General features: G+C 49.2%; 2 protein-coding genes across 5 annotated transcripts in view; one reads left to right on the top strand and one right to left on the bottom strand.

Annotated features, from left to right (window-relative positions):
* Positions 1-3748, bottom strand: part of C8G (complement C8 gamma chain) — a 16929-nt gene extending 13181 nt beyond the window's left edge. Inside the window, exons 1-2 of the mRNA XM_077836227.1 lie at positions 3611-3748; positions 394-533 (exon numbers count right to left, since the gene is read on the bottom strand). Of these exons, the coding sequence (XP_077692353.1) occupies positions 394-533; positions 3611-3748 (278 nt within the window). The remainder of the gene's footprint in view (positions 1-393; positions 534-3610) is intronic.
* A 40981-nt stretch (positions 3749-44729) lies between these two features.
* FBXW5 (F-box and WD repeat domain containing 5) lies at positions 44730-67229 on the top strand. Of its 4 annotated transcripts, none has more exons than XM_077835918.1 (10): positions 44730-44767; positions 45458-45572; positions 47260-47477; positions 50791-50948; positions 53090-53264; positions 54072-54220; positions 56295-56784; positions 63476-63623; positions 64931-65143; positions 65864-67229. In XM_077835918.1, exons 3-10 carry the CDS (start codon positions 47285-47287, stop codon positions 66108-66110), a joined length of 1773 nt encoding a protein of 590 aa, XP_077692044.1. In that variant the 5' UTR covers positions 44730-44767; positions 45458-45572; positions 47260-47284; the 3' UTR covers positions 66111-67229. The 4 variants fall into 4 exon arrangements, with proteins under 4 accessions (XP_077692044.1, XP_077692045.1, XP_077692046.1 ...); XM_077835919.1 differs by having other exon boundaries at positions 44745-44767; positions 45458-45561; XM_077835920.1 differs by lacking the exon at positions 44730-44767 and having other exon boundaries at positions 44920-45572; positions 64931-65051; positions 65864-66056.
* The last annotated feature ends 3297 nt before the right edge of the window (positions 67230-70526 follow it).

The following is a 70526-nucleotide window of genomic DNA, read 5'->3' as shown; positions in this document are numbered from 1 at the left end:
TTCCCTTGGCACTTGTGCGAGGTAAGGAGGTAGCCACCTGCCTTGTAGTAATTGAATGGAACAGGTGAGCATACCTGCAGTACCTACTTGAGAACACTAGGGGGTGCTAAGGGAGTGGCTCAAAGAAGCAGAACAAGCTGCAGTGCTCTGGAGAGGGGGCCCTGGGGTAGCCGGGCACCTCACACTGACCCGCATCAGCACCACGGAGCTGTCGCGGCTCTCACACGGGGCGTCAGGCCTGGTGGCCTGGGGTGAGGAAGGGCTGCAGCTGAGCCCCAGGGGTCGTCAAGCAGGTCCTACAAGCCGAGCTCAGAGCACACAGCACGGGAGGTCAGGGCGTCTGATCCAGCTCAGCCTGCCGGCCCAACACGCGTTCCTCGCTGGGCCACTTACAGTTTCCGGAAGGTACTGACAGCCAGCGACTTCCCTTCAGAGGCAGCCACCGCCATGGTTGTTGCTTCCAGCTGGTGATTATATTCTCTTAGGTAGTCACATTTGGAGGCCACACCAACCAGCAACCACTTCCCTGAAAACTGCAAGAGGAGGAGGGGTTGGCACAAGGCAAAAGGGGGTTCCGAAGAGGATGGCTCTAGACTGTTCTCAATGGTAGCAGATGACAGAACGAGGAGTAATGGTCTCAAGTTGCAGTGGGGAGGTTTAGATTGGATATTAGGAAAAACTTTTTCACTAAGAGGGTGGTGAAACACTGGAATGCGTTGCCTAGGGAGGTGGTGGAATCTCCTTCCTTGGAAGTTTTTAAGGTCAGGCTTGACAAAGCCCTGGCTGGGATGATTTAACTGGGAATTGGTCCTGCTTCGAGCAGGGGGTTGGACTAGATGACCTTCAGGGGTCCCTTCCAACCCTGATATTCTATGATTCTATGATCTAAGGCAGTCACCTTCGCCCCATCCCTCCCGCAGCAAGGGCAAAACTCTGGCTGCTGTTGGGTCTTGAAGCAAGGACCCTGAGGAGCCAAAGGCAGGAGCTGCAGCATCTGAGCTGGTGGAATCCCTCCCTCTCATGGCTGATGGTGGCAAAAGTGCTTATTGGTGACTATCCACCAGAGGCAAGACCCTGACATACAGGCTCCCCGCTCAGCTCCACAGACATACACAAGGAGCGGTTTTAGGGCACCATCGTTTTGGTGCAGGTGCTGTCCCCATGGGCTTAACAAGTGTCTGCTTCCCCAGCGGCCAAATGAATTACACAAGGAGCAATAGATTGGGTGCAGGTTACAGTTAGGCAAAAATGCAGCATTCTTTTGGGTGACATTTACAAACAATATTTATAGTTTTGTTCCTGGCTACTTCGCAGCCCCCCAAATTTTGTTTTTTGACCCCGCACCTCCAACGTGCTCATGAAATGACACTTCTGGCATCAAAACACATAGACATGCCGCTGGACACTGAACCATAATTTCTACGTCTCTTCTTTGAAATGCTGCAGTTTTTGTTTGATTGTCTAACTTACAGAACTGACCAGATTCTGAGCAAAAAAGTTACACTTTGTGAGATTTCAGCTACATTTATCCTATTTCTCAAAATAGAAATTAAATGCACAGATCTGATGTTATGACACATACATAACAGTAGCACCTGATACCCTCCCTGAGACGAGGCCCCATTGTGCACGGGACTGTACATGCCCAGGGAGAGGCAGTCCCTGCCTCAAAGAGCTCACACTCAGGGAAACGGGGACAAGAGCTGCCTAAGCTCACAGGGCACAGTAGGAACTAGCACCTGGGTCTGCTGTCTCAGAGGCTAGTGCCCTGCCCACTAGCCCTGTGGAGCATGCCCCCCCCGGGGGTGATAAGGTTATCGGGGGGCTCAGGGCTGTGGGCAGCCAAGTAGGGCAGGGCAGCAGTGGGGAGAACGTGCAGGCCTGGAAGTCCCCAGTAGTTGGGGCAGGGGCACAGCCCAGCCCTGCCCCAGCAACAGGATTCCCTGCACTCTCCCTGCTGCTGCCCTGGCCTGGCCTGGACACCCAGCCAGCCCCAGCCCCAAGTATTTTAACCCTCCGCAGCCTGTGGGAGTGAGAGGCTCTTGGCAGGGGGGAGGGCAGGTGAGGAGTCCCAGGCCGCTCTGCACCGTGCTGCCATGGGCTCCTCCAGGGATGGAGCCAGCCAAGTCCTGATGCTGCCCTGGGTGTGAGCTGTCTGCACCCCTTGGTGAGTCACTTTCTGCCCAGATTTGAGGAGGCTGTTCTATGACTCCCATGGAGAAGGGAGCATAGCAGAAAAAAGTTAGGGAACCTATGCTTGAGGCCAGTGTGCTTGATAAGACGGGCCTGATCAGTATGGTGCTGGGGCCCCAGTTATCAATGTGGCCCTCTGGGTGGGGGTGGGGGTGTCTGGGCAAAGGGGGGTCCGTGGCTGGGCTCTGGTGGGGAGGGGATGCAGGTATCTGGGCAAGGGGGGGGCTGTGGCTGGACTTTGTGGGGGAGAGGCATGGGTATCTGGCTCATGGGGGCCCTGCAGCTGGGCTCTGGGGGATAGGGGGTTGGGTGTATTGGCTGGGGGGGCATGGCTGGGCTCTGGGGGGTGGACAAGGGGGCAGAGAAACAGGAACTGGGTAGTCATAGGGTTTTCTTTAACTCTCTACTCCTGGGGAGTTGTTGTGTGTGTGTGTGTGCAGAATTTTTAATTTTTTGACCCAGAATGCCCCCAGGAGTAGGCACATAGTATGGCCAGTGCCTGGGAAGCCTACTGCTTGGGCTGGTGGGCCAGTCCCTGGCGTAAGGGCATCACAGTGGCCACAGGGCAGCTTGTGGGGACTTGGATTCCCTTCCTCCACCCACAGCTCTCCAGCACAAAGCCCTTTCCCTGTGGCTTTGTGGAGAGAGGTTGGATCTGGCCCCATGTTTCTATAGCATCTCCCAGCTGTAGCTTTCTAGGCACCTTAGCAATCACACAGGAGCTCCCCAGGGACTGCAGCAGGTTAGCTGTTGAGAGCCAGAAGCTGGGGCAGGGGAAAGCGCTGTCTTTCCGCATGTCCTTTCTCAGTTTGTCCTCAGGGGCACTGCACCCAGCTGCCCGCCTAAGAAACACCAGGCTGGATCAGGAGTGCTGGAGACTGGGCCCCTGGCTGGGGTTCTCTGCGGATGGGCATACCACAAGCAGCAGCAGCGTGAGCTCCCGTCCTAACCAATCTCAGACCTCTGCAGTACGCACACACACCTCATGGCCCCCTGAGTACTTAGCGTCTCTGCTGAGGCTACGGGGGGGAAACTGGAGTGAGACTGCAGACCGCTGAGTGTTCAGCACGTTCAGCTCGAGGAGCCTTGGGACCCTTCACTGACACCCTGCTGAGGTACCCCCAGTGCGTCACAGCCACAGAGGAGATTGCAGCCCCCCTAAGCAGCCCAGAATCTTTAGCATGCACTGGAGCAGCTTGTGCTTTTCACTCTGGAGGTCCCCGGTTCAATCCTGATTGAATATTGGCCAAGGTAGCAGCCATCACCCAAGCCCGTCTCTTGGGGCAGGGCACCAAAGCAGAAGGGCAAACCGAAACACCTGCTTGGCAAGTTATGGAGCAGGTGAGCATCTCTAGGACAGAGGACCCTCCGGGGAGCTGTGCCTGGGATGCCCAGCGCTCCCTAGTCCCTCCCTCACCTGCTGGAGGTCAAAGTTCTCCTGTATCTTGATCTTCTCAAAGTGACTCTCCAGGGCTGGGGGCCTCCTTTGTCTCTTCCCAGGAGCAAGTGAAGCAAGAAGGAGCACGAGGAGCAGGATGGGTGCGGCAGACACCATGTTCTCTCCCCAGGACCATCTAAGCCCCTTGGTGAATCCGGCTGTGGTTGGTGGGGCCCTGAGGGAGGGGAGGGCTGAGCTGGTTGGTTATTAAGCCACTCTGCTTCTCTTACTGGAAGTGACCAGAAGCAAATCTCTAGGCTGTTTACATAGCAGGGGACTGTGTTACTAAAGCTCCCCTGCCCCCGCAAACTATGCCCCGCACAGGGGAACAGCCGTGCAGTCCAGGAGTCCCTGAACGTCCAGGCAGCTCTCCCAACCCTTGGTCACGGGTCTCAGGGCTCTCCCCAGCCCAGCAAGCCAAAGGTAACATCCCATAATACACCTCCCTGTGCAATACTCTGGTCGAGCCAGAACCTGAGTTACCTCACGTGCAGAGGGAGAGCCGAGCAGGGAGAGCCGTGCTGCTGCTCACTGCAAGAAGGCCAGGAGGAGCTGGCATTGACCTCCTACAAATGACAAGTGACAGAGAGACCACCTGAGGAAAGGGGCTTACCTAGCAAAGCCAGAAACCGGGCTGACTTCCAGCAAGCCTAAGGCCCGCACTCACCAAAGCACTTCAGCACATGCTTCAATCCAACCCTAGTCAGCACTTAAGCACATGCTTAACTGTAAGCACTGGAGGTAATGGGGCTTCTTTGCTGACTGGGATCCTTCTAGCCTTGACTTCAGTAAAGCTATTTTTGCTCCACCTTCCTGGTATTTTCCTATATTACTTCCTGATGTCTGGTCAGCTTTATGCCAGGAAGCAGGAGGACTGCTAACCCGGAGACTTCTCACTCAGGGGTGGCAGGTTTGTAGAAATTTTGGTGGTGCCCAGAACCCGCCCCTGCCCAAACTCCTCCCCCCACCTGCCCAAGGCTCTGGGAGGGAGTTTGGGTGGAGGAGGAGGTCTGGGGTGCAGGCCCTAGGCTGGAGCAGGGGATTGGGGTGCAGGCTCTGGGAGGGAGTGGGTGTGGAGGGAGGGGGTGCAGGTTCTGGGAGGGAGTTTGGGGATGGGAGGGAGTGCAGAGGTGAAAGCTGTGGGGTGTGGCTGCAGATGAGAGGTTTGGGGTATGGGATGGGCTCTGGACAAGAGTAGGGGTGTAGGGGTGAGGGCTCTGGAGCTAGGAATAAGGAGTTTGGGGTGTGGGAGGGGCTCAGGGTGAGAGTAGGAGTGTGGGGGTGAGGGCTCTGTCTGTGGCTGGGTGGTTTGGGGGTTAGAAAGGCTCAGGGCTGGGGCAGAGGGTTGGAGTGCAGGGGGATGAGGGCTCTGTCTGGGGCTGGAGATGAGGGGTTTGTGATGTTGGAGGGGGCTCAGGGCTGGGGCAGAGGGTTGGGGTGCAGGGGGATGAGGGCTCTGTCTGGGACTGGGGATAAGGTGTTTGGGGTGTTGGAGGGGCTCAGGGCTAGGGTAGAGGGTTGAGGGTGCAGTGGGGGGGGGCTGAAAGCTTTGGCTGGGGGGTGTGGGCTCTGGGGTGGGGCACGGCTGGGGATAAGTTTGGTGTTCAGGCAGGCTGCTCTGGGACAGGGGCCAGAGAGGACGACTCCCCCCAGCCCTTTCCCTGAAGGCAGCAGCGAGCTCTGGGGGAGGAGCCCCCTTTCCCGCCCCCCGAGCAGCACACTCCCCCCCACCACTGTCAGCGCATGTGGTCCTAGGGCCCCTCTCAGGCCCAGGAATCTCCCTTGCCTCCCCCGTGGTGGGTGCTGGGGGGGAGCTGCGTGCACCTCCTCCCCTGCTGTTGCCCCTGCCTGTAGCCTCACTGGGGGTGAGGGATGGGGCTGCCCCTTGCCCAGCGTGAGGCAGGAGCGGTGACTGCGGGCGGGGGGGCCCCATTTACTGGTGGAGGGTCCCGCCGGAAAAGGGAAGGGTCTGAGGTGGAAGGGCAGGCTCAGCGTCAGTCTGCCCTGGCAACGGTGTGCGGGGCACTAGGACCCTGCGGCAGCAGTTGCTGCAGGGAGGCAGCATGGAACTGCAGGGCAGAGGCAGGGACGCGCTGCTCCAGGGCCCGGGGGGTTGGGGGCAGCAGGTGCGGTGGGGGACACCTGGCCCCAAATATGGGTGGAGCTGGGCCACTGGGCTCTGAATATTGCTGGTGCCAAGGCACCACGTGGAGATATAACTCGCACCCCTGCTATCACTGTTATATTTTGACAGGTTCAGAGAAGCAGCCGTGTAAGTCTGTATCCGCAAAAAGAACAGGAGGACTTGTGGCACCTTGGAGACTAACAAATTTATTTGGGCACAAGCTTTCGTGAGCTACAGCTCACTTCATCGGATGCATTCAGTGGAAAATACAGTGGGGAGATTTATATACACACAGAACATGAAACAATGGGTGTAACCATACACACTAACCAGAGTGACCAGGTAAGGTGAGCTATTACCAGCAGGAGAGCAGGGGGTGGGGGGAACCTTTTGTAGTGATAATCAAGGTGGGCCATTTCCAGCAGTTGACAAGAACGTCTGAGGAATGGGGGGATAAATATGGGGAAATAGTTTTACTTTGTGTAATGACCCATCCACTCCCAGTCTCTATTCAAGCCTAAGTTAATTGTCTCCAATTTGCAAATGAATTCCAATTCAACAGTTTCTCACTGGAGTCTGGATTTGAAGTTTTTTTGTTGTAATATCGCAACTTTCATGTCTGTAAGCGCATGACCAGAGAGATTGAAGTGTTCTCCGACTGGTTTATGAATGTTATAATTCTTGACATCTGATTTGTGTCCATTTATTCTTTTATGTAGAGACTGTCCAGTTTGACCAATATACATGGCAGAGGGGCATTGCTGGCACATGATGGCATATGTCACATTGGTAGATGTGCAGGTGAACGAGCCTCTGATAATGTGGCTGATGTGATTAGGCCCTATGATGGTGTCCCTTGAATAGATATGTGGACACAGTTGGCAAGGGGCTTTGTTGCAAGGATAGGTTCCTGGGTGAGTGATTCTGTTGTGTGGTGTGTGGTTGCTGGTGAGTATTTGCTTCAGGTTGTGGGGCTGTCTGTAAGCAAGGACTGGCCTGTCTCCCAGGATCTGTGAGAGCAATGGGTCGTCCTTCAGGATAGGTTGTAGATCCTTGATGATGCGTTGGAGAGGTTTTAGTTGGGGGCTGAAGGTGACGGCTAGTGGCGTTCTGTTATTTTCTTTGTTAGGCCTGTCCTGTAGTAGGTGTCTTCTGGGTACTCTTCTGGCTCTGTCAATCTGTTTCTTCACTTCAGCAGGTGGGTATTGTAGTTGTAAGAATGCTTGATAGAGATCTTGTAGGTGTTTGTCTCTGTCTGAGGGGTTGGAGCAAATGTGGTTGTATCGTAGAGCTTGGATGTAGACGATGGATCGTGTGGTGTGGTCTGGATGAAAGCTGGAGGTATGTAGGTAGGAATAGTGGTCAGTAGGTTTCCGATATAGGGTGGTGTTTATGTGACCATCGCTTATTAGCACCATAGTGTCCAGGAAGTGGATCGCTTGTGTGGACTGGTCCAGGCTGAGGTTGATGGTGGGATGGAAATTGTTGAAATCATGGTGGAATTCCTCAAGGGCTTCTTTTCCATGGGTCCAGATGATAAAGATGTCATCAACGTAGCGCAAGTAGAGTAGGGGCATTAGGGGACGAGAGCTGAGGAAGCGTGTTCTAAGTCCGCCATAAAAATCTTGGCACACTGTGGGGCCATGCGGGTACCCATAGCAGTGCTGCTGATTTGAAGGTATACATTGTCCCCAAATGTGAAATAGTTATGGGTGAGGACAAAGTCACAAAGTTCAGCCACCAGGTTTGCTGTGACATTATCGGGGATACTGTTCCTCACGGCTTGTAGTCCATCTTTGTGTGGAATGTTGGTGTAGAGGGCTTCTACATCCATCGTGGCCAGGATGGTGTTTTAAGGTAGATCACTGATGGATTGTAGTTTCCTCAGGAAGTCTGTGGTGTCTCGAAGATAGCTAGGAGTGGTGGTAGCATAGGGCCTGAGGAGGGAGTCTACATAGCCAGACAATCCTGCTGTCAGGGTGCCAATGCCTGAGATGATGGGGCATCCAGGATTTCCAGGTTTATGGATCTTGGGTAGCAGATAGAATACCCCAGGTCAGGGTTCCAGGGGTATGTCTATTGTTCTTGTGCTTTTTCAGGGAGTTTCTTGAGGAAATGGTGTAGTTTCTTTTGGTAACCCTCAGTGGGATCAGAGGGTAATGGCTTGTAGAAAGTGGTGTTGGAGAGCTGCCTACCAGCCTCTTGTTCATATTCCGACCTATTCATGATGATGACAGCACCTCCTTTGTCAGCCTTTTTTATTATGATGTCAGAGTTGTTTCTGAGGCTGTGGATGGCATTGTGTTCTGCACGGCTGAGGTTATGGGGCAAGTGATGCTGCTTTTCCACAATTTCAGCCCGTGCACATCGGCGAAAGCACTCTATGTAGAAGACCAGTCTGCTGTTTTGACCTTCAGGAGGAGTCCACCTAGAATCCTTCTTTTTGTAGTGTTGGTAGGAAGGTCTCTATGGATTAGTATTTTGTTCAGAGGTGTGTTGGAAATATTCCTTGAGTCGGAGATGTCGAAAATAGGATTCTAGGTCACCACAGAACTGTATCATACTCGTGGGGGTGGAGGGGCAGAAGGAGAGGCCCCGAGATAGGACAAATTCTTCTGCTGGGCTGAGAGTATAGTTGGATAGATTGACAATATTGCTGGGTGGGTTAAGGGAACCACTGTTGTGGCCCCTTGTGGCATGTAGTAGTTTAGATAGTTTAGTGTCCTTTTTCTTTTGTAGAGAAGCAAAGTGTGTGTTGTAAATGGCTTGTCTAGTTTTTGTAAAGTCCAGCCACAAGGAAGTTTGTGTGGAAGGTTGGTTTTTTTATGAGAGTATCCAGTTTTGAGAGCTCATTCTTAATCTTTCCCTGTTTGCTGTAGAGGATGTTGATCAGGTGATTCCGCAGTTTCTTTGAGAGCGTGTGGCACAAGCTGTCAGCATAGTCTGTGTGGTATGTAGATTGTAATGGATTTTTTACCTTCAGTCCTTTTGGTACGATGTCCATCGGTTTGCATTTGGAAAGGAAGATGATGTCTGTCTGTATCTGTACGAGTTTTTTCATGAAGTTGATAGATTATATTTTGTTAACATTACAGTTCAAATTCTGCTCTTCAATACACCTGTATAAATTCAGCATAACTCCCTGGGCTCCAGTTCAGGCCAAACTTGCTTTTTAAAACATATTCAGCTATTTGCTCAAGCATATCCAGAGGTGCTGGGACAATGTGTAAGGGGGCGGGAGGAGCGCTGAGAGCCACTGAACCAAACTGTAAACCCTGGATTAAATTGCAGCAAGGATGGTTTAGGTTGGACGTTAGGAAAAACTTCCTAACTATCAGGGTGGTTAAGCACTGAAATAAATTGCCTAGGGAGGTTGTGGAATCTCCATCGTTGGGGATTTTTAAGAGCATGTTGGACAAACACCTGTCAGGGATGGTATAGGTAATACTTAGTCCTGCCATGAGTGCAGGGGATGGGACTATATGACCTCTTGAGGTCCCTTTCACTTCTATGAGTCTATGATATGATGGAAACCACTTCGAGCCAGAGGGGTGCTGCAGCAACCCCCACACCCCTAGTTCCAGCACCTCTGAGCATATCCTGTTGGAGTGAGTTCTACAAATTAACAAGAAGGAAGTGGCCACATGACATCTCCCGCTCTTGTGGGTCCAGGGAGTGAGAGCTGGGGTGGGCTGCAGATTGACCCCAGATCTCCCAGGGCAGGGTAGAGCAGAACACTAGTGCCAGACCTGCTTGATGAGAAACAAGCTCCCAAGCCATTGTTTAGGCTCTGTTTTCTTTGGCCTCTGCAAAGCTCCGCTGCTCAAAAGTCTTGTCCATACAGAGAGCTTGGGCTTTGACTGATCATCTCTGGCACAAAAAGTGTTTACGGTCTGTTTTTTTAACCTTATAAAAGTGTGGCAATTCTCCAAAAAGGGTAATTTTTTTTTTAGTTTAATGTACCCACGCTACCCACAACCACATCAGACATCATCAGAAAGCTTGTTTTATGGATGTTGAGATGAAGCGCGATGTGGCATTGCCAAGTCTGGCATAAGCCTGTAGGCGAAGTGAAACAACAGCCACATGAGACAGTGTCTTCGTTTTGCCCAGTTCCACAAACACTGCAACAGGACTTGGACTACAGATTTTACTGTTTAGGGAAATTTCAGCAGCTTAATGTGGTGGGTTTTGGTCAAAGCTATCAAACAACAATAAATTAAAAGATTTGTATTGTTTTGCATGGGCAAGGGTGTGGTTTTTTTTCAGAAATGATAAATCTGTTTAGAAGGTGGCAAAAACAGCAACTATCAACATTTTGCACTATACTACCGTGCAATGTTTTCACATTACATATTCTGAATTGTCAAAGTATCTCACAAGTGATTATAATCAGTTTTGACTTTTCCAGTAGAAATTTACTGACCAGATCAATCTCCCACTGCAGGCTGGGCACCAGCAGCCGTAGATTGCATGCCCATACTTTGTGCTGCATAATGGGTAGATATAAATGTACAGGAAATCCTAATCAAACGTTTCTCCATTTGTAAGCCTTTGTACGTACAATGTAGCATCTATTCTGCCTTGTAGAAGGTTTTAATTTGTAATTGCTTATGCCTGCAGTACTAGCTGTTGAACTATTCTAGAAACTAGCTTTTTAATTCAGTGACACTATGCACAGGTCAGTATCAGTGTTACAGATGACAACACACAGCTTCATCATGGGCTTCAGTCAAAGTGCTCACAGAACAAAAAGGGCCATTTTGTGTACGTGTAATTCATGACATAGAAACCTTTGAGGAAGCAACCAATCTCAGGGAGGCAGCACATCAAAGCAGAGATGATGACACGTTGCGCTGAACATCTGTGGAAAACTTGATTGCTAAGGATGCACTTTATCACTCACCTGCCTTTCTTCCTACTTGAGTGAAACTAATCTTAAAGTAAAACCAGCTAGTTGCACAGCAACAATACAGTCATAGAATCATAGAATATCAGGGTTGGAAGGGACCTCAGGAGGTCATCCAGTCCAACCCCCTGCTCAAAGCAGGACCAATCCCCAATTAAATCATCCCAGCCAGGGCTTTGTCAAGCCTGACCTTAAAAACTTCTAAGGAAGGAGATTCCACCACCTCCCTAGGTAACACATTCCAGTGCTTCACCACCCTCCTAGTGAAAAAGTTTTTCCTAATATCCAACCTAAATCTCCCCCACTGCAACTTGAGACCATTATTCCTCATTCTGTCATCTGCTACCACTGAGAACAGTCTAGATCCATTCTCTTTGGAACCTCCTTTCAGGTAGTTGAAAGCAGCTATCAAATCTCCCCTCATTCTTCTCTTCTGTAGACTAAACAATCCCAGTTCCCTCAGCCTCTCCTTGTAAATCATGTGTTCCAGTCCCCTAATCATTTTTGTTGCCCTCCACTGGACTCTCTCCAATTTTTCCACATCCTTCTTGTAGTGTGGGGCCCCAAACTGGACACAGTACTCCCGATGAGGCCTCACCAATGTCGAACAGAGGGGAACGATCACATCCCTTGATCTGCTGGCAATGCCCCTACTTATACATCCCAAAATGCCATTGGCCTTCTTGGATACTGTTGACTCATATCCAGCTTCTCGTCCACTGTAACCCCTAGGTCCTTTTCTGCAGAACTGCTGCCTAGTCACCCTATGACACCGCATTTTATCACCTGATTGAAGAGACAGACAATGATCTTATGTACAACAAGAAGGCTCTTCTCCTGTCCAAGCTACTACAAAGATATAAAGGCATATTCTCTCCAATGTAGAAACTGCAAGCCATTCCAGTCGCAAATTACAGGCAAGATTAGAAAAACACTATGGTTCTGCAATTTCATTCCATGCACAGCACAGACAAAGCAAATCTACAGTTGTTCTATGCAGCATAATAACATTACATGATGCTATCCAAACTGCTAGTCATCTGAAGCAGGAAAGTAGCTCACGAAAGCTTATGCTGTAATAAATTTGTTAGTATCTAAGGTGTCACAAGTCCTCCTTTTCTTTTTACGGATACAGACTAACATGGCTGCTACTCTGAAACCAAATATTTTGTGGATTTTCTTCTGGAAAGTGAGCCTGATGAACAGCTTTCAAATGAACAAGTGGTTTTGTATAATGCCTCTTCAATCCTTCAGACTGAAATAGCCAAAATGAAAGCCTCAGAATATTATCGAAAGCCAGGTGACTGTTGTTTACAGAGATCAGCTACTTTTGTGCGCCAGTTAGTGTCAGAATTTGTCATTTGGTTGACAGATAAAGAAGGGTATAATTCAGCCAGCAATAAGCATCATCCTTCAGAAGATATTCAAAGAAGGTGCCTCTTAACTGCAGAGCAGTGTTCCCTCTAATTTTTTACGTCCATGTGTGGAATGAATTTTGTTATGTGCACCAATATGGAGGTGATGTGTGAAACAGCACCTTCATATTGGTGCACATAACAAAATTCATCTGGTGGGGGTGGGGCTGAGGGTCAGGACGCGGCGGGTGGGGGTGGACTCTGGGGTGGGGCTGGGGATGAGGGGTTTGGGGTGCAGGCTGCCCCAGGGCTGCGGTGGGAAAAAAGAGGACTCCCCCCAGCCCTCTCTCGCCGCAGCAGCTCGGGGCCAGTAGAGAGGTGCCTCTCCCCGGCTGTGGCAGCTCCGGAGGGGCTGGGCTGGGCCGGGGGAGGGGTCCCTCTCCCCTGGCCGTGGCAGGTCCGTAGTGGGGCTGGTGGGGAGGGGCATCTCTCCCAGCCGCTGCCCTGAGACCCTGCGCGGGCCTTAATAGGCAGCTGCATGGCTGTGTGGCCGTGCAGCTTAGAGGGAACTTAGTTGCAGAGTTCACAGTATTTAACAGTTCCAAAATCATCACCCCACTGCACATAAGTCTTGCTGCACAGCTACACCATGAGTTAGGGTCTCACAATTTACATAAGGCACCTTCCTGGATTCTGCATCAGTTATGATCAGCAAAGGCAGTTCATCACTCGTGCTGCAAAAACTGAAGCAGAAAGGCTCCATTCTAAATGGAATCGTACCATGTCATGCTGGTGGAAATCTCATCCAGGAAGATGATAATATAGACGTCAACATAGAGACCATTGATGGAAAAAATACCTTCCATTCAATAGCTAGAGTAGTATTTTGTGACCAGTCTGTGGGTAGTCAGGCATCGCAAGCCATATCACTGAAGTGTGAGAAAGAAAAGTCACTCTCCACAGGTGACTGGTGGACGCCCTGAGACACCATGGAAACAGTTTCTAAACGTGGCATCCAACAAGCAGTCACTTGTCAAATTGCTCTCTGAATCTCTGGTTCAAAACACACTGAGAGCGTAGGAGCAGGCCCAGCACACTCCTTGCTGGAGGATTTTCCAATGGCAAAGTAGCAAAGACCATTGTCAGGAGAGGTGCTGAAGAAGCCCAAGACTGGAAGAAGTGGACACAACCATAGGCGGCAACTTTTCCTGGCGCTGGTGCGTGCTCAAACCCCCACCCATCTCTGGCCCCACCCCGACTCCACCCCTGCCCTGCCCCCTCCTGCCCCTGCCCTGCCCCTATTCCAACCCCTTCCCCAAAGTTCTCACCCTAATTCCGTCCCCTCCCTGCCCCTATTGGACCTCTTCCCCAAATCCCTACCCCGGCCCCACCTCTTCCCCGAGCACGCTGCATTCCCCCTCCTCCCACCTCCCTCCCAGCGCTTGCTGCCGCAAAACAGCTGATATGTGGCAGGAAGTGCTGCGAGCTAGGGGGAGAAGCAGGGATGCAGTGCACTCAGGGGAGGAGGTGGAGATGAGCTGGGGGCGGGGAGCACCCACGGAATTGGCACCTATGGACACAAGGACATAGGCACCAACTTCTCCTGGCATTGGTGGGTACTCGCACCCCACCCCCGGCCCAGCCCTGACTCCACCTCTGCCCCACCCCCTCCCACCCCGCCCCATTCCAACCCCTTCCCCAAAGTCCCTGCCCTGCCCCAACTCCACCCCCTTCCTGCCCCTATTGGACTCCTTCCCAAAATCTCCACCCCAGCCCCTCCTCTTCCCCGCCTCCTCCTCTGAGCGTGCTGCATTCCTGCTCCTCCCCACTCCCTCCCACAGCTTGTTACGCTGTGAAACAGCTGTTTCACGGTGGCAAGCGCTGGGAGGGGAAGCGGGGACAGCGCACACGGAAGGAGTCGGAGGCGGAGGTGAGCTGGGCTGGGAGTGAGGTGGGGCAGGGAGCCTGGCTGCCAATGGGTGCAGAGCAATTTTTCCAGTTTTTCCCCGTGGTGCCCCAGCCCTGGAGCACCCATGGAGTCGGCGCCTACGCACAAGGATGCTTCTGCATGTGGTGTATGCCAGTATTGGTTTGGGTCTCTTGGTGTCAAAGCACCATAGTAATTAGGTCACCTGAGATGGATATTTTGGTCCTTGCTGCTCGCTACTTTCCAATCCACATGAAACGGGACCATTACCAGCCCAACTGACAAGTGTCGCTTCATACCTCTGCATGCTATTTTGTAACACACTCACTCCTGACTCCTACAACTTACTTCCTGCTGTACTCACCGGGATGGGGGAAAAATCTTTGTTTAAAGCTGTCAAAACAAAGGGAGCTTACCACTTCAGAGATCTTGCCAAATTGGGAGAGGGGGTGGACAAGCCGCAATTTCTGCTTAAGGGAAGTGGATAGCACTGCAGTATGATCAGAGGAAGAAAGAAAAAGAAAGCCACTGAGACCTGAATTGCTTGTGCCTCCATCTAGCCATGAAAAAGGACAAGTCACTGGCCAAACTCCCAGCATATGAGGACAGTTTTCAAGAGCATGTCAAAAGAGCATCTTGGCAAACAAAGATATGAATGTCTTTGCTCATAGATAAACCAGATATTTGACCACCATTGCAAGATGGATGGAAAAGTGTGGATGATGAACAATCTCCTGTATTCTTTAAGAGCCCAATGGCATCTCAGTTTCTATAAGACCTTACTTGTGCCTGTCCAAATAGGGGTCACTGCAGGATCAACTGTGTCTGAAGTCAGAACAATCTTCCCTGCACAGAATGTGTCCATGCCAATGCCGTGAAGACCATGGTAACCCATACAGAGATCTCAACAGAGATCATAATGATAAACAAGATGATAATGATATTGACTAGAATTGCCACCATCACTATTACATTTCAATAATACCTGTACAAATTTCGCAAAGAAATTCAATGTTATGTCTTGAAATAATACACAGAGTCATTAAACTAACAGAAACAAATGAAAATTTATCCAAGTGCTCATTTTAACATGTTGATGGTGTCATTGTTTATCCCTGTTTCTATGGTAAAGGACCACTGGACAGTTCCACATCATACTTCATCTCCATAATAGGCTTTCAAATGATGTATGATGTATTATGTGAGTATATAGAGAAGTTACACTAAGTCAATTAAATAGGTGGTTTGGGATATTAGCCACTCACCTATTAATCAAAATTATTTTCAGTGAAAGCAGGACACTGGTGTGACATTGCACCCCATATTCTTCATGGTGATATTATTTTTATATGTTTATGGCATAATTGTGATGCATTTTGTACAAGACGGTGCATGTGAGGTGTCATTGGAAAAGTTATGATTGATTATCTTATTTGTATGCATGTATCATTTGTAAGCAGAGTCAGGATGAGCTCCACCCTGATATCTGGTGGTGAGGTGTGGCAAGTTGTGGAAAAGAACTTCAGGGGCTGATCTCATTTGCATAGGCACACCCACCCCGCCTAGAATGAGGCCATAACTGCCCAAATGGTCACTTTGGCTGTTGTGGGATCCCCAGTGTCTCTGTTATTGGGGCGGGAAGAATAAATTGTTATTACCCTGATTATGGGAACTGTGCTTGGAACTGTACTTGGCCTTTTGTTATGCTGGAGGGACTCACCATCAACTAAGTAGCACTCGCTAGGCAAGGGACATGGGTTCCAAAACTCTGTGAATTGTGAGAGGTGTAAGACAGGTATTAGTACCTGGTGGTGTGGGCCACTTTGTGAGGGCCTAAAACACCAATTGCACCTCTGTCTCTCTCCACTGTAGAATGTCAGAGCTAATTTTGGGTCTATTAAGAGTCTTGCTACATGTACTGTGCTGAATTGACTTATAGTGCACTAGCACTAAGGCTCCCACTACTGTGAGCTGAAATCACTGAGCCTGTGTCAAGTAGTAGGGAGCCTGGAAGATCTAGAGTGCAGTGATGCTGTTTGTGGATAGGCTGGTGGAGTGTTTGTGAGACGGCAAGGTGAGCTGTGCAGAGTGGAGCTGGTCGTGAGACAGCGGAGCAGAACAGAGCCCTGTGCAGCAGTCGGCTTCAGGACATGTAAGATGCCCCTTACCTCTTTCCCCCACACACAGGCACATTTTAGCCAGACGGGGAAGTAAAACTCTGCAAATGAACTTTTGAACTCTGGGGCTGGACTTTTTGGACTTCGGGTGATTTGTGGATTGCTGGACTCAAGAGAGTTTGGGTTCTGGGACTCAAGAACCCGAGGGAAAGGATGTGGCCCAATTTGCTGGGGTGGGTCTTTGTTCATGGTTTGGTTAATGAACACTAGTTGTGGTGTTTCCCCAATTTAATGCTGATGTCGTTTACCTCATGTTATTAAAGATTCTCTGCTCCACCGAGACTCTGTGCTTGCGAGAAGGGAAGTATTGGCTCTTTGAGGTGCCCAGGGGGTGTGTAAGATTTTCCCAGGTCACTGGGTGGGGGCTCGAGTCAGTTTTGTATTTGCTTTGATGAGAGGGAACCCCTGTGTACTGAACCCGGCCCTTGCTGCTATCAACTTGGCCTGGCAGAAGGATTACACATTTTTGTATCTGAAGTTATGAATATTGACTATGTATCTGTATTTCAAATGTAGTTGCACCTGGGTGACACCCTCTAGTCAAGATGCTTCCAGTCTAGATAGGTGGTTGGGAAGGGCATGTTCAGGGTAATGGATCTTTAGGAAAAACAATAGGACTTAGGAGAAGCTTATTCCCCACCTGGTGAGCCTTCCTGAGGATGCTCCAGACAGCCTGTAAGTAATGGCTGCTATGATGGGCTACTGAAGGAGAAATAGAGCTCAAGAACAGGTTTGCAGAGTTGGAAAATGAAGAAGGGGCTCAGCAGGTAGTCACTGAAGGTGGAAGGGCAAGGAAGAAGAGAAGAGTGTTTAGTCCGATCGGAAAAGGGGAAGAGTCAATGGAGACTACACCAAATATGAGCACTAGGAGGATACAGGATGGGTTGAAGAGGATTACAAGGGAGAATAGGAATGGAAAGAACTTGCAGCCAGAGGGAACAGGGGATAGACCGGAGAATCGCACCGTCATCAGGAAAAGGCAGGTCTACGTGATCAGGGACTCCTTACTGAGAAGAATGGACAGGCCTATAATCAGAGCTGATCCAGAGAATAGAAGGGTGTGCTGTCTTCCAGGTGCTAAGATACGGGATGTGGACCTGAGGTTGAAAAGGATCCTAAAGGGAGCGGGAAAGAATCCACTGATCATCCTTCATGTGGGAACAAATGATACCGGTATATTCTCGCTGGAACGTATCAAGGGAGACTATGCCAGGCTGGGGAAGACGCTTAAGGAAATTGAGGCTAAGGTGATCTTCAGTGGGATTCTGCCTGTTCCTAGAGAAGGGCAACAAAGGTGTGACAAGATTATGACTATCAACAGATGGCTCAGGCAGTGGTGCCATAAGGAGAGCTTTGGGATGTGTGGCCACTGGCAGGCATTCATGGAGAGAGAACAGTTCTCTCTGGATGGACTTCATCTGAGTAGGGAGGGAAATAGACTTCTAGGATGGAGGCTGGCACAACTGATTAAAAGAGCTTTAAACTAGGAATCTGGGGGAGATGGTTGGGAGATGTCCAGGTAATCTCCACGCCAGATTTTAGCATTGAGAGGGAAGAAAACAAAGTAAGAAAGGGTACAGCCATGGGTAGGAGAATGGACATAAGGAGGAAGGGCAGTGTGGATACCAGTCTAATAGGTCATACTGGCGGTAGAATGACCGTGCCTAATCAGATAAAGAATGTGAGCGAGGCCAAACAGCAAAAATTAAGACGTTTGTACACCAATGCGAGGAGCCTAGGTAACAAAATGGAGGAACTAGAGCTACTGGTGCAGGATATGAAACCAGATATTCTAGGGATAACAGAAACATGGTGGAATAGTAGTCATGACAGGACTACAGGTATTGAAGGGGATGTGCTGTTTAGGAAAGACAGAAATAAAGGTAAAGGTGGTGGAGTAGCATTGTATATCAATGATGAGGTAGAATGTAAAGAAATAAGAAGTGATGGAATGGATAAGACAGAGTCCATCTGGGCAAAAATCACATTGGGGAAGAAAACTTCTAGATCCTCCCCTGGGATAGTGCTTGGGGTGTGCTATAGACTGCTGGGTTCTAATTTGGATATGGATAGAGCTCTCTTTAATGTTTTTAATAAAGTAAATACTAATGGAAACTGCGTGATCATGGGAGACTTTAACTTCCCAGATATAGACTGGAGGACAAGTGCTAGTAATAATAATAGGGCTCAGATTTTCCTGGATGCGATAGCTGATGGATTCCTTCATCAAGTAGTTGCTGAACTGACTAGAGGGGATGCCATTTTAGATTTGGTTTTGGTGAGTAGTGAGGACCTCATAGAAGAAATGGTTGTAGGGGACAACCTTGGTTCAAGTGATCATGAGCTAATTCAGTTCAAACTGAATGGAAGGACAAACAAAAATAAATCTGCGACTAGGGTTTTTGATTTCAAAAGGGCTGACTTTCAAAAATTAAGGAAATTAGTTAGGGAAGTGGATTGGACTGAAGAATTTGTGGATCTAAAGGCAGAGGAGGCCTGGGATTACTTCAAGTCAAAGCTGCAGAAGCTATCGGAAGCCTGCATCCCAAGAAAGGGGAAAAAATTCATAGGCAGGAGTTGTAGGCCAAGCTGGATAAGCAACCATCTCAGAGAGGTGATTAAGAAAAAGCAGAAAGCCTACGGGGAGTGCAAGATGGGAAGGATCAGCAAGGAAAGCTATCTTATTGAGGCCAGAACATGAAGGGATAAAGTGAGACAGGTTAAAAGTCAAGTAGAGTTGGACCTTGCAAAGGGAATTAAAACCAATAGTAAAAGGTTCTATAGCCATATAAATAAGAAGAAAACAAAGAAAGAAGAAGTGGGACCGCTAAACACTGAGGATGGAGTGGAGGTTAAAGATAATCTAGGCTTGGCCCAATATCTAAACAAATACTTTGTCTCAGTCTTTAATGAGGCTAATGAGGATCTTAGGGATAATGGTAGCATGACAATGGGAATGAGGATATGGAGGTAGATATTACCATATCCGAGGTAGAAGCGAAACTCGAACAGCTAAATCTGGAGGACCAGACAATCTTCATCCAAGAATATTAAAGGAATTGGCACATGAAATTGCAAGCCCATTAGCAAGAATTTTTAATGAATCTGTAAACTCAGGGGTTGTACTGTATGACTGGAGTATTGCTAACATAGTTCCTATTTTTAAGAAAGGAAAAAAAAGTGATCCGGGTAACTACAGGCCTGTTAGTTTGACATCTGTAGTATGCAAGGTCTTGGAAAAAATTTTGAAGGAGAAAGTAGTTAAGGACTACTGTCATTGAAGTCAATGGTAAATGGGACAAAATACAACATGGTTTTACAAAAGGTAGATCGTGCCAAACCAACCTGATCTCCTTCTTTGAGAAAGTAACAGATTTTTTAGACAAAGAAAACACAGTGGATCTAATTTACCTAGATTTCAGTAAGGCGTTTGATTCAGTGCCACATGGGGAATTATTAGTTAAATTGGAAACGATGGGGATCAATATGAAAATTGAAAGGTGGATAACGAATTGGTTAAAGGGGAGACTACAGCGGCTCCTACTGAAAGGTGAACTGTCAGGTTGGAGGGAGGTTACCAGTGGAGTTCCTCAGGGATCGGTTTTGGGACCAATCTTTTTATTACTGACCTCGGCACAAGAAGTGGGAGTGTGCTAATAAAGTTTGCAGATCACACGAAGCTGGGAGGTATTGCCAATACAGAGAAGGACAGGGATATCCTACAGGAGGATCTGGATGACCTTGTAAACTGGAGTAATAGTAATAGGGTGAAATGTAATAGTGAGAGGTGTAAGATCATGCATTTAGGGATTAATAACAAGAATTTTAGTTATAAGCTGGGGACGCATCAATTAGAAGTAATGGAGGAGGAAAAGGACCTTGGAGTATTGATTGACCACAGGATGGCTATGAGCCGCCAATCTGATATGGCCGTGAAAAAGCTAATGCGGTCTTGGGATGGATCAGGCGAGGTATTTCCAGTACAGATAAGGAGGTGTTAGTACCGTTATACAAGGCACTGGTGAGACCTCATCTGGAATACTGTGTGCAGTTCTGGTCTCCCATGTTTAAGAAGGATGAATTCAAACTGGAATAGGTACAGAGAAGGACTACTAGGATGATCCGAGGAATGGAAAACTTGTCTTATGAAAGGAGACTCAAGGAGCTTGGCTTGTTTAGCCTAACCAAAAGAAGGCTGAGGGGAGATATGATTGTTCTCTATAAATATATCAGAGGGATAAATACTGGAGAGGGAGAGGAATTATTTAAGCTCAGTACCAATGTGGACACAAGAACAAATGGATATAAATTGGCCATCGGGAAGTTTAGACTTGAAATTAGATGAAGGTTTCTAACCATCAGAGGTGTGAGTCATAGAATCATAGAATATCAGGGTTGGAAGGGACCTCAGGAGGTCATCTAGTCCAACCCCCTGCTCAAAGGAGGACCAATCCCCAACTAAATCATCCCAGCCAGGGCTTTGTCAAGCCTGACCTTAAAAACTTCTAAGGAAGGAGATTCCACCACCTCCCTAGGTAACGCATTCCAGTGTTTCACCACCCTCCTAGTGAAAAAGTTTTTCTTAATATCCAACCAAAACCTCCCCCACTGCAACTTGAGACCATTACTCCTCGTTCTGTCATCTGCTACCACTGAGAACAGTCTAGATCCATCCTCTTTGGAACCCCCTTTCAGATAGTTGAAAGCAGCTATCAAATCCCCCCTCATTCTTCTCTTCTGCACACTAAACAATCCCAGTTCCCTCAGCCTCTCCTCATAAGTCATGTGTTCCAGTCCCCTAATTATTTTCGTTGCCCTCCACTGGACTCTCTCCAATTTTTCCACATCCTCCTTGTAGTGTGGGGCCCCAAACTGGACACAGTACTCCAGATGAGGCCTCACCAATATTGAATAGAGGGGAACGATCACGTCCCTCGATCTGCTAGCAATTCCCCTACCTATACATCCCAAAATGCCATTGGCCTTCTTGGCAACAACGGCATACTGTTGACTCATATCCAGCTTCTCGTCCACTGTAACCCTTAGGTTCTTTTCTGAAGAACTGCTGCCGAGCCATTTGGTCCCTAGTCTGTAGTGGTGCATGGGATTCTTCCATCCTAAATGCAGGACTCTGCTGTTGTTGTTGTTGAACCTCATCAGATTTCTTTTGGCCCAATCCTCTAATTTGTCTAGGTCCCTCTGTATCCTATCCCTACCCTCCAGGGTATCTACCTCTCCTCCCAGTTTAGTGTCATCTGCAAACTTGCTGAGGGTGCAATCCACACCAATCTCCAGATCATTAATGAAGATATTGAACAAAACCGGCCCCAGGACCAATCCTTGGAGCACTCCACTTGATACCGGCTGCCAACTAGACATGGAGCCATTGATCACTACCCGTTGAGCCCGACAATCTAGCCAGCTTTCTATCCACCTTATTGTCCATTCATCCAGCCCATATTTCTTTAACTTACTGGCAAGAATACTGTGGGAGACCATGTCAAAAGCTTTACTAAAGTCAAGGAACAACACGTCCACTGCTTTCCCCTCATCCACAGAGCCAGTTATCTCGTCATAGAAGGCAATTAGATTAGTCAGGCATGACTTGCCCTTGGTGAATTCATGCTGACTGTTCCTGATCACTTTCCTCTCCTCTAAGTGCTTCAGAATTGATTCCTTGATTCCACTGCTCCATGAATTTTCCAGGGACTGAGGTGAGGCTGACTGGCCTGTAGTTCCCAGGATCCTTCTTCTTCCCTTTTTTAAAGATTGGCACTACATTAGCCTTTTTCCAGTCGTCCGGGACTTCCCCAGATCGCCATGAGTTTTCAAAGATAATGGCTAATGGCTCTGCAATCACATCCGCCAACTCCTTTAGCACTCTCGGATGCAGCGCATCCGTCCCCATGGACTTGTGCTCGTCCAGCTTTTCTAAATAGTCCCAAACCACTTCTTTCTCCACAGAGGGCTGGTCACCTCCTCCCCATGCTGTGCTGCCCAGTGCAGTAGTCTGGGAGCTGACCTTGTTCGTGAAGACAGAGGCAAAAAAAGCATTGAGTACTTCAGCTTTTTCCACATCCTCTGTCACTAGGTTGCCTCCCTCATTCAGTAAGGGGCCCACACTTTCCTTGACTTTCTTCTTGTTGCTAATGTAATCCTTCTGCCAGGCCAAGTTGATAGCAGCAATGGCCGGGTTCAGTACACAGGGGTTCCCTCTCATCAAAGCAAATGCAAAACTGGCTCGAGCCACCACACAGTGACCTGGGAAAATCTTACACACCCCCTGGGCACCTCAAAGAGCCAATACTTCCCTTCTCGCAAGCACAGAGTCTCGGTGGAGCAGAGAATCTTTAATAACATGAGGTAAACGACATCAGCATTGAATTGGGGAAACACCACAACTAGTGTTCATTAACCAAACCATGAACAAAGACCCACCCCAGCAAATTGGGCCACATCCTTTCCCTCGGGTTCTTGAGTCCCAGAGTCCCAGAACCCAAACATCTCTTGAGTCTAGCAATCCACAAATCACCCAAAGTCCAAAAAGTCCAGCCCCAGAGTTCAAAAGTTCATCTGCAGAGTGTTACTCCCCAGTCTGGCTAAAATGTGCATGTGTGTGGGGGGGGGAAGAGGTAAGGGGCACCTTACGTGACCTGAAGCTGACTGCCCCACAGGGCTCTGCTCTGCTGCCTCACGAACAGCTCCGCTCTGCATCTCACGAATGCTCTGCCAGCCTATCCACAAACAGCACCACTACACTCTAGATCTTCCAGCTCCCTACTACTTGACACAGTGCTTGGTGATTTCAGATCTCAGTGATTTTAGCTCATAGTAGTGGGAGCCTTAATGCTGGTGCACCATAAGGCCAAAGTGAATTCAGCACAGTACCTGTAGCAAGACTTTTAATAGACCCAAATTTAGCTCTGACATTCTACAGTATAGAGAGAGACAGAGGTACAATTGGTGTTTCAGGCCCTTACGCCACCAGGTACTAATACCTGTCTCAAGCCTCTCACAATTCACAGAGTTTTGGAACCCATGTCCCTTGCCTAGCGAGTGCTACTTAGTTGATGGTGAGTCCCTCCATCATAACAAAAGGCCAAGTACAGTTCCAAGCACAGTTCCCATAATCAGGGTAATAACAATTTATTCTTCCCGCCCCAATAACAGAGACACTGGGGATCCCACAACAGCCAAAGTGACCATTTGGGCAACTATGGCCTCATTCTAGGCGGGGTGGGTGTGCCTATGCAAATGAGATCAGCCCCTGAAGTTCTTTTCCACAACTTGCCACACCTCACCACCAAATGTCAGGGTGGAGCTCATCCTGACTCTGCCTACACTAACATACCTGAAGAAACCCTTCTTGTCACTCTTAACATCTCCTGCTAGCTGCAACTCCAGGTGTGATTTGGCCTTCCTGATTTCACTCCTGCATGCCCGAGCAATATTTTTATACTCTTCCCTGGTCATTTCTCCAATCTTCCACTTCTTGTAAGCTTCTTTTTTGTGTTTAAGATCAGCCAGGATTTCACTGTTAAGCCTAGCTGGTCGCCTGCCATATTTACTACTCTTTCTACACTTCGAGATGGTTTGTCCCTGTAACCTCAATAAGGATTCTTTAAAATACAGCCAGCTCTCCTGGACTCCTTTCCCCCTCATGTTATTGTAACCCTTCTGCCTGTCAGAGTTGGCAGCAACAAGGGCCGGGTTCAGTATCTAGGGGATCCATTCCAATAACACAATGCAAAACCCGCTTGAGCCCCCACCCAGTGACCTGGGACAAATATATACCACCCCTGCTAGGCGCCTCCAAGAGGCAATACTTCCCCTCTGGCAAGCACAGAGTCTGAGTGTAGCAAAAAGCCTTTTAATAACAGAGAGAAACAATGTGGCATTATGTTGGGGAAACACCACCATCAGGATTCATAACACAACCCATGAGCAAAAACCCACCCCAAGCAAATTGGGGCGTGTCCTTTCCCTTTGGTTCTTGAGTCAAGCAACCCAAAATCACCCAAAGTCCCAAAAGTCCAACGACCCAAAAGTCTCTGTCCCTGGTCAGGGCAGCCCCAGAGTTTGAAAGTTTATCTGTAAAGTTTTATCTCCCAACCTGGGTGGAGATGGGGGGCAAAGGGGGGTTAAGGGGCACCTTACGTGGTCCAAAGCTGATTGCCCCACCTCTCCATAAGGCTCCACTCCACCAGCTGCCCCCATGAGTTGCTCCAGGTATCCGACAAACTGCTCTGCTCCACCAGCCGCTCTGCTCCGCCATATATCTTCAGGCTCCCACTACTTAACACAACACTCAGTGATTTCAGCTCTTAGTAAGTTTAGCTCTTTTTGTGATTTCAGCTTGTAGTAGGGGAGCCTCAGTGCTGGTACACCATTAGCCCAAAGCGAATTCAGCTCAGCAGCCTGTAACTAGATTCCTAATGGAATCAAAATTAGCTCTGATATTCCACAGTGGAGAGAGGAGAAAGTACAATTAGTATAGAAGACCTATGCTACCAAGTATTAATACCTATCCCCAGCCTCTCTCTCTTCACTGGGTTTTGTAACCCATGACCCCTGCCTAGCGAGTGCTGCTTAGTTGATGGTGAGTCCCTCCATCATAACAAAAGGCCAAGTACAGTTCCACTGTCCTTGATTCACATAATCAGGATAATAACAGTTTATTCCTGCCCCAATAACAGAGAAACTGGGGCTCCTACAGCAGCTAAAATGACCATCTAGGCGGGGTGGGTGTGCCTATCCAAATGAGATCAGCCCCTAAAGTTCTTTTCCACAACCCACCACAACTCGCCACCAGATGTCAGGGTAGACCTCATCCTGACTCTGCTTACATCATTCTCCCAAGGGATCCTGCCCATCAGTTCCCTGAGGTTGTCAAAGTCTGCTTTTCTGAAGTCCAGGGTCCGTATTCTGCTGCTCTCCTTTCTTCCCTGTGTCAGGATCCTGAACTCGACCATCTCATGGTCACTGCCTCCCAGGTTCCCATCCACTTTTGCTTCCCCTACTAATTCTTCCCGGTTTGTGAGCAGCAGGTCAAGAAGAGCTCTGCCCCTAGTTGGTTCCTCCAGCACTTGCACCAGGAAATTGTCCCCTACACTCTCCAAAAACTTCCTGGATTGTCTGTTCACCGCTGTATTGCTCTCCCAGCAGATATCAGGGTGTTTGAAGTCTCCCATGAGAACCAGGGCCTGCGATCTACTAACTTCCGTGAGTTGCCAGAAGAAAGCCTCGTCCACCTCATCCCCCTGATCCGGTGGTCTATAGCAGACTCCCACCACGACATCACTCTTGTTGCTCACACTTCTAAACTTAATCCAGAAACACTCAGGTTTTTCTGCAGTTTCATACCAGAGCTCTGAGCAGTCATACTGCTCTCCTACATACAATGCAACTCCCCCACCTTTTCTGCCCTGCCTGTCCTTCCTGAACAGTTTATATCCATCCATGACAGTACTGCAGTCATGTGAGTTATCCCACCAAGTCTCTGTTATTCCAATCACATCATAATTCCTTGACTGTGCCAGGACTTCCAGTTCTCCCTGCTTGTTTCCTAGGCTTTGTGCATTTGTGTATAGGCACTTGAGATAACTCGTTGATCGTCCCTCTTTCTCAGTATGAGGCAGGAGCCCTTCCCTTTTGCGTTCTCCTGCTCGTGCTTCCTCCCGGTATCCCACGTCCCCACTTACCTCAGGGCTTTGGTCTCCTTCCCCCGGTGAACCTAGTTTAAAGCCCTCCTCACTAGGTTAGCCAGTCTGCTTGCGAAGATGCTCTTCCCTCTCTTCGTTAGGTGGAGCCCGTCTCTGCCTAGCGCTCCTCCTTCTTGGAACACCATCCCATGGTCAAAGAATCCAAAGCCTTCTCTCCAACACCACCTGCGTAGCCATTCGTTGACTTCCACGATTCGACGGTCTCTACCCTGGCCTTTTCCTTTTACGGGGAGAATGGACGAAAACACCACTTGCGCCTCAAACTCCTTTATCCTTCTTCCCAGAGCCACGTAGTCCTCAGTGATCCGCTCAAGGTCATTCTTGGCAGTATCATTGGTGCCCACGTGGAGAAGCAGGAAGGGGTAGCGATCCAAGGGCTTGATGCGTCTCGGCAGTCTCTCTGTCACATCGTGAATCCGAGCTCCGGGCAAGCAGCAGACTTCTCGGTTTTCCCGGTTGGGGCGGTAGATAGATGACTCAGTCCCCCTGAGGAGAGAGTCCCCGACCACCACCACCCGCCTCCTTCTCTTGGGACAGTCCCAATCCCTAGGACAGTGCATCTCATGCCTTCCAATCGGCGGAATCTCCTTCTGTTCCCTTCCCTCAGATTTATCACCTAGTCCACTCTCCGCATTAGTACCTGTGGAGAGAACATGAAAACGGTTGCTTACCTGTATCTGCGTTGCTGGTATGTGGATGCTTCCCTTTCTTCTTCTGGAGGTCACATGCTGCCAAATTTCTTCACCATCCTCCTGTCCCCGCTGTGCAGCCTGCTCTGAATCTTCAGAACATTGTGTCCATAGAAGCATATCCTGACGTCTGTCCAGGAAATCTTCAGTTTCTCTTCTGCAACGCAGGGTCGATACTTGTTTCTCCAGACCTTGAACCTTCTCTTCCAATATGGAGACCAGCTTGCACTTTGTACAGACAAAGTCGCTTCTGTCCTGTGGAAGAAAGACAAACATGGCACATCCAGTGCAGGTCACAACAGCTGAACACCCCCCATCCATATTACCTTCCTTCTACGAGCTTCCTCAGGAGTTGTAGTGACTACTCAGAGAAGCCGGCAAGATGTAAGCCTCGGCGGGCTCCCCCCGGGCGAACTCCCAGGCAAACTCCCTCTGTTAGCCTCTCTGCTGTTTGCCGCTCACTGGCTTTTTATAACAGTCAGGCCCTCTCAAGGCTCACCTGAAACAAAGCACTCCCAATTCACACTTTTCAAACAAACAACCAATCAAGCACACGGTCAAACTGTCAAACTGTCCCCACAACAGACACTCAGATACTCACCAACACAGCCTCCCTAATGCAGCCCTTAGCGTATCTCCTCTCAGACAGATCCCAGGGAAACTCCCCCTGTTAGCCTCTCTGCTGTTCGCCGCCCAGTTCTGGAACAGCCTTCCAAGGGAAGCAGCGGGGGCAAAAGACCCATCTGGCTTCAAGGTTAAACTCAATAAGTTTATGGAGGAGATGGCATGATGGGATAACATGATTTTGGCAATTAATTGATCTTTAACTATTCATGGTAAATAGGCCCAATGGCCTGTGATGGGATGTTAGATGGGGTGGGATCTGAGTTACTACAGAGAATTCTCTCCTGGGTATCTGGCTGGTGAATCTTGCCACATGCTCAGGGTTCAGCTGATTGCCATATTTGGGGTCGGGAAGGAATTTTCCTCCAGGGCAGATTGGAAGAGGTCCTGGGTTTTTTTTGCCTTCCTCTGTAGCATGGAGCACGCATCACTTGCTGGAGGATTCTCTGCACCTTGAAGTCTTTAAACCATGATTTGAGGACTTCAATAGCTCAGACATAGGTGAGAGGTTTATTGCAGAAGTGGGTGGGTGAGATTCTGTGGCCTGCATTGTGCAGGAGGTCAGACTAGATGATCACAATAGTCCCTTCTGACCTTGATATCTATGAATCTATGAGTCTATGAGACTCAGCAAGGTATGCAAGCGCATGCGACCAGGCCACATGACTCAGGACTCCATTTTGGGATGTCTGTATTTTTCCACAAACTGGTCTAGGAACCAAGTTTAAAACAAAGGGTTCCTGCCATATGCTAAAGCTATAAAAGGCAGGGAGTGACATCATCTGTTGTTCTTCACTCCCCACAGAAGAGGACTCCTGGAAACACCTGAGGAACAGAGACGGAACTGGGGGAAGTGCTGGACCCAGGCTAAAGAAATGTATAGCCTGTGTATGGAAACTGGGGAAACCCAAGCTGCAAAGCAAAGGCAGCTTGTGCCTTGAGAATCTGTGAGCCTGCTTGTATCATCACTCAGGGTGAGAAACTGTTAATTCAAATCCTATCCTTCTAGCATGTTAAGCTTAGTTTGCGTTTTTGTTTATTTGCTAGGTAATCCGCTCTGATCTGTTTGCTATAATTTATAATCACTTAAAATCTATCTTTTGTAGTTAATAAACTTATTTTATGTTTTAATCTAAACCAGTAAATTTGGAGTGATGTTCTTGGGAATCTTAGCTCGAGGGACAAGGGCTGTTGCATTTCCTCTCCACATTGATGAAGAGGCAAACTAGATAATAAATTCATACTGGTCAGAGTTTTGACAGCTCTGGGGTTCTAGACTGGGAAGCTGGTGGTTATTTTGGCTATAGCATCTCTATTGTTGGTTCATGCAGTGGCTGGTCAGCCTGTGTGTGTCCCTACCTATGTGAATGCTGGTGGAAGTGCAGGACTGGGAGTTAGCCTGAAGTTTGTCACAGCAGCACAGTGTGAGGGGGAGCCCAGACTGGTGAGTCAGAGGGCTCAGTGGTACCCCAGTTATAGGTGGCACCCCAGGGAGAACCCATCACAACTGGAATGTGCATTTGATTTTTTCTTCCTAAGTGAAGAGCTTTGCACTTCATAGAATAGAATATCAGGGTTGGAAGGGACCTCAGGAGATTATCTAGTCCAACCCCCTGCTCAAAGCAGGACCAATCCCCACTTGTCTTTATTGAATTTCATCTTGTTGATTTCAGATCAATTCTCCAATTTGTTGAGGTTGTTTTGAATTCTAATCCTGTCCTCCAAAGTGCTTGCAACCCCTCCCAGTTTGGTGTCATTCGCAAATGTTATTAGCATACTCTTCACTTCATTATCCAAGTTGTTAATGAAAGCCCTGAGATATTTGGGATGCTGAGCTATGGAGAACCATTACAACTTCAGAGCAGAACACTTCTCACATGGAAGATGGGATGGATCCAGCACTGCTATGGTGCTGCAGGGCATTTTCCCACTTTGGGGGATTTAGTGGCTAAGGTTTACAGTGACACTATCTTCTGTCATGCCAGTAGCATCTAGAGGCCTCAGCCAACGGCATGGTCCCGTTGTGGCAGGTGCTGTACAAACACAGAGTGAGAGACCGTTCCTGCCCCAAACAGCTTGCAATCTAAATAGACAATACAGACAAAGGGTGAGGGGAAACAGAGGCTCAGAGAGAGGAAATGACTTGCCCGTCATCATTCAGGAGCTCAATGACAGACCCAGAAACAGAGCTCAGATCTCCTGACTCCCAGCCCAATGCCCCATGCATGGATAGAAAGAGACACATGGCTGGTTACAATTGCTGATTTAAACACTATTACTGAGATGCTTCTCATTCCTTTTAGACAAGTTATTTTTGAGAGGGCCCGATAACTTGGTCCCAGAAGAAGTGGTTTGAGAGACTTTGAAAATGGATATAAGGGGTTAGGCTGCCAGCTGTCCTGCCCAGGAGGAGTCACTGTTGGACAGGCCAGCTTTGAGTATCCCGACCACTGGGTGTAGATGTGGGAGCAGAGACTCCTACAATGTATATGGTCCATCAGATGTGATCCTCCAGCAGGCCTGGGAGTTACAGACATTATACCGCCCGCAGTCCCACCACTGTGTATTGGGCTGCAGTTAGAATGTATCAGATAAGTAGCCATGGGCCTGGGCAATAGGTGGAAAGGGGACCTCACCTAAGCCTCACCTGGCTATTCTTGTCTCTCTTGAATTAACACTCGACTCTAGTGCTATTGGAGATCTGCTAAGATCCTGATTGTTAATAATTGATAGCACTTTTCACATAAGTATGAACTGTGAGTTCTTGTAATAGTATTCTTACTCCTGAAATCCCTGGTAGTTTCAGTAGCAGATGGTATGCTTCTGAATGTCCTGTTTTACAATATTACATAGTGTTGCTGTGAGCTGTTAAATAGTTCCTGCATTCCACCCCAGAGATGGCTGCAATCCAGTGTTTTCCTAAGTGAATTGATTAACTTTTGCAAAGTGCTTTGATTACCCTGGCTTAAAGGTGCAGTGTTACTCCAGAGTTCCACACGATGGCGCCTTTGTTCTGGCCTCTGGACTTCTGTCCAGGCCCCACTGGGAGACTGTTATCAGAGAGTTTGTAAATAAAAAACCTGGCATGGGATTATTATTGGTGCCTTGTTATCCATGGGGACTTGGGCTGCAACACCAAGTAGAAACAGCATGAGAAAAAAAGGGAAAGGAATGTGAGATTTTATTCTACGTTGCAGCCGCAGGGCACAAAGTGCCTGTATTCTGCACCTTGTGCTGGCCCAAGCACATTGTCAGCACTTAATAAAAACAGAATTAATAATAAATCATATGACTTAATAATAAATGAAATTTAGCTATGACTCAGTAATGCACTTTTTATCAGGAGATTTCAAAGCATTTTACACAGGAGGTTGGGCTCATTATCCCCATTTTACATACGGGGAAAACTGAAGTACAGACAGGGGAAGTAACTTGCCCAAGGTCACCCAGGAAGTCAGTGGCAGAGCTAGGAATAGAACCCAGGTCTGCCAACTCCCAGTCCAGTGCTCTAGCCCTTAGAAGTGCCCCTCCCCTGAGTGACATTATACACCTGCCTACCCAGCTGGCCCCATCTGCCCACCTCCCTGGTATCCACAATGAATTTCTAGACATTATATAGAGGACAATTTCCTAATTCAAATTTCCAAATTCCTCCCTCCATCCCCACCAACCCAGCTGTCCCTAGATTCTCCCCCAAGCCAGCTAGCAACCCCCTTGGGCTTTCCCACAATCATCCACTGTCCCCCTCGGGTGCCACCCAAGCTCTGCCCCCCAACTTTTCCCAGCCACCATCCTCATCTGCCTCCATCTTCCTCCCTCTCCCTGCATAGCACCACAGTCAGCTTCCTATCCTACCACCAGCCCCCCCACTGGCCCCTGGATACCTCCACAAGCCCAGTGTCCCTTAATTGCCTCTGGCTTTTCCAAGCCACCTCTCCCCATATATCCCCCAAACTGCCCCTAGTTTCTGCCCGGGTACTGCTACAAACCTATCTGCCCTAGCTTTCTCTCCCAGACCCCCTGCAGCATGCACCAAGCTGCCAAGTTTTGTGCAACTCCCTGCCTTCCCCCCAGCTCAGGCAGGGAATATTACCCTTAAACTATAGATTCATACATTCTGAGGCCAGAACTAAGGGACCATTGTGATCATCCAGTCCGACCCCCTGTATAACACGGGCCAGAGACATGCCCTGAATTCATTCCTGCTTGAACCAGAGCAGAACTTTTAGAAGAAAACATTTCTGATTTAAAAACTGACAATGCTGAAGATTCCACCACAGCCCTTAGTAAGCTGTTCCAATGGATAATTCCCCTCTCTGTCAAAAATGTACATCTTATCCCCAGTCTGGCTTCAATTTCCAGCCATTGCATACTGTTCAACCTTTCTCCGCTAGACTGAAGAACCTGCTGTTATCAAATTTCTGTTCCCCATGTAGGTACTTACGATGGTGATCAAGTCACACCTCTTCTTAAGTTAAATAGATTGAGCTCCTTGAGTCTATCACTGTACGGCAGGTTTTCCAATCCTTTAATCATTCTTCTGGCTCTGTTCTTAACCCTCTCCAATTCGTCAACATCCTTCTTAAATTTTGGGTACCAGAGCTGGACACAGTATTCCAGCAGTGGTCACACCAGTGCCAAATACAGGGGTAAAAGTAAACTCACTAGTAAAATGTTTTTAATCCTTAGTCCCAATTATCAGTCACAGTTTTCTGTTCTTTCTCCCAGCTGATTTGGCTCATATTGTTTTCAGTTTTGTGAAACTAGCCCTTTTAAAGCACCAAGTATATGTATTACTGGCTTGGACTTTATTCTGTTTGCATGTAATATAAGTTTGCATGTAAACTACCACTAATATTTAGTTCTGTGATAAATTCCTCTTTATCTCCCAAGACAAGGTCTAATATAGAATTTCCCCATGTTGTATGCAACATTTTTTGAATTAGGAAATTGTCCTCTATATAATGTCTAGAAATTCTGCAGATTTTTAGTACTGTCTGCATGAGCCCTCCAGCATGTCACTCAGATTGAAGTCCCCCATGATCACATAGCTTTTTTCCCATTATAGTTAGGTGCTTAATGAGCAGGTAGTCCTCTTCCCTAGTATGATCTGGTGCTTTGCAGCAGACACCAACTAGTACCCCTTGTGATGCTGGCAACCCAGATGCCAGCTCTTGCCCGGGCTGCAGACATTCGCTAAGAACTGACAACCTCATAGCTGGAGACCAGATCAGGTCACTTGTGTGTTGCTTTTGCTCAAAATAGGTATTAATCTTATAAGAATGTATTTAGTGTTTTAAACTCTGAAATGCTTGAGTGTTGCTACCTGCATTAATCTCACTGATAATATCTATTTCCCCTGTTATAAATGTAAGTGTTTGCTCTGAAAATGTAAACCCTCCCCCCCGAGTCAGGAGAGACACATTGGCAAGTGTAAAATACTAGTTTGACACAGGTCTTATCTTCTGCCCAACAAAAGAAGGCCCATAGACACCAGACAAGCCATTGTGAAACATCAGAGGAGAAAAGACTTTGTTGTTTGCTCCCCTGCCCACTGTTGAAGAGGAGAAGTATAAGTGAACTCGTCTCATCATCCTGAACTCTGGGAGAAGGTTCTCCCAGCACTGTAAAAAAAACTACCCCCACAAGGGGAGTAGCCACCAGCACTGGGCCCAGCGCTGGTGCACTGTCTACACTTCCACTTTACAGCGCTGAAATTTGCAGCGCTCAGGGGTGTGTTTTTTCACACCCCTGAGTAAAGTGGCAGTGTAGACAAGCCCTAAGAATAGACAGATTACTACAGTGCTGTCACTTTTAGGCTCTAGATGGTTACCCATTTGTGTGTGTTAGGTTGCTTTAACTTGTAAATAACTCTCTTATTCCTTTCTCCTAGGTAATAAACCTTTAGACAGTTTATTTCAGGATTGGCTACAGGTGTTGTTCTTGGTGTAAGATGTAGGGTACTAACTGGTCTGGGGTAAGTGACTGGTCTCTTGGGACTGGAAGCAACCTGAACATGGTGTGATTTTTAAGTGACCATTTATCACTAAGTCCAGATTGTCTGGGTAGCAAGATAGACAGGAGAGTCCAAGGCAGTGATCCCCAAACTGTGGGGCACACCCCCCCAGGCAGACACAGAGAAATTTTTTTGGGGGGGGTGCACAGCAGGGCCAGGGACAGCCCCCACAGGAGGTGGGGAGAGAGCACCACGCTTCCAGACCCACTCCACCCCCAGCCTCACTCCTCTCCCACAACCCCATTCAGCCCCCCGTGTTGGGCCTCCAGGCCCAGCTACACCCTCATTCCCTCAGACCAGCTCTGCCCCCAGCCACAGCTCCACTCCACTCTGCCCTCAGCATTCCCTCTCCACCCTCAGACCAGCTCCCCCTCTAGCCCCAGCTCCTCTCCCATCCCCACTTCTGTCCCCAGCTCCATCTTCTGCCCAAGCTTGGTTGCTGAAGAAACCTTGGCTATGCAGTACTCAGGGGTGGGGCGTGGACAGTTTCCGTTATTGGCATGTGGGGGTGTGACTGAAAAAGTTTGAGCACCACTGGTCTAAGGGGACTGTCTGTGACTCCAGGTTAAGACGTTTGCCCATGAACTTTCCTAAATAATAACACCTAGCTCTTAGGCAGTGCTTTTCATCACTACATCTCAAAGCACTTAGAGGAGAGGAAAGTGATCAGGAACAGTCAGCATGGATTCATCAAGGGCAAGTCATGCCTGGCTAATCTAATTGCCTTTTATGATGAGATAACTGGCCCTGTGGATGAGGGGAAAGCAGCGGACGTGTTGTTCCTTGACTTTAGCAAAGCTTTTGACATGGTCTCCCACAGTATTTTTGCCAGTAAGTTAAAGAAGATGGGCTGGATGAATGGACAATAAGGTGGATAGAAAGCTGGCTAGACTGTCGGGCTCAACGGGTAGTGATCAATGGCTCCATGTCTAGTTGGCAGCCAGTATCAAGTGGAGCGCGCCAAGGGATGGTCTTCGGGCCAGTTTTGTTCAATATCTTCATTAAAGATCTGGAGGATGGTGTGGATTGCACCCTCAGCAAGTTTGTAGATGACACTAAACTGGGAGGAGAGGTAGATATGCTGGAGGGTAGGAATAGGATACAGAGTGTAAAGTTTGACTCAGACTCACAATTTATCAGACCACTCTGTTTTATTAGCAAAGCTGCTCTGCTAATACATTTAGAAGTGAGCCCCCCGAGTGCAGCTTGTGTCTTTTAATTTATACAGTTTTTTGGAGAACAAGTTACAGAGAAGTTACAGACAAAAGAAGAAAAAGATTTTAGTCACCACCCTTCGAGATCCCTGAGACCAGTCATGTATCTTCAATACCTGCCACCCTTAACAAACTCCTTTAACAGCTTCCAGTTAACTTAACTAATTGCCCTTCACACCTTCCATTCTGATGCCTGCTTCTCAGAAGTGCTGGCTCTATCCTAATTGCTTCTCCATTCAAAAGCTAACTGTCCCTACGTGTGCTCCCTCAGATACTTTGTAACATGTTTTGGCATGCCCTCTCATATACAATATATCCAGCATGTCCCCTTATACAACGTTATACTTATACAATGTTATACTTCCACAATCCTCCTTTTGGTCAAGGCTACGCCCATGACCAATGACTTACTGGATTCCATACATCAATCGTTCTTTTTCATTACTTTCACTGGTGACATTTAACAACATTAGATTAGCACTCTGGTTAGGGGTAACCTGATGGATGGCGTGTCTTGTGCAGTTTTGGATACAACAAGAAATCAATTGAAAACACACAAAGATTATTAGAATTCCAAATAGGATAGTCAGAATTCCTTGAAACAACCAGTTTCCCAGACTAGAGAAATTGAATCAGTTACTTATCCATTTCCACAAGGAACTTGGTTCTTCGTGGGGAAGGTATGCAATTTGTTCCAGATGGCTAGCACGATTTATTACCTCATTAGTATTATCAGGTATGTATACACAGCATTCTGTTCCAATTAGAGCACAGGTCCCTCCTTTGGCTGCCAGTATTATATCTAATGCCCGACGGTTTTGGAGGGCCACTTGTCGGACCGCTCCTGCTTCTTTGGCTAGAGCTTTTAAGCTCTCTCCTGTTTCATTGGCCATGATCTCAACCACCGCTTGTAACCTTAAAAGCCTTTTTGCATGGTGGATTACCCCCCCTACTGGGACTAAAGAAATGCCAACAGCTTCTTCCCAAGTTAGGGTGCTTATGTTATCCACATACCATTTAGCATCTGGCAAGTCCCTCCTTTTTTTGCCTGAAATTACGGAGGGACTTCGTGGGAGGGATTGAAGCACCCGGAATTGTGGGAAAAGCTGAGCAGGATAACAGACACCTGACCAATTTGCTGGTAACACAGTGTAAGCATTTTCCCCACAAACCCAATGATGTCCCATTAAAGCTGGGAAGGGTTGACTGCAACCCTTTGACATGTAAGAATTTACAAAGGAGGAATAGTATCCCCCAAAGGGCACAGGATGATTTTCACTGGGAGAAGAGGTAGCATTCACATGACATTTGTAGATGGTGCTGTTTTTCTCAGGGAGGCTGTAGGGGGAGCAAGAGATTGAATCTTTGGTTTGATCCCAGGTTGAGAGGAAGTTTATCTTTCCATACCCGGTTCGCCATTCTCCAACCTTGTTTGAATAGTCCCATACACCATGGGATACGATGTATTGGAGACAGCTGCTCCTCCCTAGATTCAGCCCTGTCCCATTACACACCCAGCGCCCGTGGCCCTTTCCTTTCACCACACTTGTAAGTTTAGGAACATATGTTTTTCCCAGCCCCCAAGTGTCATTTTCCTTCCATGTCCTTTTAAGTGGATAGGGTTCTCCAGCAAGCTCTGAGGAATTCAAAGGGATTGCCATGGTGGGGATACTAGCTTGTGAGTGAGCTGAGATGTGGCTGCAGACCCAGCAATTAGAAATATTCAGGATCTGGGCTATCTGCACCTGTTGTTGGATGAAAGAATTGTCACTGTCACTCTGGATTCCCCAGACCCTCAGGACACAGGAGCTGAGGATTAAGCTTCTCAAAGGACACATGTTGGAAGCAGGACCCTTTCTGGTTCTGACAACCCCTTTCGAGGGAACCGCAGTCACGGTTTTACGTCCACCAGGCAGCAGGTGCTAGGCTCACTACTGCTTCTTGTTTGTTGGGTCCTGCTGTCTGCTTACCCTCTGCTTCTGGCAACCCTTACGAGAGCGCAGATTGTAAGGTATTGCAGGCTGTTCCTCTTTGTCTTCTGGGGTTGAAGCTGGTTCTGCGTGGTCTTGCAGAGGTGCTTGGTCCCCTTGAGGTGGCGCTGGCTTACACTGTGAGGCGTGGATCCAAGCAGCGATGCCGGATAATTTCACTGCTGTCTGGGTGGTGAGCAGTACCTGGTACGGACCCTTCCACCGGCGTTCCAAGGCGTGCTTCCGAAGGTGGTGCCGCAGGCAGACCCCATCACCAGGCTCAGGAGTGTGACAGGCAGCAGAGGTGGGCTCCCTCGGCCAAGCTGCTCGCACCTGCGAATGGAAGGAGCTCACAGCTTGCATTAACCCTTTGCAGTACTGGAGGAGTGTGCTGTGAGTTAGGTTTAGGTCTGGGGCTGGGGTAATAGTAGCCATTGTTCGCATAGGGCGTCCCATGATGATTTCAAATGGACTCAATTTGTGTCTCTGGGATGGGGATGACCGAATTTCCATAAGGGCCAGTGGTAAAGCAGCTGGCCAGTTTAACCCTTTGGAACTACAGATTTTTCCCAGCTTATTTTTAAGCACACCATTTCGCCTTTCAACTGCCCCTGCACTCTGTGGATGGTAAGGGCAGTGCAACAGGTGGGTGACATGTAATACCTGGTTTAGATGTTGAACAATTTTTCCAGTAAAATGTGTTCCCCAGTCACTAGACAAAGTGGCAGGAATTCCCTTGGTAGGGATAATGTGGTTTAACAGACATTTTGCAACGGACAATGAATCAGCTTTGTGACAGGGAAAGGCTTCAATCCAACCCGAAAACAGACATATTATAACTAAAATGAATTTATATTTCTGACACTTTGGCATTTGTACAAAATCAAGTTGCCAGTGTAGGAAAGGTGCTTGAGGCAAACCCCGGAACCCTTGTGTTACTGTTACAGATTTGCCGACATTGTGGCTTTGACAAGTAACACAAGCGGCACAGTGGCGGGTTGCAAAGGAGCTGAAATGGGGAGCCCACCACCCCGCCTTACTCATAGCAGAGACCATCCCCTCCTTGCCGACATGCGAAACACCATGTAGCAGGGCGGCTAGAGACGGGTAGAGTGAGAGGGGGGCTACAAAGGTACCGGTGGGCAATTGCCAAAGGGAATCAGAATGCAAAGAGCAACCCAAAGCACTCCAGGAGTCTTTCTCTGTTTCTGGGGCAGAATCCTGGAGCTGAGTGAGATGAGACAGGGATGGTGGCGTTACAGAGACAGAGAGGGGACCAAGAAACGCTTCTGGTGAAGGTTTTATAGTGGCGGCATGTTTTGCAGGAGCATCAGCAAGTGCATTACCTTTTGCCACCTCGGTGTCTGCCACTGAGTGGCCAGTACACTTAACAATTGCCAAGGCAGATGGTAGTAAAACTGCATACAGGAGGGTGGCAATGTAGGGGCCATTCTTGATAGGGGTACCAGTAGAGGTAAGAAAACCTCGAGCCTGCCAGAGGGTGCCAAAGTCATGCACAACCCCAAAGGCATACCGAGAATCAGTAAAAATAGTGGCAGAGAGCCCCTCGGCTAGAAAGCAGGCACGGGTTAGAGCAATCAGTTCAGCCACCTGGGCAGAGGTCACAGAGGGTAAGGGCGCAGCTTCTATGGTCTCAGAGAGAGAGACCACAGCGTACCCTGCAAGAAGGTGGCCTTGGTCATTTCTATAACAGGACCCATCAGTGAATAATACCAGGTCAGAGTTAGGGAGAGCTACATCTGAAAGGTCGGGGCGCGGGACAGTGATAGCGGAGACAGTTGCAAGGCAGTCATGGGGTTCACCATCACTAAGTAAAGGAAGGAGGGTAGCAGGGTTTAACCTGGAGCAGCGCTTAATAGTGATATGTGAGGCTGAAAGCAGCAAAAGTTCATACCTAGTGAGGCGAGCAGAGGAGAGGTGAGCAGTGTTGCGTTGCAGAAGGAGAGTTTCCACAGAATGGGGAACCATGAGAGTGAGAGGAGAGCGGAGGACAAGGGACTCAGACATCTCGACCAGGCGTGCTGCAGCAGCTACAGCGCGTAGGCAAGGGGGAAACCCTGGGCTACAGGGTCCAAGGTTGCAGAAAAATAAGCCACCGGGCAATTTCTGTCACCGTGCTCCTGAGTAAGAACCCTGAGGGCACAAGCAGATTGTTCGTGACAGAAAGGGGTAAAAGGCTTGTCATAGTTAGGTAACCCTAAGGCAGGGGCAGAGGCTAAATTCTGCTTAAGGGAGATGAAAGCAGCATTTGCTTCAAGTGGCCATGGCATGGGGTTAGGTACAGAGGATCGAGTGAGTTCTTGGAGTGGTCTAGCCAGAGAAGCATATTGGGGAATCCATTGCCTACAGAACCCTGTCATGCCTAAGAATTTTCTGACCTGGCGTGGAGAGCAAGGCTTGGGAAAGCTAAGGATGGCTTGTACCCGGGCTGGATAGAGTGTACGGGAACCCTGGGAGAGAAGGAAGCCTAGGTATGTGACAAAGGTTTGGCAGAGCTGCAATTTTGTGCGAGAAGCCTTATGACCCTTGTTTGCTAAAGCTGTGAGAAGTGTTAGTGAATCAGTTTCTGAGGCAGACAGAGAGGGGGAACACAGGAGTAAGTCGTCCACATATTGGATCAGTGTGGATCCTGATGGGAAAACCAGATCAGCGAGATCCCTGGCTAGGGCTTGAGAAAAATAGGATGAACTCTCTGTATACCCCTGGGGAAAGGTAGTCCATGTATATTGCTGACCCTTGTAGGAGAAGGCAAAGAGATACTGGGATTCAGAGTGAACTGAGACAGAGAAGAAAGCGGAGCACAAATCTACAACAGTAAAGTGGGTTGCATTTGGAGGAATAGACACTAGTACTGTAGCAGGGTTAGGAACCACTGGAAAAGAAGGTATGACAATACGGTTAATAGCTCAAAGGTCTTGAACAAATCGCCACGATTTGCCATCAGCCTTTTGAACTGGAATTAGGATAGGGATGTTACAGGGGCTGGAACAAGGGACAATAATTCCTTGTTCTTTTAATGGAGATATAACTGGAGCAATCCCAGCCTCTGCCTCAGGATTCAAAGGATACTGAGACAGGTGAGGCAGAGGTTTGGAATTGTCTACAGTAATCCGAACTGGGTCAGTATTTAATCGGCCCACTTCAGATGGGTGAGATGGCCATAGGGAGGAAGGAACCTGAGAGATTAGGTGCTCTAGGGACAGAGTTAAGGGACAGCAAGGGACCGGAGTGGAGAGGGAAGTTTCAGACAGCAGGGAGGCTACAGAATCACATAAGGAAGACTGAGGGATTTGCAGATAGACACCATCTGGGGAGCAGTAAATAGAACAGCTAAGTTTGCATAGCAAGTCCCGTCCCAGAAGGTTTGCAGGGGTGGAATCAGAGAGGAGGAATGCATGCTCCTCAGAGAGGGGACCGACCTGAACAGACAAAGGTTTTGAGAGGGGAAAAGAGGTAGGGATCCCTGTAATGCCAACAGCAGACACAGATTTTCCAGATCGGGGAACCTCAGGCAAGTCAGTGGTGCGGATTGTAGAAAGAGAAGCTCCAGTATCAACAAGGAAAGGGAGAGAGAGATCATTTACAGTCAGGACACATTCTCCAGTAGGGGACAGAGGTAATAAGGGAGCTAAAACTTTGTGAGGTTCCCCAGCATCCCGTCATTGTTGGGGTGAAAAATAGGGTTGGGGATCAGCTGGAGGAACCAGCGGGGGGTTCACTTGATTTCCCATACAATTATTAGGTCGTCTTGGACATTCTTTTTTCCAGTGTCCAGGCTGTTTACAGTAGTTACAAACCCCAGTTAATCCAGCCCCCTGCCCCATTCCGCAACCCCGTCCCTGTCCCCGTGTGGTCTGCTTAGTCCTGAATAATGCTGTAGCTGCAGAGCCATTAACTTTTGGGAGGACTGTTCCTCCTTTCCTTTGAAAGTGCGGTGGCAATGCTCTGCTACTGCCAGCAATTTGTCCATGGTTTCAGTCTCCCATCCCACACTTATTCGTTTTAACATGTGGCAGGGAGAAGACCATCAACAAATGCATGTGCCAACGCCCCCTGCCCATTTACGTCGGGCTCTTGTATTCCTGAATGTTGTAGGAAAATATCAGTTAGCCGGGACCTATAGTCGCCTGGGCTTTCTCCTTGCCCTTGCTTACAGCAACGTATTGCTGTCCAGTTTGTTTTAGGAGACCACACTTTGGGAACGGCTTGATGCAGGCGCTTCCAAAGAGCCATACACCGGTCTCTGTATGCCGAATCTGGGCCAGTACTTTTTATGGTTGAGTGGCGTGCCTCAGCTGCCCAGTCTGCGGCAGCCAACCATTTTTCATAATAACTGGCAGGAGATCTGTCTCAGAGGGTTCATAGGTTTCACAGATTAACAGAAACTCCTCAGCAAATTTGACAGAGTTTTCCTGTGGTTTGGGAAAACTTTTAACTATAGATAAAAGTTCCGTACGAGTCCAGGGCTTATAATCCCATATGGACTCACTTTCTCCCATCTTAAGGACTCGTAAGGGTGCCACAACAGTTTGATCAGAGTCTCTCATTAACCTCCCATCAGGTTCTCTTTTCCAAGAAGAGATGTCAAGAGAATCTTTGCAGTCTGCTTTGGATTTCTTCTTCATAATATTTTGCAGAGCTGCGAGGCCAATGAGGGTATCTTCTTCACTTTCATTATCTGTAGTCACTGAAGATTTTTCCTTTTCTGATTTCTTATTTGCGCAGGAGTATGGTGGGGGTCGGGTTTGATCCGGATCATTGCACAGGACTGGGCAAAGGGGAGCGCTCGGACTAGTGGGGGGAGAGACTGCATCCAATCGAACTGTTAGTTTTTTGATAGAATTTTTAAGAGAGGTGAGTTTTGACTCAGTCCATCTATGATTTGCCTCTTCCCACCACTGCATGAAGCAGTCTACTTCTCCTCTCTCCAATTTGGTTTTTGGGAGGATGAGTTTGCTTTTTAAAGCGTCCACTCGATCCTTGTCCCAAGAACCTAACAGTGGCCACTGTAATTTGGGGTTCTCTAGAGCTAATTTGGACTGGAAAAAGGCTAATGTAGTGCCAATCTTTAAAAAAGGGAAGAAGGAGGATCCTGGGAACTACAGGCCAGTCAGCCTCACCTCAGTCCCTGGAAAAATCATGGAGCAGGTCCTCAAAGAATCAATCCTGAAGCACTTGCATGAGAGGAAAGTGATCAGGAACAGCCAGCATGGATTCACCAAGCGAAGGTCATGCCTGACTAATCTAATCGCCTTTTATGATGAGATTACTGGTTCTGTGGATGAAGGGAAAGCAGTGGATGTATTGTTTCTTGACTTTAGCAAAGCTTTTGACACGGTCTCCCACAGTATTCTTGTCAGCAAGTTAAGGAAGTATGGGCTGGATGAATGCACTATAAGGTGGGTAGAAAGCTGGCTAGATTGTCGGGTTCAACGGGTAGTGATCAATGGCTCCATGTCTAGTTGGCAGCTGGTATCAAGTGGAGTGCCCCAAGGGTCGGTCCTGGGGCCGGTTTTGTTCAATATCTTCATAAATGATCTGGAGGATGGTGTGGATTGCACTCTCAGCAAATTTGCGGATGATACTAAACTGGGAGGAGTGGTAGATACGCTGGAGGGGAGGGATAGGATACAGAAGGACCTAGACAAATTGGAGGATTGGGCCAAAAGAAATCTGATGAGGTTCATTTTGGGATGTATAAGGAGGGGCAGTGCCAACAGATCGAGGGATGTGATCGTTCCCCTCTATTCAACATTGGTGAGGCCTCATCTGGAGTACTGTGTCTGGTTTTGGGCCCCACACTACAAGAAGGATGTGGAAAAACTGGAAAACATCCTGCGGAGGGCAACAAAAATGATTAGGGGACTGGAACACATGACTTCTGAGGAGAGGCTGAGGGAACTGGGATTGTTTAGTCTGCGGAAGAGATGAATGAGGGGGGATTTGATAGCTGGTTTCAACTACCTGAAAGGGAGTTCGAAAGAGGATGGATCTAGACTGTTCTCAGTGGTAGCAGATGACAGAACGAGGAGTAATGGTCTCAAGTTGCAATGGGGGAGGTTTAGGTTGGATATTAGGAAAAACTTTTTCACTAGGAGACATTGGAAGACTAGGTGAAACATTGGAATGCGTTACCTAGGGAGGTGGTGGAATCTCCTTCCTTAAAAGTTTTTAAGGTCAGGCTTGACAAAGCCCTGGCTGGGATGATTTAGTTGGGGATTGGTCCTGCTTTGAGCAGGGGGTTGGACTAGATGACCTCCTGAGGTCCCTTGCAACCCTGATATTCTATGATTGTATGAAAGCTCAGTATTATGATCTCCATTTTACCTATGGGGAAACTGAGGCACACAACAATTAAAGTGACTTGCACAAGGTCACCGGTACCTGCTATATAGGCAGGAATAGAACCCACCTCTCCTGAGTCCCACTTGAATGCACTATCCACTCGTCCTCACTGCCCTCACTGCCTCTCACAGACCAGGCTCTAACCATTGACTTTAACATTCCAGTCATGCCAAGCTTCCCATCGGGTTGCAGTAACCTCAGCTAGGCCACATACAGGAGCAGCTCCAATTCCCCTAGCCCCTAGCAGTGGTGTCCAGGCCGTGAAAGAATTTCTTCTCATCTCCCCCGCAGTGTCTTAATTTTGCTCTTTACGTCCTGATTGTGTGCGAAACGCTGCACCTTTGTGTCCCCTTTTCACCCTCCCCTTTGGGTGTTACTTTACTGCCCGGGTTCTGATTTGCATACTTAGAATCACAGAATCATAGAATCATAGAATATCAGGGTTGGAAGGGACCCCTGAAGGTCATCTAGTCCAACCCCCTGCTCGAAGCAGGACCAATTCCCAGTTAAATCATCCCAGCCAGGGCTTTGACAAGCCTGACCTTAAAAACCTCTAAGGAAGGAGATTCTACCACCTCCCTAGGTAACGCATTCCAGTGTTTCACCACCCTCTTAGTGAAAAAGTTTTTCCTAATATCCAATCTAAACCTCCCCCACTGCAACTTGAGACCATTACTCCTTGTCCTGTCCTCTTCCACCATTGAGAACAGTCTAGAGCCATCCTCTTTGGAACCCCCTTTCAGGTAGTTGAAAGCAGCTATCAGATCCCCCCTCATTCTTCTCTTCTGCAGACTAAACAATCCCAGCTCCCTCAGCCTCTCCTCATAAGTCATGTGTTCTAGACCCCTAATCATTTTTGTTGCCCTTCGCTGGACTCTCTCCAATTTATCCACATCCTTCTTGTAGTGTGGGGCCCAAAACTGGACACAGTACTCCAGATGAGGCCTCACCAATGTCGAATAGAGGGGAACGATCACATCCCTCGATCTGCTCGCTATGCCCCTACTTATACATCCCAAAATGCCATTGGCCTTCTTGGCAACAAGGGCACACTGCTGACTCATATCCAGCTTCTCGTCCACTGTCACCCCTAGGTCCTTTTCCGCAGAACTGCTGCCGAGCCATTCGGTCCCTAGTCTGTAGCGGTGCATTGGATTCTTCCGTCCTAAGTGCAGGACCCTGCACTTATCCTTATTGAACCTCATCAGATTTCTTTTGGCCCAATCCTCCAATTTGTCTAGGTCCCTCTGTACCCTATCCCTGCCCTCCAGCGTATCTACCACTCCTCCCAGTTTAGTATCATCCGCAAATTTGCTGAGGGTGCAATCCACGCCATCTTCCAGATCATTTATGAAGATATTGAACAAAACCGGCCCCAGGACCGACCCCTGGGGCACTCCGCTAGATACCAGCTGCCAACTAGACATGGAGCCATTGATCACTACCTGTTGAGCCCGACAATCTAGCCAGCTTTCTACCCACCTTATAGTCCCTTCATCCAGCCCATACTTCTTTAACTTGCTGACAAGAATACTGTGGGAGACTGTGTCAAAAGCTTTGCTAAAGTCAAGATACAATACATCCACTGCTTTCCCTTCATCCACAGAACCAGGAATCTCGTCATAGAAGGCGATTAGATTAGCCAGGCAGGTAAGTGCTTCAGGATTGATTCTTTGACGTTGATAGGCGCAGATGGCGGCCATTGAGCAGCTGTGCACCAAGGGGCCAGGCTGGGTGCCTGCAGCTCAGGGCCTGAGCCCTCTGTCCCCAGCCCCCACCCAGGGCCCAGGCGGGAGACGCATGGAAGGAGGCTTGTGCCACGTGAGTGCCTCCAGGCATGGACGATGCTGGGCTCCATTAGTCAGGCCTGGGCAGGATGGGGCCTCTGGGATGGGACAATCTGGCCTGGGGAGGTCTGGGGGCGTGGCTGCGGACCATAGAGAGGGGCTAGAGTGGCTCTAGCAGCTCGGCCAGAGCGGAAGCGAGGAGCGGGAGGGCCGGAAGCCCGCGCCGTGGGGAGGAGCCGGAGCCGGGGAGCTGAGGTGGGAGATCGGGCCGGGGCAGTGTGAAGCTTGCGGGGGCCTGGCTCGTGGACGGGGGGAGCCTGAGACGGGCGGGGGGGTCCTTAATGGCGGGCTGGGGTCTCTTCCGCCCCAGGGGCGGGCTGGGGCCAGCATATGGCTGAAGCGGGGCTGCCGGGGGCCCAGAGGGGCCCAGAGGGGGCGGGCGCGCTGCCCTCTGACAGGCGCCTGCCCGGCCTCGCCCTCTGCCCGGCACGGAGCTGCCGCGCACGCCGGTCCCGTGTGTGTCAAGCCGCTGGCAGAGCCAGGAGCTGGCTGAGCGCAGCAGGGACCGGTTATTTAACAGTTCAGCTCATGAACTATCGCGAGGCAGGCTGGAAATGGGAGAGACTGCGTCCGCTTCAAGGGGCCCCAGTAGGATGGGAGCTCAGCATCTAATCGCCCTAGACCACTTCTCTGTAGTGGCGGATGCTAAGACCTGTAGCCACCTGTGCCAGCGTTGGGGCTAGTGGGAGCCCTGCTGTAGGCTGGGTTCTGGTAGCTTGGGGCATTTACATCGCTATCTTAATTAAGCCTGCTGAGCTGATGGAAACATCTTTATACAGTTCTCTAGTGGAGAGGTGGTTTCTGGGGCTCCTTGCATCTTGCGCCAAGGCCATGCTGTCTGCATCTGGGGTCATTATCTTATCAAGTCCCTCTTTCTACCTGTAGCCCAGGACCCATGACCAGTGCTCTCCTGTCCACATGCACAGGAGACGATGCGGTTTTGCTAAGAACTACCACAGTTCCAAGCTTCTGAGGGGTTGTTACGAACTGTGAGTCAAAGGTATATATGCTGTTTAACCTGTTGTTCCAGATTACAAAAAGTTCTCAATTGGCTACAGCCTTTTACGGTCCATATTATTGTCTTTGAAATCCAGCTGTAGTCCATCAAGATGAAAGAGCAAAGAGGGAATATTGTCAAGTGGCTATAGCAGGAGAATAGTTTTACTTCTCATTTATTGTATGGCATTAGCCAATTCACTGGTTTGTGCCTCAGTTTCCCCAGCTGTAAAATGGATACCATTATAATAATACCTGTCTCACAGGAGTGGGGTGAGAATTAATGAATGTTTGTAAAGGTCTTTGGGATCCCTAGATGAAAGGTGCTATAGGCATGCACACTGTTATTAAAGGATAGTGTGGTGTTAATGCAGATAATTGAAAAAGTCTCAGGGCTCAATCCTTCTCTCAGTGAATCCAGTGGAAGCAGGATCAGGCCCTAAATGTGGAGCAGCAGCAGCAAATTCTGGCTACATGTGTGTACCCCATTGAAGTCTCAGTCCCCCATGGGCCATCAGCAGTGTTTGAACCTGGAACCTTCAGCACCAAAGCTTAGATGTCTACCTCCTAAGTTAAAGGACAAGGTCCATTAATTGTCAGCAGTAGCAGGCTGTGCCTCTTGTGTGGACCACTCCCAGAGCAAGAGATGCCGCCCACTTTGCAAATGTGTTCTATATTCCCCCACCCCCCCAGCAGGGTAAGCCTCTCATGAGTGTCTGAGCTGACCTAGAGTTCGTGTCTGTTTAGATGCCAGTTCTATAATAGCCTCTGCCTTGGGCCAATAGCTGGGGTTGAAACCCAAAATATAGACCTTTACCCTTCCCTGAGGAGGATAGATAACAAGGTTGTAAAGTGACAAGGTGGGTGAGTAATCGCTCTTATTGGACCAATTTCTGTTGGTGAGAGAGACGAGCTTTTGAGCCACACAAAGCTGCTATTATGGTCTCTCTCACCAACAGAAGTTGGTCCAGTAAAAGATCTTACTTCCCCCACTTTGTCTCGCTAATATCCTGAGACCAACACCCTGCATTACCACCCCACCTGGGGTTGGCCCACGCAGAGTGTAGCTGCCTCCTACTGCCCCCAGCTAATAGATCTTGTTCTTTAGCTGACGTACTAGAAGCTGTGCTTTTGTGCTGAAAGTCCCAGAGTCAAACACTGCTGACAGCCTGTGTTGGGGGTCACTGTATGAATATGTACATGAATAATTAGGCCCATATGTGAGCATTTGTAGTATTAGGGCCTCTGTTTGTTGTGACCTTTCGCATGTGAACAATTTCATGGTAAATGTTAGTGTCCGTCTCGGTAGTATGGAGCCTTAAAGAGTTGCTACATTAAAAAATAAAAGTAGAAAATTCATTAAGAAGCCATTTCTGTTTGGGGACAAAAAACTAGAAGAAAATCATTAAGGATCAAGTCAAAGGGAATTTAAAAACAACAACAACAACACAGCACACCACCAAATGTTACGGTACGAACACCAGTGATTGGTAATGTGAATTTAGAAATCTCTCACTTTCCCTATGTGTGTGTTTGCTGCTTCCTGTAAAAAGCTGCTGTTCTTTCCTTCTATGAGTCTCAATAAGTTTGATCAGACAGGAGAACCTTGCTACTCTGCATGACCCCAACGTGGGACGTTTCTACCTTCTGTAATGAACAGGCACCAACTGCCCCACTCTGTTTATTTTCAGAGCCCTTTGGTGACAGAATGACAGTATGGATGTTGGGGATAGTCCCCTTCTCCCAGACAGCATCCTCTATGAGATTTTCCTGTACCTGGACCACGTAGATGTGCTCTCGGTGGGGTTGGTGTGTCGGCAATGGCATGCGGTGGCCCGGGATGAGTTCCTGTGGAAGGAGCTGTTCTATAGATACTACAGGGTCTCTCGGGAAGTGCCACGGCACCCAGGTCTAGTATTTTTAACTATGTTTAGTAAGTTATCAATTTTGCACTGTTGAAAAGGGCTGGGTTAGCTGACTGGTAGACCACAGTCCTGTTAATTCACAAAACAGGAACAGCATTGGCAGCAGCACAAGATTTCCTCCATGCAGCCCTGCCAGTTTGCCCCCCTCTGACCTGTAGGGACCCCATCTCTGACTGATGGTATTCTATAAAGGCCCATCCCTGGAAAGCTAAGCACCGAGATGTGTGCGGGACATGCAGCTCCCAGTAGATTATTTAATCCTTGGCCTCTTAGACAGGTCAATGTGACATGGGCACTGGTTCATGTGACATGAACTCGGGATTGCAGTTCAGGGAACATCAGCCATCACATAGTGACCTAGAGGGGAAAGGGTCTATTGCCCATCAGACCCTGTTGAAAATTGTGGAATGGAATTTGCTGAAAATTCAGAGATTTCCCTCCCCTACCCCATCCATGTCTAAAATTTAAAGATTTTTTTTAAACCCTTCTGCAGACTGACAGTTTCTTACAATACCTAGACCAGGCTGCTGGGTGATTATTGTCCCTTTAAGAAGGGCATAAGCAGGTACAACAAATCTCATGTTTATGGTGGTGTTGTGTTATCCACTTTCAAATGTGGGTCTCACTTGGCCTTGCACCTGAACATCTTCAACCACTGGTTGAGGACTGGCCAAGGAAGACAACAGTGGTCCTTAACTATGGATCACCAGGTCATATTCCTAGTGTAGACAGACCCTTGTTGCTGAGAGGACTCAGGGACTGGGCATTGCCAAGATGCATACAAGTCCCACTTGGGAGATGCAGGCTTTATCATGATTCTGTGGAACTCTGCTCCCCACCATATGACATGTACAGCAGCCATGTGCTCATCCTCCAGTTCCACTCCCGTGGACGAGAGTGGGAAATCAAGAGGATGCAGAGGCAGAGAATGCCTGACCTTCCAGCTGAGTGAGGCAGGAGAGTCATGCTGTGAAGAATGAGTGAGCAAAGAACCCATTCTTGGGGGAGTGAGAAAGAAGTACAAAAATGGCTGCAAAAATCCACTTGGCTTCAACCCTGCAGCCTTTAGGATTTGTAGCTCCAGCATGGGGCTGCTGCCTGTTTTCTGAACCCTGAAGGTTTTCTCTGTCACCGTAGACCCTTGGATAACTGGCTTTTAGCTGTAACCAGCATAAGTAAATCCAAAATGAAGGTGTATTTAATATTTCCACGTTAGTTTTGTTTGACTTGTGCATGTGCTCCTCTAATTCCTGTTTACTCTGTGGCCATAGCTGGCAAACCTGTTTGTTAGCTGCTGTTATGTCATTGGACCCATTAGTGCAGTAGAGTAAGTCCAGGAATTTGGTTGGGTACTTCCCCAGCTCTGCAGGGGGCTGAAAACAAAATAGCTGGAGCACTTGGTGCACTGGCCTGTACTGCTCTCCCTGTGTGACATACCTGTGACCAAGAGGCCGATATTAAAGGATACTGCCAACAAAATGAGTGGCTGAACTGGAGTTTCAAAGAGGTCATCCACCCTAGGGGACTGATGGAAAGGAGCAGAGCCCCCCAGTCTGGTCGGTAGGTAGGTCTGCCTGTGTCAAGCTGCCCCTGTTGAGAAGGGACTACAATGTCAGGGTTCCAGTTCAAACCTAGGGAGAAGCATCATGTCTGTAGGCTCAGTAAATGGGATCCAGGGGCTGCTGTGACTAGGAGCATTAGTGGAATGCCAAATTAGAGCTGTGACCCATCTAGCCCACTTTTCTGTCAAGCAGGGGCCAGTGCTGGATACTACAGAGGAAAGTGGAAGACTCCCTTAATGGACGGTTGTGGAATATGCTGCCCATGAGTTTCTTCCTAGCCCTCAGTTAGTGGCTGCTTTATACCCTGCAGCAGGAGAGTGGATATCCCTAACTTTTGAACTCCTATCTGACATAACTATGGATGTTCTCATTACCTATATAAAGATCAGCTCCTCCTCTGAATCCTTGGCCTCATCAGTCCTCAAACTGGCCTGTGGAACTCACTGCCACAAATTATGCATTTATATAAAAAAAATCTTTCTTTTGAGTCTTAAGCTTGTGACCTTTCATTTTCACTAAATGTCCCCAGGTTCTTATATTGTGAGAGGTCCTGAGGTATTTTTGTGCACCTCTGTCGCATCTCCTCTCTAAATTAAACAGGCCCTGTTCTTCTCAGTCCCACTTCATATAGAAGCCTCTTCAGACCACAGACCATTTCTGGACTTCTCATTTTTCTATCTCATTGTTGGCAGAGGGAACAGAACGGAACTCCTCATTTCAGATGAGGGTCCCCAATTAATGTATATAACTACCACAATAGTTGGACAATGGCACAGACGCCTAGGGAAGTCATGGAAGCTCCTTCACTGGAGGTTTTCAAAAGGAGGCTGGACAGCCGTCTGTCTTGGATGGTTTAGACACAACAAATCCTGTGTGTTGGCAGGGGGTTAGACTAGCTCAGTGGCTCTCAGCCTTTCCAGACTACTGTGCCCCTTTCAGGAGTCTGATTTGTCTTGCGTGCCCCCAGGTTTCACCCCACTTAAAAAATACTTGCTTTCAAAATCAGACACAAAAATACAAAAGTGTCACAGCCACACTATTGCTGAAACATTGCTTCCTTTCTCATTTTTACCATATAATTATAAAATAAATCCATTGGAATATAAATATTGTACTTCCATTTCAGTGTGTATATAGAGCAGTATAAACAAGTCATTGTATGATATTTTAGTTTGTACTGACTTCGCTAGTGCTTTAGATGTAGCCCATTGTAAAATTAGGCAAATATCTAGATGAGTTGATGTACCCCCTGGAAGACCTCTGCATAACTCCCTGGGTTAAACGTACCCTTGGTTGAGAACCACTGGACTAGATGACCCTCGTGGTCCCTTCTAATCCTGTGGTTCTATGACGATGTAATATTCTTACTAATGTCTATCCCATTCCTTATGCATCCTAACATGTGGTTTGCACCTTAACCTCTGCTCAGGGCTCAACAATAGGCATTCATTGGACTCTCCATGGTGATTCCTACATCTCGCAGTGTGGCTTAGAACCCACCAATGTTTCTGAGTTAAAATCCTTCAAATAGATGTTTCCTTGTATTTATTAAGATGGTCAGAGAAAATCTGATTACCAATGGCTGCGGCTATGGCAGCCTTGTCTACACTTGGGCTCCTGCCATTGCTAACGCTAGTGAGAAATATCAAGTCCCTGTTATAGACAAGTCATGTGGCTTTATGGCTTCCACTTATGCTGAGCTTTGACTCCTCCCTCCTATCCGCATGTGTTGTAGCTGCTGATTCCTGGTACGAGGACTTCCAGAGGCTCTATGACACCATCCCCTGTGTGGAAGTGCAGACCCTGACGGAGCACAATGACCAGGTCTTACACCTTAGCTTCTCCCACACAGGTTACCTGTTTGCATCCTGCTCCAAGGACTGCACAGTTAAGGTAAAGGGCATGCAGCTTTTGTTCTGAGGGGTTTATTCACTCATCTAAGCTGGCCACATTCAGGTTCCAGCTGTGAAAATCTTCTGTTGAGCTCTTATATGCTGACCCTCTCTGGTTAGTGCCGTCAGGCCTTCTAGTCAGGAGCTGTGGGGAGGGATTCTGGGGCTGAAACTTCTTAGTGTCCAGAAAGCAGAGGAGGCATGATGGGCAGGTCAGGAGCATCTGAGTTTGTGGGGCTTTGGGCCATACGGACTGCTCAGTCTGGCCCTTCTCCGAGTGGCTGGTTATCATTGTGACTTCTGGGACTCCTTTACTAGACCTCTTTTACTTCCTTTACAGGGCTTAGTGCATTTCTTGTGTGATGTGGCTCTCCTAAGTGCATAGAAATCAAGGAGGGGAAGCAGGGGTTGTGGAGGTTATGGGCAGGTTGCACAGGGACAAGGGTTTGGCTGGGGAAGGAGTGGGAGTTGGCTTTGCAAAGCAGTCTCTGGATGCATAGACTGTAAAGCCAGAAGGGACCATCATGATCGGCTAATCTGACCCCTGCTCATCACAGGCCACTGACCCTTCCCCACCCGCTCCATGTAACAGACCCCTAATCTAATTCCCTTGCCTGAGCTCTCCCTCGCTGAGATTTCTGACCTAAGCCCCAAGCCGTATGCTGTCACCCCAGCCTGGGCAATGATTGGGCAGGGATTAGGAGAGTAGGAAGGGGACCCAGGAAACAAGTGAGACATAGACATAGAATATCAGCGTTGGAAGGGACCTCAGGAGGTCATCTAGTCCAACCCCCTGCTCAAAGCAGGACCAATCCCCAATTTTTGCCCTAGATCCCTAAATGGCTCCCTGAAGGAGTGAACTCACAACCCTGAGTTTAGCAGGCCAATGCTCAAACCACTGAGCTATGACTCGCTGTCCCTGTGAGTGAGTCATGTCCCCTCCCTGTGCCTCATCTCGGGGGCTCTGCACATTGACTGGGTTCACTTGGCCCTAACCTGGGGAAAGCTTGCTGGGTGCAGCAGGGTCCAGCCTGACTGCTGAGGTGGCCAGTGGCGGTGTGGAGGTTGGAAGGTGGACTAAGTTAAGGCCAGGTGTCCCTAACTAGACACCAACTCCATTGCCAGGAACCAGGGAATCCTGTCAGACTGCAGTGACTTCTGCTAGCATAGGGCCTGGGCCCAGCTCCAATCCCACTCGCATTGCACTGGGGCCCACTGCAGTCAGAAATGAAGATGGTCACAGGCCCTTCCCCCAGCCGGGGGATGTGACCAGTGTTCCCTCTAATTTCTTACGCACGTGTGCGGAATGAGTTTTGTTATGGGCATCAGTATGAAGGTGATGTGTGACATGACCCTGTGTGACACATCACCTTCATATTGGTGCCCATAACAAAATTCATGTGGTGGGCTTGGGGCCGAGGGGTTCAGAGTATGGGAGGGGGCTCAGGGCTGGAGCAGAGAGTTGGGGTGTATGTGGGGGGGTACAGGCTCTAGGCTGGGGATGAGGGGTGCAGGCTGGGACATGGCTGCAGTGGGAAAAGAGGACTCTTCCCAGCCCTCTCTCACCTCAGCAGCTTGGGGCCAGGGGAGAGGTGCTTCTTCCTGGCCCCAGCAGCTCCAGTGGGGCTGGCCTGAGCTGAGAGAGGGGCTCCTCTCCCTGGCAGCTCCGGCAGGCCTGGGTCGGGCCGAGGCAGGGGCTCCTCTCCTCCGGCCGCGGCAGGTCCACGCTGGGGTTGGCGGTGAGGGGCGCCTTTCCCTGCCACAGCCCTGAGCCCCTGCGCATGGCTTAATCGGGGGCCACGCAGCTTAGAGGGAACCTAGGAAATGACCCTAAAATGAACCAGGAGGCAGAACTGAGCTCTCAGAGGAACAACTGTCCTGAGTGCTGCAGAGCACCAGCCCTCTGAGGCTGAGGGAATGATAGTAATGGGGCAGTGCACTGGTTGGGGCCAAATTCATCAAAGATCTTCATAGCAATGACTGTAAACCCTCCGGTTCCCTTCTGAATGGCTTTCTGGCAGCGAGGCTGGGGTTAGCACATCTCCATCTGTTTGCTTCCATGCCTCCTGACTGGTGCTCTGTGAATCCTGGTTAATGACACGCTCTGAGTGAAACAGCCTGCCCTGTCCCCTTTGTCCTCAGATCTGGAACAACGAGCTGGCCATTTCCCTGCTCCACAGCTCCAACATGAGGCTGTACAACTGGAGCTACACCCAGTTCTCCCAGTTCAACTCGGATGACTCCCTCCTCCTGGTGTCAGGGGTCTTTGTGGGGCCTCGCAACTCCTCGTCAGGAGAGATCGCTGTCATTAGCCTGGGTAATGCTCATTTCAGCTTGGCTCTGCCTTGGTGTGAGTGTGGAACTGGCTGGATAGCCACAGATTCAAATTGCCCTTGGAAAGCTGAAGGTGGCAGGACGGAGGGGCTGTGACTTGGCCTATGGCTAGGAAAGGGACTGGATGGGTTTTTCATGTCCCTTTTTAAAAGGGACCTTTGGCAGACTCTAATGCTGTTGAAAGTGAGGCACTGATGCCACAGTCAGGCAGCAGGAGAGCAGGCAGTGGGCAAGCTTTCCCCCACAGCTCAGTCCTGAGGCTACCCCATCTCCCAGCTCTGCCAATAGCCTCTGAGTCACAAAACCGTTAGCTGGTCTTTTCCTGTCATATCACAGAGCTTTGCTGATGAACATCCCTCTTGGCCTGGATTGCCCTCTGCTGCTCAAGTCCTGGGACCATATTAATCTTGAGTCATAGTATCTCCTGCTATCTCTATCCTGGGATCCCTACCCAAGTGGAGGCTTCTTACAGGGATGGATTGGCTCAAAACCTGTGGGCCCTTGTAAATCGACAGTGACGCTCACTGCGCTGAGAAAGAGAGAGAACCCCTGTATGATCTAGGGGAATATCTTGGCTGCTAGTTACCATAGCGCCACTGAAAGGCAGAGTGTGTTGGGAATCCACACTGATGATAAGCTGTAAGAGGGACCATCCATCTTTACATCCACTCTGCTTCAGGGATCAGCTGGGCCTCTGACTTGAATCCCTGTCCTGTGGGTCCTGTCTCTTGCTTCACTGGGGTCCTTTCTGTGGAGCTGTATTATCCTCCCCCTTTCTCCTTCCCTACAGAGAACTTCACGCTCCTCTCCAGGGTGAGGAATAAACCCTATGATGTGTTTGGCTGCTGGCTGAATGAAACCAACTTGATTTCCGGCAACCTGCACCGAATTGGGCACATCACCTCCTGCTCTGTGCTGTGGCTGAACAATGCCTTCCAGGTGTGTCCCAGGGCCATGCTTCTCCAGGCTCTGGGTTGTTTAATAGCCTGGACAGTTCCCGTCAGCTGGGTGTGAGACATTGACTCTCTGACATCACTGCTGAGCCCCCTTTTTGGGGATCGATGCCTTAGAGAACCCTGGGCACTGCCAACAGGGGTGAGGAACGGAGCACTCTCCCACGATCATGCCTCCTGTAGTGGGAGTTAGGGTCGTTCTGGGAGCAAATACAGTGATAGCATGAACTTGGGAGAAGGTTAAGAGGGGTGGAGAGCTTAGGCTCAAGGTAGAGTTGGCTCAAGGCGGCCCTCCAGTACCCCGTTGCCTCCCTGGCACAGCACCCGTTGCAGTGGGCACTTCCCATGTGGCTCTGTGCTGTCTGCTTCCATGCACTCGTGTTGTTTTAATGGGGATGGAGACTGGAGTCCAGCCCAGGGTCTCATTCTGGAAGGGACCAGAGGATGAGCCATGGTGAGCAGTTGGGTTAAGAGTCATTGGATGCCTTGATGGGTCCTGTGAGAGCTGGGTGCCTAGGGCTGCTGGAGTCTGTCAGCTGTTGCCAACCTGCCATCATATCTGGGTGCTTGGCCTTATGGGACACAGGTGCTCACTGGACAGGGAATTAATATGGCCACAGATGGGCCAAAGAATCCTCCTTGCTAGAGGAAATGAGGGAAGTGAATGTCATGTGACTTGTTGGAGGAAGTGCCGTCTCGCACTTTGCGGCTTCCAAGGAGGGGGATCCAAGCACTGCTCCTGCTCTGTCATGGGTTCGCTGTGACCTGTGGAATTCACTTACCCATTGTGCCTCAGTTTCCTCCTTGGTGAAATAGGGAGAACAGTTCCTCCCCCTGGGGGGCAGGTGTTGGATAGGGATGTTGAGCTCAGTCTGCTTGTTGTGCTTTGAGATCCTCGTTTGACAGGCACTATCTGTTTGTACAGCTCTCCTCATTGAGCCTTACTACAGCAGGCTGTATTGGCAGGTATTGTATTTCTATTGGCAGGCTGACCCCTTGCTTCTCCATAGCAGACGGGAGTATTATTATTAGTTTGCCACTTGTGCCCCTTCCCCTCAGTTCTTTAGGCTCAAGCATGCTCTATTCCATCTGCCGCCTCTTGCATCAGTTACTACAAACTGCTCCGGAGAAGGTGGACAAACACTGCCTGGCAGCCCATCGCTGTCTTGTTGCTGGCCCCGGCAGCCCTATAGAATGAGAATAGCTCCTTCATCTTTCACTGAGTGCTATGAAACCTCAGTCTTTATTATACAAGCACCAGGGATCTGTCAGTGCTGAGCAAACGTTGAAGTGTTAACCCTCGCAGCCCCTGAGAGGTAAGGATTTAATTCCCCCATTTTACAGATGGGGGAAAATGAAGCTTGGATGTTGAGTTCCCCAAGTTCTGAGCCAGACCCTGTAAGTCCTTTTTCTACCCATTAGCCTGTACTCCCTTTTTAATGGTGTTGACAATTTGCAGGCCCAAAGAAGTGGAGCATTCATGTCATTGGCAGCCTATGTCAGTGCAGATTGCGAGATGAAGCAGTCTGCAGGATGAAGTAGCTGCAGTGAAACCCTCCCAAAGGAAGGAAATGGAGAAGCAAACTCTAGGAAGCAAATTGGTAACTGTTTTTCTGCTCCTAGAATGGCCAATCATGCCGAACCAGTGGTCAGAATAGAAGCTTTGTTCCTGAACCTATGTTTGTTAGGACAGGCGGTGTCAGCTAGAGGACTAAAGCAGAGAACTCTGGGTTTTATTCCCAACTCTGCCACTGTCTGGCTGTGTGACCCTGGGTAAGTCACTTCCCATCTTACAGGTGGGGAAACTGAGGCACAGAGGGGAACTGCTATACTGGCCCATCTCCAGGGAGCTCCATTCACCACCACTTGTAAAGTGCTTTGACAGCCTCTGTTGAAAAGCCCTAAAGGGCACAGTGCTGTTTAGAGAGGGCTCCCTCTCTCGAGGGTTTGGGGCTCCTATGAAGTCTGTTGTAGAAGTGATTCTGATCCCTTTTGTGCTCTCTGGTACTGTTTGGTCACAGCGAGAAGGCATCTGCGCACTCTCTCCCCTCTGTTAACAGGGCATAGAGTCTGAGAATGTGAATGTAGTGAAGAGACTGTTCAAAATCCAGAACTTGAATGCCAGCACTATCCGGACAGTGATGGTGGCAGACTGCAGCCGCTACGATGCCCCGGACCTGCTCTTGGACTACAAGGAGCAGCTGGCTGCTGCTACCTCTCCCTACCAGGTCTTTGACCTTGGCAGTGACAGTGAGGAAGAGGAGGTGAAGCCCAAGCAGAAAGTGATGCCAGAGCCAGTGGCGCAGGCATCACCGGGTGGTGGGAGCGGGACAGCAGAGGATGGGCTGCAGCAGTTCCTGGATGACATCCTTGAAGGCCGTGTGATGCCCGTCCTGAGTGAGAGAGAGCTGGAGACGAAGGTGGCAGAGCTGCTTGCTAGGAACCGGACTAAACCGCCTGAACTAACCCAGCTCCCCACAGAGGCCAGCAACAAGAAGAAATACTTAATCTTCACCACAGGATGCCTCACCTACTCTCCACACCAGATAGGTGAGTAGCAGAACTCTGCCTTGCTCGGGCTCCCACTGGGCTCTGACATTCACAACACAGTCTGAGGGACAAAGCTGGGCAATGACAGTCCACTTGCTGACTCAGTGCCTTATTGTAAGTGAACTGCTATTTTAGTGCAGAGGCTCTGGTCACCTCCTGTTAGGTGCCTTCTGTAGTTAAGGTTTCAAAACCGCTTCCATTATAACCCCTTTCCAAAATGCTTCCCACCAGGCTGTGTTTTTCCAGACTTGGTCTCTGGCCAAAGGTGAAACTTTCTGGGAAGTTTATGCAAAATCCTGTCAGCTGTTTTGAGATTAAAAAAAGTTCAACTCCCTAGAACTTTTTAATAATAAAAATCTAGCCACCCCTTTTATTTAGTTACAGCTAGAGAAATGTAAATCTTGTCATAGCCAGGGACCTGTCTGAGGGCTCGAGCCCTTGCTGGGTTTAAGAGCTCCGAGCGTCTGCAAGCTACGTACCGAGCATGCACAGCAGATGTATTTTTATTTTTTCTTTCTGTAGTACTTAGAAAACTGCAGGTGCAACCAGTTATATGGGAGCTCTTGGCAATGCTGACACCTTATGTCTCTGATTCTCCCAGTTTGGCTTGTTCTCATTGAGACTCAGGGCAGGTTGGAAGAGGATCAGCTCAGATCTGAGTGCTCAGACCTCCAGCATATTAGGGCTTTGCACATTCAGCCAAAGCATTCCCACAGACGGCACTCTCTAAGGTCTGGAACCCCACTTTTAAGTGGTCTAATTGTAGAAGGTTCAGTGATTTCCAGCCCCTGCCTCATTCCCTTGCGGAGACAGAGCCACAGCCACGACACTAGTGCTGGCAGCTGACTGCCAGAGTCCTAGGTGACAGCCTCTTTGGAAGGGGGCTTTCCCTCCACTTTTCCGTCCCCCATGCTGGAGCCTTGAGTGGGAAGAGCCCTGTGGGGCTAGGGCAAATGCGAGAGCTGTGAGGAGTGTCGCCACCAGGAATGGGAGTGGGGACAACTGATCCTTCCCCCACCTACCCCCTAGCTTCTTTTCAAAAGGTGCCTAAGAAACAGAGCCCAAGGCCAGGGAGGAACCAACCACCTCTAGTACAAGCAGAAGGGGAGGGAGTGGGAAGCTGCTCTTGGTCTCCCTGCTCTGCATCTGTTGTGAAGCCACCAGGGTGAAGCGAACTTTGCATCTTCCTGGTTCCTTCCCCTGCCTGCACTCCCCAATTCAGCCTCCATCCCCTCCTGCTCTCTTGGCTCTCATCTGATTTTACCACCTGCCTGAGCCAGAAGGGAAGGCTTTCCAGGTTCTAAGTTTGTAGAAAGCAGTTAAGATGAGCCATTTGGGAAATAGTCTTTGATCATATAATTGAAGCCTGACTCCTAGTGCATGATATACACAAGGGGCAGAGTTAAGGTCATGTGTCCGACCCTAGCTTTGGCATTTTGTGACTTTATCTGTGCACTGTAACACTGCAATAATGTAGAACTAGCATCTCTAGGTTCCACCACCACCAGCAGGCTGTAATATTCTGCCATCTGGTCTTGTGTTGGTGTTGAGAAAAGTACAGCCCATCCTCCAACTTGGCCTGACATCACCTTTTCAGCATGGGCCCTGGTGGCTACAGGATGCTCCATCTGGATGTGAGCAGTCAGGTCCCTTGGATCAAGGCTGCATATTGCATGCTGGGACCTGTAGTGTACATAGGCTGAAGCACCATGTGAAAAATGGAAAACAACTGCAAATTATGTGCAGCCCTTGGGCTCCTGTAAAGCTGCCAGCATAGCCTTCTGTGGGATAGTTATGGTGCCTTTGAATTAAAGGGATTTCTTAACTTGGAACTATTGCCTAAAGCAGAGAGAGAGTGATCTTATACCAGGGCAAACCACTGGCTTCTTCCTCTCCCAATGGCAGGCATCACAGAATGTTTGCTGAAAGGTTTGTGTGTAGAACAGGCCTCCTGCATCTGCTCTCTGCCCCAAGGACTTGGTATTTAAATTTACTCGCTGCATGCTTGGAGCACACTGCTCCGATGGGTTGGGTGCACTATTGGAAGTCCTACATGCCCTACTGGTGTGTCATTGACTCACATGAGACCAGAGTTCAGTCCTGCTACCAAAGCTCTTGGCTTCACTCATCTGACCTGTGCTGCTCTCCGGCAGGTGCTTTGGTGGCTTCCCTTTCCTCCCATGCTGCAGGATTTCTCTGCCAGACCTAGGTTTGAATCCAGGAAATGTGCTACTTAGTCTAATATTCAAATGAAACCTGTCACAAGAGCCAGGGAAAAGGTCATCTCCTTTTCCTATTGAGGTCCAGGCAGAGTTGCGACCCAGGGCCCCTGTTATAGGCTCTCAGCTGCGTCTCATTTGGGCTGCTGGGATGGATTTCCCCAGCCACCTCCCAGACAGGACCTCAAAGCTGGAATTCAGCTGTAATGGTGCTGTGTTCATGTGGTAAAACATCCCTCAGGGAACCTATTTGGTGCCCCTTTGTGGTGTACAGAAAACAGGTGTGACCGGGGCCCTAGTGGGGGCCAGCTGTGGTCACTCAATTAGGGTGAACCGCAAAGAATGGGGCAGACAAACCTGGTGGATATTCCAATACTTAGATTTACCAAGCCAGCATAAAACAGCTTCTGAGTAACCAGTAAGGTAATAAAGAAGTACAAGCAACACAGTTCCCTTAAAGTGATCCAGCCTCAAGCCTCCATCCAGGTACCCACATCAGATATGATGAAATTTATGTAAATCTTACTTCATCATATAAAAGAAAAGGTTCTACCAATCCCAAAGAATCGGACACATTATCTTCCAGGTTAATGAATATTCCAGATCTTACCCAAATACACGCTACAGTCAAGTCTTATTAACTAAACTAAACTTTATTAAAAAACGAGAGAGAGAGTAGGGTTAAAAGACCGACAGACAGATAGGAGTTCAATTCATTGAGGTGCAGATTGACAGCAGAGATGGTGAGCTTCATAGCTGCAAAGAGTTCTTTCAGAAATAGGTCATTGGACTATAACCTATGTCCAAATATATTCAGGGCGTTCCCCCAGCATAACTAGGAACTCAGTCTTGCGACTCAAACTTCCCCTGATGAAGCCTAAGCAGCTCTGAGATGCCAGAATCAGGACCCAAGGACCTTTTATACAATGTCATGTTTTTGACAAGTTGGAGTTCAAAAGGTTATTAGCATGACTTTGAAGGAGGTCCATCACCGGTACTTAGCTATAGAATTAACATAAGGCAGTTTGCTTGTTCCTCCACCAGTCACAGTACATTTCAAAGAGAGATGAATACCGAGATATCCCATGTTTACAATCATTTCAATGCTAGGATGTTCTTCTGACCTCTGAATTATCGGAATACAGCATAGGCAGGGTCTGTTGATTACGTTGTTGACCCTACCCTACTCATACATGTGTAAATACCCAAAAACACAAACATTCTCTCCCCACATGTCTTATGAGGGTTTTTGATTTTGCAGGATGTTTAACCCTTCCTAGCCATGTGTCACAACAGGCTTTTCATGTGACTCTGGTCCTGCCCACAAGCTGATGCATTGTGGGCACAATCACTGAGGGCTTGTAAATTGCATTGATCGCCAGATAAAAACCACCAGGCACAGCCACATTTAAATAATAACAGTAATGCCAGCTCTCACAGTGCTTTTCATCAGCAGATCTCAAAGCACTTTACACACCTGGTTGGTACCCTCCCCGTGAGGAGTGAACGGGAAAGTGGCCCGAAAAGGCTGGCAGTTGGGGCACTTCCTCGCTTCTCTGTGCTTCTCCACACTTCAAATGCAGCTGTAGCACTTCAGTGAAGATACTACCTGTGCTGACGGCACGGTTCTCCCATCCACCTCCCTGAGAGGTGATAGCTATGTTGACAGCGCTAGGTTGACGGGAAATTCTCCTGTGTGAACCGGTCAGTATAACTGTCGCTCAGGGATGGGGATTTTTCACGCCCCTAAGCAATGTAGTTATACCAATCTGATTTCCTAGTGTGAAGGCCTGAAGTGTGTTTTACTGAGAACTGGTAGTGGTGCTGAGTGTGATCGTCCCAGGACTGATCCAGCTTGGAGGACTCAGAGCTGTGGCTTGGGAGCTCTCTGCCAATTACTGAAGGGGTTGGTGCAAGATCCTTAGCACAGAGCTTCTCTCTCAAGAGTGAGTTTAAAAAGGTGTAAACCAAATGTCTGACTACACCCCCCTCCCCCAACTCAGTTGTCTCTGCATACATATATTTGCCTTTGCAGGATGCCTCAGAGGAATCTGTTGCAAATGACTACAGTTCAGATTCTGTCATAGGTTTTTTTAGTAAAAGTCTAGGACACCTTACTTGACCTCCTTTGTACAAGATCTGGTGCTACTACATGACTTTGGTTGTAACAATGATCTACAGTTCATATTAATACCATCACAAAGTGTGAGCAATAAACAAAGATTCACAGAAGGCTGCATCCTGTCCCTGACTTTTACTAAAATACACTTGGGGGGGACTAACCGTCAGTCAGAGCGTTGCCAGGGGCTGAACTCCAGCAGCTGCTCCAGTCCCGCCACTGCTCCTGTGGCAAGGGCTGCTGGCTGCTGCTCCGGCCCCACGGGGGTGGACCCGGCCCCACGGGGCCACAGCTCCAGCAGTCAGCCAGCCAGCAGCTCTGCCACTCCCGGGGCTAGCCGCCACTGTGGAAGAAGTCAGAGGTCCTGGAAGGTAATAGAATCCGTGACCTTCATGACAGAATCGTACTCTTACAACTCAGTTAACTTGTTCCCAGGCAGCAGGGAAGGGACCTTCTCTCAGGACTGGAGAAGGAGGATCCTGGGAACTACAGGCCAGTCAGCCTCACTTCAGTCCCTGGAAAAATCATGGAGCAGGTCCTCAAAGAATCAATCCTGAAGCACTTACATGAGAGGAAAGTGCTCAGGAACAGTCAGCATGGATTCACCAAGGGAAGGTCATGACTGGCTAATCTAATCGCCTTCTATGATGAGATTACTGGTTCTGTGGATGAAGGGAAAGCAGTGGATGTATTGTATCTTGACTTTAGCAAAGCTTTTGACACGGTCTCCCACAGTATTCTTGTCAGCAAGTTAAAGAAGTATGGGCTGGATGAATGCACTATAAGGTGGGTAGAAAGTTGGCTAGATTGTCGGGCACAATGGGTAGTGATCAATGGCTCCATGTCTAGTTGGCAGCCGGTGTCAAGTGGAGTGCCCCAGGGGTCGGTCCTGGGGCCGGTTTTGTTCAATATCTTCATAAATGATCTGGAGGATGGTGTGGCTTGCACTCTCAGCAAATTTGCGGATGATACTAAACTGGGGGGGGGAGTGGTAGATACGCTGGAGGGCAGGGATAGGATACAGAGGGACCTAGACAAATTGGAGGATTGGGCCAAAAGAAATCTGATGAGGTTCAATAAGGATAAGTGCAGGGTCCTGCACTTAGGACGAAAGAACCCAATGCACAGCTACAGACTAGGGACCGAATGGCTCGGCAGCAATTCTGCGGAAAAGGACCTCGGGGTGACAGTGGACGAGGAGCTGGATATGAGTCAGCAGTGTGCCCTTGTTGCCAAGAAGGCCAATGGCATTTTGGGATGTATAAGTAGGGGCATAGCGAGCAGATCGAGGGACGTGATCGTTCCCCTCTATTCGACATTGGTGAGGCCTCATCTGGAGTACTGTGTCCAGTTTTGGGCCCCACATTACAAGAAGAATGTGGATAAATTGGAGAGTCCAGCAAAGGGCAACAAAAATGATTAGGGGTCTGGAACACATGACTTATGAGGAGAGGCTGAGGGAACTGGGATTGTTTAGTCTGCGGAAGAGAAGAATGAGGAGGGATTTGATAGCTGCTTTCAACTACCTGAGAGGTAGTTCCAGAGAGGATGGTTCTAGACTATTCTCAGTGGTGGAAGAGGACAGGACAAGGAGTAATGGTCTCAAGTTGCAGTGGGGGAGGTTTAGGTTGGATATTAGGAAAAACTTTTTCACTAGGAGGGTGGTGAAACACTGGAATGCGTTGCCTAGGGAGGTGGTGGAATCTCCTTCCTTAGAAGTTTTTAAGGTCAGGCTTGACAAAGCCCTGGCTGGGATGATTTAATTGGGGATTGGTCCTGCTTTTGAGCAGGGGGTGGGACTAGATGACCTCCTGAGGTCCCTTCCAACCCTGATATTCTATGATTCTATGACTTCATCAGGAAACCACCACTGCAGTAATCATCTGGTCCCGGTTAAACCTAGTTCCAAGGAGATTATAGCCGTTGAAAGGAAGTGTTTTGTGTTTGCTTTTGGAATTGCTCTGGCTGTAAACAGTGGGAGTGAAGGGACTAAACACCCCCAACCTAGCTGCAGACCTCACTGGAAGGGCACAAATGATGCTTTGGGCTGGTGCCACAGGAATAGCCAGCAGAGGAGAGTGCCGAGGGACTGATGCCCTGTACTGTACCATGACTCTCAGTCCCCACCCGAGCCTTGTCATAAAGGAGTCAGTTCCCAGCCAGGGTCCCCCATATGGGTTTCCTCACTCCTAGCAGCTTGTAATAAGGTTTCAGAGGGACGCTCCTTGCTCTGGAGCCTGCGGGGAGCTCCCCTCAGTCCTTTGGCTTTTGAATGTTACCTATGAGTCAGGCTGCAGCAGCGCCCTCTTGCAGAGCAGACTAATCCCCCTTTTTGCCTCCCTTTCCCCTGAAGGGATTAAGCAGATCTTGCCTCATCAGATGACGACTGCTGGACCGGTGCTTGGGGAGGAGAGACGTTCGGACGAGTTCTTTGATTCGCTGGATCATGTCATCGACATCCACGGTCACATTATTGGGATGGGCCTTTCTCCTGATCACAGGTGGGTGTGGCAGGATGCGAGGCACAGCAGAGCAGAGGGTCTGCCATGGGGATGGAGCCACTGGCCACCAGCTGATCACTTTAAGTGTAGTTAGTATGTGGGGGGGGGGGGTGGTTCCAGAGCTTGGTAAATTTTTTTTATTTAAGAAGAGCAAAGGGATTGTCCCTTTCCTCCATGGGCTCATTAATGCGTGTACACAGGCACAGACTAGACAGGCCCTTGGTATTTGAGATCTCTTCTCCCGACCCCTGGCACAAAGCAAAATGCATGGAACTTAATGTGTCTATTAGCAGGGTGATAAGCCAAGTTGGCTCTGCTGGGGTCTAACCCTGGGTTCTGAAAACTATCAACTACAGCACTGTGCAGAGGAATGTCTCCATGCCGGCAGGGAAGTGACCCTGCAGCCAGGCACAGCATGCATAAGCTGCTCCATGCCAGAGGCTGCTGTAGTGGGGCACTGGACCCAGAGGGTGTTTCGGAGCATAAATGGCTCTTGCATGTAATCATGGTGGTGCTTCGCTCCAGTGCACAGAGTTAAACTGGTCACAGGATCTGGGGTCAGGAAGGAATTCCCCCCTCAAGCAAGTCGGGGAGAGAGTTGAGAGGACTCTCATTAGCTCAGCTGAGTGTAGCTTGCTCTTGAGTGCAGGGACCCGGGGAGCTTGGGCTTTCCTCTTGTCTTGTATGTTTCTGTTTCTCGTGTGTGTGTGTGTGAGAGAGAGACAGAAGTGGGGGAGGGGCGCTTGATTTAGCCCACACCGGGGAAGTGGTGGCCAGGAGTCTTGGCTGGGAGGGATAGGAATGGAATTGGGGACCAGCCAGATGCTGATTCTAGTAACTGCACGCAGGAGCTGCCTAAGGAGATGTTTTCCCCATCTGTGTGCTCTTGTTCTGGCTCTGTAGCTGGGCCAGCCCCTCTGAGTGGCTGGCTCGATAGAGGAGCTTGGTGTATAAAATGAACTCTCCTTGGAGTTTCCCAGCAGCACGTACTTAAAGGCCCCTTGTTAGGCACTTGCGGGGTTCCGACTTGCAGAACTGAGCAGGGATGGAAATGGCTTAATTGAAACCTTAAAAATAATTCATATAAACGGCTGTTTCCAAAACTCCAGCCTCCTGCTCCTCCTCCTCCTCCTCCTCCAGAGTCTGTAACCCAAACACCACGGCTGCGAGCTTGCACTGGAGAGCCAGGCAGTGAAACCAGCCAGTGCCCTAGCACAGTCATACCAGAGAGGTTTTCTAGACCGGATGGTAATGCAGTTACTGGAGCAGTGACCCAGCAGTGTAACCTCTCCCCTCCTGTCCCCTAGGTACCTGTATGTGAACAGCCGGTCCTGGCCGCGGGACTGTGTGATCTCTGATCCCATGCAGCCACCCCCCATCGCAGAGGAGATTGACTTGCATGTGTTTGATCTGAAGACTATGAAGGAGGTGAAGCGAGCCCTCCGCGCGCACCGGGCCTACACCCCCAACGATGAATGCTTCTTCATCTTCCTTGATGTCAGCAGGGACTTCGTAGCCAGGTGCCCAGTGGGCCTGTCCCTCTTGGCCGCAAAGCTAGTGGGATGGGAGGGGAGAGAAACCCAGTTCCCCGGACCTCTGTGCTGTGCTCCTTGGTTTTTTGTTATAGAGCTAGGTCTGTGGCTGAGATGGGGTAGATTCTGCAGCACAAGGCCCAGCCTTGGAGGCACTCAGGCAATTCCTGCAGCAGCGCGACTTACCTGAAAAACTAGGCTTGTACCAAATGGGATGACTGCCAACCACGTGCTCAGTGCAGTGACGAGGCTAGCAGTCAGTATGTTATGCTGTCCCCGCGCTCTTGATTTGACAGTGCAGTACTGGGTGAGGGAGCTCTGGAAGGTGGTATCTGGGGAGGAGATAGTCGAGGCTTCTGGTGGTTTGGGATTGTGGAAGGAGCATGTTGATGGGTAAGTTAACTCTGAACCCTAAAGATGACACTGATGAGTACCCATTGAACTGAGCAGCACAATTCACACCAGCACTACTGCAAACTCAGACAAACACCCTTGCATCGATTCCCCTTGGCTCCTTCTTGGAAAGGTTTTCCTCACAGCTGTGAGGGCTGGACACAAGCTGGGTCAGTATTTTGGGTGTAACCCCAGGCCTCAGGGGAGAGGCACCTGTTTCCTCCATATATTTGTGAGGCTTTTGGGGAAGGCGGGTTAGGGCCCCTTTCCCTCTGGCCGGGCTGGGTTCTCACTGGTGTCTTCTGTCCAATGCAGTGGGGCAGAGGATCGTCATGGCTACATTTGGGACCGGCACTATAACATCTGCCTGGCCAAGCTGCAGCATGACGACGTGGTCAACTCGGTGGTATTCAGCCCCATCGAGCAGGAACTGCTCCTGACAGCCAGCGACGACACCACCATCAAAGTGTGGCGCTCCCCCCGCACAGTGCGCATCCACCAAGCCAGGAACCCTAAGCCCCGGAAGCTGCTCTTCTCCTGGCTCATGAACCAGAAGAGCTGAGTCAGGCTCCTGCTCATGCTGCTGCCTCACTCCAGCCACGCCCTTTATTGTGCTTTGGACAGTGGGAGCGTAGATGGAGAGTAGCTGTGTGCAAAAGGTCCTGGAAGGATCCTACCCCAAGAGAGAACCTCGCGCTCCCGCCAATGGCTCACATCTGACAAAACTGTTACAAACTGCAGCCTGTGAGCTGGGTCCGCTCTGGGCCTTAGCGGGTCACTGCAGGGCAAATTCCCCATCCACATCTCACCAGTGCTGCTAGGCGGTCACGCTACTTGCAGCCAAGCTTTGGTCACTGATCAGCACAGACTCTGGTGGCTTATTTTTCTTCGAGAGCTTGGGATCTAGCCTCACTGAGAGCTGTTGGCTGCAAAGCAGTTGGCCAAAGGGAAATGTCGCAGCACTGCTCTTGTCACAACTGGACTGTTTTAGTAGCTGTTTTATTGATGTCTGTTTGCAGGAGGCGCTGACAGTGTTACTGGTTAGCTAGGTCCTGAATACAAACTGGGAAGCAAAGAGACTTTCAAAAGAGGCGCTCGCTCTAGAAGGGCACAGCATTATGGCACGTGCATTGGCTTGCCAGCACTAAGATTCTGCTGACGGCAGCTAGCAACTTTCTGCCCCACGTCTCCACCTCGGGCCTACCAGAGCCCAAGGCAAGCCTCGGTTGCTGCTTTCCAGTAGCTGTGAGCCTGTGCATCTCCACCACTGGCTTCCACACAAGGGTACGTGGAGAGCTGGTGAGTCACATGGGACAGATCTTGATGAGCTGCTAAATAACATTAAGATGCTACAGTTGCGTTGCCTAATGTGGTGTTTTCCAGGCAATCCACTGCAGTGGTGATCACAAAGCTGAGTTTCCCCCTTCAATGAGGGCAGCTTATGGGCTAGAGTTGGCCATGAGTGTAGCTCATGCTGTGACAGTTGGAAACTCTTGGTATTTGGTCTGCAGGACATAGCAGGTGCCTATGCCATCCCAGCTGACACCGAGTTGCTCACTAACTGCTACCTGGCTGAGACCTGTCCAAGTGCTCTTTCACTGGGGGTGACTTCTCCCTGCTATGGTACTGGCCTCCCCAAGTGCCTTTAAGTTCTCATCTAACAAATCATCTAATGAAACAATGAGTCAGTCTTTGCTGTGCTCGGTCATGCTGCACTCCTGGTCTCACCCAAGTCCCCTAGAGCTGGGTGTGATGAGGCAGCCTGGGGAAGCCAAGACTGATGGGGGCTTCTAAAGCCAGCAGTGGGAGATGAGGGGAAAATATCTCACTTCCAGTAGCTGGACCTGGTCAAAGCTGATCCCCCTTTAAGAACTAGTTTGTCTTTGAAAACAGCCCTAGGATTTTAACTGGGTGTCTGATCTAGGATCCAAATCCACAGGCCAGGATTTCTGAGGTGCTGGTAACCGCAGCTCCCAGTACCTTCAAGCTGCATGTCTCAGCAGCTTTGGACATAGCAGGCTGGAATTTGGAGGCCTCTGAACTGGGAAGCAGTGGCTGTGGCCTGCACAGCAGGGATGGCTGGGGAGAAAGAGAAAGTTGCGTACTTGTTCGTTGTCTGTACGCTCTGCTTTCGGTCAGTCCTCTGGGCTGCAGCCTCTGTGCTGTGTGGACATGGAGGGTTTGAATTCCTCTTATGCGGGCTGGCAAGATTAATAGTGTTGCTACCCTCCCCCAGCAGCAGGCTCCAGGGGCTCCACCCCCATCTCCCCACCTGCAGTTCACATACCAGGTCTGTCTTGTCACTAGCAGCAACAACTGCCCCAGAGAGCAGGGAGTTTGTGTCTGCAAATGGTTTGGAAAACATGGATACTTCCCTTGGAGCTGTTTGACCATTAAGAAAACTAAATTCACTCCCCCAGCGTGGGGATTTTTTAAATAGCTGGGAGACTGTGTGAACCCTTCTCCTGCTTGCTGCATTGGGCTTAGTGCTGGCTCCACACTGCCTGGGCACGGCAAGGTGGTCTGTTTGTTCAGACATTCTGCTCTTCGCTGCAGAGTGGCTTTCTACTACACAGGATCCAAGCTCGAATCATCAGACGGCCTCATCTTTAGATGAGGTACAAGCCCATGTTTGTAACTGCCCAAAACAACCCCCTCTAGCCAAGAACTCGAGTACAGAGGCAATACGCTAGGTGGGCCTGTCCTTAGGATCCAGCAAGGACTTGAACATTGCACTGCTGACTGGGGCAGTGCCTGGAATAAGCAGAGACCCTCCTGACCCCCCACTGTGAGTCACAAAGTGTGGGTGAGTGGCCTAGGCGCCATCTGCCCATTCAGCATAGAGAGAGGCCCACCTTAGACCAGCACAGTAGGCAGGGAGCTGAACCTGGGTCTCCCATATCCCAGCTGTGTCCTAACCAGGGCCTGAACGGTTAAAGTGGGCCATGATTGCTGCTGCTGTTCACGTAGCCAAGCCCCTCAGCATGCCATTTACCCTGGGCTGTGGGGCTTAGGCGGCAGCTAGGCATCTGGCTGCCTAGAGAAAGCCAACAGGGCCCAGGCCCCAACCTAGCAACTTTAAGCACTGAGTGAGTTTAAGCTTCTACAGCTTTTTGTGGGAGTTTCATAGATGGCTGTGGAGCCCAAATGGGGATTTAGGTACCATGGGTGGAGCTTGGTGTCAGTGGCCAATGTTAGGCTGGGGGGTGATGTGTGGAGGGCTGGAGAAATGAGCACAGTTGTGGGAGCTGAAAGTAGTATGCTGAGGCGCTGGGAGTCTGAGCTGTGTTCTTGCCACAGCCCCATGATGGTGATGGCGGCCTGTTTTCCCTTCCCTGAAATGGGGCAATACATGTATTTCACATAGGCCATGAGTGTCTGCTGGGGCAGTGCCAATGAGCCATGACTCACAGGGGCAGGTTTTTTCTTTTGAACAAAAGTTTACAGACTGGTGGGGCTTTAGTCAGGTAAGCCCCTTTCTTCCCAGTCCCACATGCACATTGCAAAGTAAACTTGCCAGGGTAGGGCCTGCATCTGAATAGCTCTCGGCACCTCCAGGACCCAGTATGTGCTACCACAGTAAGGGGGTGGGAGGAAGGGTTATTTGTCCTGTTCTTTAGCAAAGGGAAGGGAAGGAGGCTGTGGCACACAAGGGGTCCCGCTTTCAAAGCCTCCAGCCCATCAGTTTCACAGGAACGGTTTCTAGTTCCCATTCTTGATGGTGCTGCATGTTGTCCCATTACTGTCCAACCTTCCCTTATGATACAATACTTTATTAATGGTCTCACTCATACAACAGCACAGAGGACACTTCATTTCACATTTAGAGCCTGTGCTGTTTGGACATATCCATGAAAGGTTCGAGCCTAGTGCTTGTCCTAGAGAAGGTGTTGCAAAGCTGCTAATGGAGGAAATATTGTTATGGCTAAGCTAGCACACAGCAATCACCAAGCAGCTCAGGCCCCTGGAAGATTCATCAGCTACATCAAACTAAAGACATTTCCACAAGTGCCAAACACCCACACTGAGTTCTAAACACAGTCATGCCTCAAAGGAGACACTCTGCAGAAGTAAAACCCCATCTGGGGGTGAGGAAATGCTATGATAATGAAGCCACTTCTGTATATGGCTGTGTAAAAAATGGAAGTGTGGGGCAACCTTAAAGCCAGGCCTCATTCCTGCTAGCTGTTTACACTGCTGCTGGCCGTTGGAAAGCAGTGTGCCCATCCTTGGGGGGCGCTGCAAAGAGCTGTGTTAGCATCTCCAGTCGGAGAGCTCCTGCTCTGTCTACATAGTGCTAGTGCAGCTAAACAGGAGGACCAAAACTTTTACAGCCCCTCTCACCAAACTTGTTCCTTCATCATAAGGGCCACCTCCTCTTACCCTCAGCCACACACGGGCTGCCTGCAGGTGGCCTGGTTTCAGAGCTGCAAGAGCTCGGCCCCTGAGCTCCTCACGCAGGAGCCTGGCCTACTGCACTTCTGTTTGATTAACTGTGGGTGTGATTTGTTTGCTTTTGACTTTTGCTCCTGAGCAACCCTACCACAACAAGCCCTCAGCACTGATTTCTCTCCTCCGTGACTGGTGTACTAGCCTAAGGTTTCTTTCCCTCACAGGCTTGTGGGTAAAGAGGCTTGAATTTTACAAGAATCCTCCCCTGCATGGCTTAGCAAAAGACTCCTGGATTAAGTTTAGAAGCATGAGCAACAAGGGTGATGTCGTGGTGGGAGTCTGCTATAGACCACCGGAACAGGTGGATGAGGCTTTCTTCCGGCAACTCACGGAAGTTAGTAGATCGCAGGCCCTGGTTCTCATGGGAGACTTCAATCACCCTGATATCTGCTGGGAGAGCAATACAGCCGTGCACAGACAATCCAGGAAGTTTTTTGAAAATGTAGGGAACAATTTCCTGGTGCAAGTGCTGGAGGAACCAACTAGGGGCAGAGCTCTTCTTGACCTGCTGCTCACAATCCGGGAA

The sequence above is a fragment of the Eretmochelys imbricata genome, chromosome 16 (genome assembly GCF_965152235.1).
Source record: "Eretmochelys imbricata isolate rEreImb1 chromosome 16, rEreImb1.hap1, whole genome shotgun sequence".
Taxonomy (NCBI): Eukaryota; Metazoa; Chordata; order Testudines; family Cheloniidae; genus Eretmochelys; species Eretmochelys imbricata.
The sequence above is the reverse complement of the archived record's forward strand: the minus strand, read 5'-3'. Positions and strand labels throughout refer to the sequence as shown.

Bases quoted from the DNA above. Each gene is read 5' to 3' on its own strand.
- FBXW5 (XM_077835918.1), top strand. From the start codon at position 47,285: ATGGATGTTGGGGATAGTCCCCTTCTCCCAGACAGCATCCTCTATGAG. The intron at 63,624-64,930 runs GTGGGTGTGGCA...CCTGTCCCCTAG, and splicing joins GGCCTTTCTCCTGATCACAG to GTACCTGTATGTGAACAGCC. The intron at 65,144-65,863 runs GTGCCCAGTGGG...TGTCCAATGCAG, and splicing joins AGCAGGGACTTCGTAGCCAG to TGGGGCAGAGGATCGTCATG.